Genomic DNA, 72,089 nt, shown 5'->3' on the forward strand with positions numbered 1-72,089 from the left:
AGAGATATGAGGAAGACGACAAAGACAAGCGACTGTATAATAATCCTCTAGACATGGCAGTTATGGCGGTCACTCCCTCATCAACGTGGTTGTTTAGAAAAGTTATCAAAACCAGAAGCAACAATAATAACAACAATCAAGTAAAGAAAGAGACCTAGAACGAGGGGAGAGAGAGAGACAATGAAGATAGAGAGGGACACAAGAAGAAGAAGTTCGAGGTAATGGAACGCAATTTAATTGAACAGAGAGAAAAGTCATTTTGGAAAGAAAAAAAAAATGGTACGAGCGATGATGTGTCCATGCCAAGTAAGAATCGGACCAAAACTGGCTCCAAAATATTGGACCAAGTATCATTATTATTATATAATTATAAGGATATTTTAGTATTTTTGAATAAAAGTTTTAAGGGTATTTTGGACCTCAATAATAATTGTTGATGTATTTGTAATTATTTTGTTTAATTTAATCAAATTGAAAAGTGAAGTTTAAAATTAGACTATTTTGTTATTTAAGGCCACTAATAGTTTTCCCCAAATTATATGTTGAATGTTTGATTATGATCACTTATAGTGAATTTTTATTATCGTAATTGATAAATGTTATTATTGGGTGCAATGTTTCAAATTTTGATTGAACTTGACTTAATAATTAAATTTGTTAACGACTTACAATAACCAATATTATGTTTGAAGTCATAATGCAATGCTAGAGTGAAGAAACAATGAAAATGATAACCAGTATTATTTTTGAAGTCATAATGCAATGCTAGATTGCCCTATTGTGTAATCTATGTTTTGATGGTTTTTTTTTTTTTTTTTTTTTCAATCATGTTTTGATGGTGAAGAAACAAAGAAAATGGTAGGTTATATATATATATATATATATATATATATATATATATATATATATCTACCTTTATGAGAGAAGGGAGCAGTAGAACAAAAAACAAGAAAAGAAGGATAATTTAGCCGTTAGAGTGCCAGAAGAAGTTGCAGTGCAAAAATTGGCTTCCTTTATTTATTATTGTGAATCAATTAATTAATGATACACGGGACTACCTTCCAACACTTTGTATTAATTTCTCGGAAAGTGGGGAGAGGATATGAAAGGAGCATTAATAATTTAAGGGAGTGGGGTCCACCAAGGGAGACTCCCTTGTGAAAAAACAAAAAAGTCCTCCGGAACAAAGTTTGCTACAAAAAAACAAGAAAAAAAAAATAAAAAGAACGTTTGGTGCATCAGGCCAAATTGATGGTCTCTATATTATTGGAATTCTTTAATATCCAAATTTGTGTACGAACTTCACAATAATTATGTTGATGAATATATTCACTTTTAAAGTAACAAAATACAAAGAATTAAAATTAATAAAGTACAATGATATAGCTAAAATATTACTACAAAATAAAGAGTTATCCTGCAACCAATTATGTTGCTGCACAAAATATGTTCACTTGAAGGCTTGAATCATGTCCGGCATATTATTTAGGGTTATGCAATCTTTTATAAACTTTCATTAGTTTCGAAGCTCACGACTTCATCAAAGGAACTTCATTACCTAGGAAAAATATTCCCGATAAAAGGTTAGCTTGTGCATAAATGAAGAAGAAATTGTACAAGCAGTTAACCCAAAAGGGAGCATACAATGTGAAGCAATGGAATGGGAGAACTAAGGCCAATCCAAGCAAACAAAACATATACTGTACTACAACAGAAACACAGTAAAAACAGGGACACAATTTGCTTATCAAAAAAAAAAAAAAACCATCAACTAAGCAGAAGAGCATGAGAGTCCAGGAACCATCTCCATCCTAATGACCACATTGCAATGAGAGGTTGTGAATGTCCCACGTCCTATCGATCTTCCCCATAAAAGTCTGGTCTTTGATAATGGCCTGGGGAGGTGATGCTCTAGCTTCAAATGGCTCTAGCAATGCATTTCAGCCATATGGTGTAAACACAGGAGGTTAGAATCAGCTTGTGAATCAGGTAGGAAGCAGAGGAATGGGATTATTTTCGGCGGATGGAGCACCATTCAACATGATCTGTCTACTGAGTTCTGGTGAGTCCAGAAACATTTTGAAAATGGGACCATACAAAAGAAGTATATGGACATTGGAAAAAAAGATGGCTGATGGACTCTAGCTGAGACAGGCAAAAAAAAAAAAAATGCCTTTGGAATGTGAAGACAAGAATGTAGCATGACTGTCCATTGTACTTTAGCCTATTTCTGATGCAAGCCTAGTAATAAGGAGAATCAAAGAAACTTCTTGACATGCCGAAAGCTTCCAACAATGGACCCTCTCTGGACATGAGGCAAAATATGATCGGAACACCCTACGAACTACTACACATGGTACCATATTTTCAAGCTTACCGAAAATTATTGCTGCAAATCTGATAATGTATATAACGTAACAAAAAATCATGATGGCAGAGTTGGTATTGGCCTGTATGTGGCTGATATGTTGAGAAATCTGCATCATCGACATATTGACAATAATAAGGATTGGTGTTGTATTCCGCGCCCTTGGAGTCTTCTTGCTCCAACACAACATGGATTCCCAACTGCTTTACCTCACAAACAGGATGCTTCGGTTTCATAGTGACATTCACTTCATCGCCTACTTCCAACTGATTCCTGAACTTCAATGGCTTAACCATATTATTGTTGGATCATATGAAATGATTCCCGATTTTGTTTAGCCTTTCTAAAATTACCTAGTGTAGACCACTCCGTTGGGGTAACACTATTGATTTTAGATTGAGTGTATAATGTTATTAAAGCTCTAATGAAAAATAAAACATTAAATATCTTGTCATTATAATCTAGACTCTTTAAATCATGTGTAAGGCCTTATTTTTAAAGATCTAATTATAATGAACATTTAATATTTTTATTTTCATGAGGCAATCATTCTTATAATTTTTAGACTCTTCAAATCATGCGTGGGGCCTTATTTTTGAAGATCTAATTACAATGGTTATAATAACGAAGTCCATAAGGTAATGTATAAAAATCCCTGCTCCCACTCAATTTTTTTTTTAATCATTAATGATAGGGAAAAATAACCTACTTTGACCAGCCGCAAGACCTCTTCAACATATTTCGTTATCAGAGATAAAGATTTCCATCGGATAAGAATGATGACATTTCTTATCCAGGATAATGAATGACGACGTGGTTCAACAGGGTGAGGATAACCTTGACATAATTTGAGAAAGTTAAAGGAGCAAATCATATCCCCGACAAATCTGGCAACAGACGATCTCCTCTGATCTCGCACAAGCAGATCTCCCACGGGACCAATTTGATTACGATCGATAGCCATAAATAGGGCACCAAGCCGTTAAAGAAGGTATGAGAAAAAACTCCTAAACAAAATATACATAGTTATTATGTGATACGATTACAAGTACTAACTTGATCGTTGGAGAGTCCTTAGCTAGCACCCCACCGGTGCCATTCGAAGTGACATCCCTTTGTTTTGCAAGTAAATGCCGTTGTTCCGAGTCGTGAGGATTTACGCATTAACAGCTGGCGCCGTCTGTGGGAATGATTAGTTCTCTAAAGAAATAATTATCCCAACGCGACTTGGCTCGAACGGCAAGACGAAAGTTTCCGATCATGGAAATCATCCCAAAGTCATCAGTTGACAACGGGTTTCCATGTTCTTATATAAGGACGGGACTCTACATTTTGGTTACCCATCCATCATACTGGGGGCAAAACAGTGGGTTGTGTGATGCCACCCAGTGTACGATGACAATAATCAAAATTTGGCACATCGACCCAGGCCGTCCAATATGGTGTTTTCCATCTAGCGATACTTGGTCCCCTCACTACTAAGGTTTGGTCATGTAAGACCAGACTCCATCTCATATCGGGCAGCAGCCAATTACCAAGGCCTGATCGTTGAAGACTAAGACTTGGTCTTTCTGCACCTACATAAATGGGTAAGTCTCCACCCATCAAGAAGGTCACCACCAACAAGGGGGTCTCTACCTACTAGTAAAGCCTCTACTACTAAGGATGTCTCTAGCAACGGAGTCTCATTACTCCGTCTGTTCGTGTAATCAGGGTGGCGTTCTACACCTAAAAATGTATTGAGGCCTTCAGGTCTAAGGAGTTCAATGTCCCTCAAGATCCCATGAGGTCTGTATTCCCAAGGAGGTTCCTAAGTTAAGGGCGATCATTGGACCCAACGAGGTACTGGCCACCAGACCGTTATCTGGTACTGGCCACTAGACCGTCATCTGTCAGCCATTAGGTACCACGCCCCTATCCACCAAGCATCAAGCTAGTCGCTGGACACTAAGCCTCCACCTACCAGACGACAGTCGTCACCTCTTTTCCCTTGCAGGAATTGCCTATCTACTTCAAATTATGCAGAATTTTGGATTGACAATCCATTGCAAGTTAATTTTTAATAATTCTTTCTAACACAATTTAATATTTTTAGACAACTTAAATTGTTGCAGCACCAGACACCCCGTCTATTGTATAAATGTCCATAGAATGGGCCATCACCCAAGATCCCAGCATCGGGGATAGAATAGTGGATCACACGATATCAATCATCCATCTACATATGATGACAATGTTTAGAAGATTGACGTACCTTGGTGCATTGAGCTAGTCAGGTTTTTAGTCTCTTTCCTTTAGCGACCCCTCGGGGGCACTAGTCGTCTAAGACCGGTCTCGATCCTCCAAAACCATAACCAAGTAAGTCTCTACACACTGGGAAGGGTACAACCCTTGGTTATCATAAATCAAGGCTTGGTTATCCAAAACCAAGGCCTAGTCAACCAAAATTAAGAATTGATTGCCCAAAGTCTACAAAGGCTCGGTCATCCAAGATCAGTGCCCGGTCACCCCAAGTCTAGTCATCAGAGACCAAGACCAGGGCCTAATTGACGAAAGTATGGTCATCAGAGATCACGACTTAACCTACAAAGGTCAGGTCAAAAAATGATCATCCCCTTCACGTGTTATACCTATGTGGTAATTAATTCCCTTACTAAAGGGACGAGCTGAGTTAAGCTCGTAAAATCTAATTCCCTTACTAAAAGGATGAGCTGAGTGAAGCTCGTAAAATTTATTCCCTTGCTAAAGGGACGGGCTGAATGAATCCCGTAATCAATATGCCCGTACTATAAGGGGTAGTAAAGAAATGTCCTGTACTAAAAGAACTCGGGTTAAATGAATCCCGCAATCAATATCCCCGTACTATTAGGGATAGTAAATAAATGTCATGTACTACAAGGACCGGGGTTGAATGAATCATGTAATTAATATCCCCGTACTATAAGGGATAGTAAATAAAAATTCCTTACTAAAGGGGACGAGCTGAGATAAGCTCGTAAAATTTAATTCCCTTATTAAAGGAGTGACGACCTAAGTGAAGCTCGTCCAATTTATTCCCTTACCAAGGGAAGAATACCCAAGGGTACCAAAAAGAATACCCAGGGGCAGAGTACCTAAGGGTATCAAAAATAGTACCCAGGGGCAGAGTATCCAAAGGTACTAAAAATAGTACCCGCGAGGAGATTACCCAAAAGTACTAAAAATAGTACCCGAGGGAAGAGTTCCCAGGGCAAAGAAAAAAAAAAAAAAAAAAAAAAATATTCTATTGTTCACATGAACAGTACCCCTTGCGGGTACTGTTCCAGGGCAAGGAGGAAAAAAAAAAAAAAATTACATTCCCAAAGCTAGACAAGCAAGCTTGGGAATGGGGGGCAACTGATAAGGAAAAATAACCTACCTTGACTAGCCGCAAGACCTCTTTGACATATTTCGTTATCAAAGATAAAGATTTCCATTGGATAAGAATGATGACATTTCTTATCCAGGATAATGAATGACGACGTGGTTCAACAGGGTGAGGATAACCTTGGCATAATTTGAGAAAGTCAAAGGAGCAAATCATATCCCCGACAAATCTGGCAACAGACGATCTCCTCTGATCTCGCACAAGCAGATCTCCCGCGGGACTAATTTGATTACGATCGACAGCTATAAATAGGGCACCAAGCCGTTAAAGAAGGTATGAGAAAAAACTCCTAAACAAAATATACATAGTTATTATGTGATATGATTACAAGTACTAACTTGATCGTCAGAGGGTCCTTAGCTGGCACCCCATCGATGCCATTCGAAGTGACGTCCCTTTGTTTTGCAGGTAAACGCCGTCGCTCCGAGTCCTGAGGATATACACATCAACAATTAATAATTAGGGTTTTTAATTTATTCATATCCATGATATAATGCATGTAAAATGCCTTGATTTTAATCCAATTAAATTTAGAAAATAACTGGACTTTTAAATGATTCACTAATATTTAATTTGAGTCACACTTTCAATATAATTTTCAAAAATAATTTTTCGTTTCCCAATAAGTGTCCTCTAATTAATTACTAATCAAAACCAGTTAATTTTCATAATTTAATTAATATAAATCAAGTCATTAAAATAAAAATCATGGATCCAATGCATGAACAATTATAATAAGCAATTAATTATTACATGCATCACATACATCAATAAATGACAGATAAAGCAAATAAAAATGGCGAATGGATTTAGCTTTTAACATTTAATTGCTCTAAGTATTGCGCGAGGGTCAATCAAAGGCTTGTGTACCCGCAGGAGGATGTGAGCTGACCCCACGCGTCACCGGACATCATCGGACGCCTCAAAGCACATTTAACGCGCCTGTACGCGCTAAGGAAAGTTCCCAGAGCGTGCCACGCGCTCGCACACGCTGGTGGTGCATGCAGTGCGTGTTCACGTGCTCCCACGTGCATGTGGGAGTTGCCAGCGCGTTCCATGCGCATGTGGGAGTTGCCAACGCATTCCAAGCGCCATGTGGTGCTGACTTCCTTCCGACGCGTGGCCTGCACGCACCTCACCATTGGTGGTGCATAGACCACCTTCCAGCTGCGCTACACCAGATCTTCTCCCACGGTTGATGATGATCCAAGGGTTTCCGATGCGGGTGCATGTGCACCGCGCCGCACCGGATCCTCCTCCCCTATTCCGGTGCTGATCTTGCCGCCGATGACGATCCGGTCGCTGGAAAACTGCTGAAATTGCAGAAAATAATTTTAAAAAATTCTAGAAAATTAAATTAAGCCCAAAAAATTTCAGAAAAATTCTGAAAAATTTTAAAAAAATTCTAGAAAATTCCCGAAGCCTAATTTAACCCTTTTGGACATTTTTAAAACTTCATAGCATCCTTTGATGAAGATTACATGGCTTTAAATAAATTTACAATTTAAAATACAATGAAAAAAATTAAATTACATCATTGAACTTTCAAACAGCTAAATCAAAGCCTTAATTACATTCATTTAAAAATAAAATTACATTTATTTAACCTATAAGCTTCATCCATGGCCCAACCATACATCATCATTCATTCACAATTATTCATACATCATCATGTATCAATATATATCAACATATTAAATTATACATCAACATACATCAATAAAAAAATATATGAATTTTATTTTGGATCCATGAATGATGATTTTGATAAAAATATGATCTCTAGTAATGAACCAAACCATGCTCTGATACCACTATTGGGAAACGTGCTAGTTTTAAAAACTTTTTGAGGGGTTTTCATTCACAGATCTTGATTCATCACATAAAGACAAGTTTTATGCCAAAATAAAATAAGATGTATCATTCAATTAACAGATTGAATACTTACATCAAAGGTCTGAGTAAACATTTAAATCTTTCCCCTAAAGTGAATGTTCTCACTTATTGTAGATCCCTTAGCAAGATGCATTCTCCTTGGATCTCCATTTTCTTGGTAATTGTTTTGCCTTTAGGAATCACTCATAAGTCTCCATTAATGACCTTGGAAAACTAGGCTTGTAGGAGCCTCCATTGGATGAGAACATTAATCCTAATTTTCTAGAGAGAGAAAATATATTCCTTTTTCCTTCTTCTAAAAATCACCCCCAAAATATACATAGACTATCTATATATATAGGCAACATAAAGATAAGGAAAAGGAAACAATAAATCCTTCTCAATCTCTAATTCACATGTCTCAAATCTAATAGGATTCCAATATCAAGTTGGGCTATGAGTGAGAATTCTTCGGGCTTATTATTTTATTGGCTACAATGAATTAATAATTGGCCCGGTCCATGGACCCAATTCAATTAATTCATAAATTAATTTCTACTCTAGTAAAAGAAATTAACTGAACTCCAATTAAATAATAAATAACCTCTAAGTCAATTTTGCACTTTGACCCCTCTATGCATAATTAGTTATCGGATAAATAAAACCATCAATCCGACTACTTAATTAATATATTTATTTTGGTACTTTTGATTATTTCTGGCTTGAGTACAATAAAACATTTGTTTGACAAAAATAATAATTTAAATAAATAAATATATAATAAATCATTTTGTCTAAAAACACACGAAGGCCTTCGAATTTACTTTGTGATCAACCATAATCAATACAAAATAAATACAAGTAGCAATAATGCAAATATTGAAAATATAACCCTCTAACTATTAATTACATAATTACCCAAAGTGCCGATCTAAGGATTCTGAAGATTCCGTCGAACAAATCAAAGTAATTACTAATTAATAAAAGAGTCTATACTTCTCTTATGCTTAAGAGTCAAATGTCATGACGGTGATAGGGAGCAATTGCATACAACGGCTCTCGCAATATATCTCAACCTAACACGGATCCAGTTCAAGTCTTAATTAATTATGAGTCCATCCATAATTACCGACTATGAACAATTTATGATTACTATTTATATTCATGTATTGATCGCCATCACATACATATATAAATATCTCTTGTAATCAAGTGGACGCTATCAATTTCATAATGAATCGAAACATAATACATTGAATTCACCAATTGTATAAAGCATAAATATTTCAAATACGTCAGGAACATATGTCACTTTAATCCAAATAGAAATTTACTATGTCAGGGCATATAAATCCCAACAATCGTAGCTTCGTTTTCATCTGGAATGCCCATGAACGTTGGGCTGTACATCCAGGTCACACCCTTGGTCCTATTGCTAGTTTCAATATAACATTTTGGCCAGTAACCTTGGAGAGCGAACAATTTCTCAGTATTTTCCTGATAGACAATACATACATTGAAGCCTTGGATCTTGATATTTGGAAGTGAAGGTACCTTAAAACTTATTGAAGATTCGGTGCTCTTGAAGCTGAACCAGCCTGGAACCACACTCCCAGGGAAAAAAGTGCTAAATATACCACACTCATACAGTCCCTACAAGTGTGGAGATTAGAATTTTTAACTCTCATGGATATGCTTATGTGTGTGTGTGGGTGAGAGAGAGCCAGAGAGAGAGAAAGAGAGAGCACCTGGAGAGGAACTTTTCTGGTAGTCATTGATATGCAATTGAACAATTTCACCTTAACATTTCCCATGAATTCCAAGTTTGACAAGCCCAATTTTATGAGCATTCCTGCCTTAAGGTCTCGAATGGGTTTTAACTTAAACACTCCTTGAATCTCAATTAGATTTCTACAGCCATATGCAGCCAAGTTAATTCTTGAAACACCCGAACGACAATTTTTCAAGTACAAAGTACTTAAAATTCATTGGAAGCTCCGGAAGTGATCGGAGTCTTTCGCATCTCTCCAATTTAAGTGATTGGAGCATACTGAAACACTTGATGCTCTCTGGTATCCTAGATATTGGATTTCCAATAAGATCCAGTTTCTTCAACAATGATAGGCTGCCAAGAACATTGGAATAGCATCATCCGATAGATTACAGTATGCAAGATTTAAGATTGTTAACGAACAAGGTAAGGAAGTCCATGAAAAACAGGACTCTAGAATTTCTCTTGGTCCTGATGGCCAATAACACGACTCTGGAAACTGACTTATGGCAATCTGGTTTGCGTGAAGCATTTTCAAAGAATCCATCTTGCCCAGTTTTCTAGGAAAATGGAAAAGCTTTGAGCAACCAGAGAGAGAAAAAGAGAGTAAGATTTTGAAGAGACATTAGCCAGCCAATTTATAATGGAATCTTCCAAAGATTTTTGCAATCTTCTAGATTCAACAAAACTAGTCTCCCCAATTCCCCAATGGATTTGTGAACCTCTGTCAAATTTATGCAATTTTTAATAATCAATCTCTCAAGATTGGGGACATTTGAGAAGTCAAGCGTATTTGTAAGACCATTGGAATAGCTAAGATCGAGGATTTTCAAAGATCTGAGCAACTGTAAGAAAAAAGTAAGAAATTAGCTAGTTTATATGAATATTCATGTTAATCCTAAAAGAAAAGAAAAAAGAAAGAAGATTAACAGAGAACTCAATACCATACCTTTTTTCCCTTCCAAACTTGTTTCAAGTTGCTATTTTTCATCTCAAGAACAACGTACTAGTTTCTCCAGAGAAAACTCAAAAGGTATAACTTTCAAAGGGAACCCACACCAACATAACCATCTCAACTTCCTAGAAAATTCTTCATAGTATCCAGTGAGCTTACATTATTGAGCCAGAGTAGTTTTAAATTGTGCATCCTAGAAAATGCATCAATCTCTAAGCCTATTTCATTTGAAGAGAAGCCTGGATCATGCCACTCTGATGAATTGTTTCCATGCAAGTTGAGGACGAGGCCTTCAATAGTTATTGTTCCCTAGTGAATAGGACACATTAAGTAAGCACACCATGCAACAAAAATATGCAAATTAAGACACATAGAATAATTCTTACAATTTTCTCTCTCAATACATTTAAGGCATCCCCAGGCCACAGTCTGCTACGTTCCCCTGGTTCCTTGATTGATACTTGACGAATAATATCTCTTCCCATTTCTCGAAGCAATTGATGCATCGTTACCTTGTTATCTTCATTGATTTTTAAGAGATGCCTACGAGTGAGGTTGTCAATGCCATACTTTGTAAAGTAATTACAACCATGCAGTAATGGAATTACAGAATCTTTGTCCTTTCCCACAAAGAAAGCAGCAATGTTAAGGAATAAATTTTTGTCGTGGTCCCCTTCTAAAGAATCAAAGCTAATTTTGAGTTTTTGCTATAATCTGACTGTCAGGAATTGTTTCCAATTTCTTTATTGCACTTTCCCACACATCTATGCTTCTTCCAGCTAGAGATGAACCCAAAATTTCAAGAGCTAGAGGAATACCTCTGCAATACTTTACAACCCTTTCGGTACACTCCATATAACCTTCAATGGGGTGGTCTTGTCCAAAGGCATGCCAACTGAAAATATGAAATGATTCATTATAAGTTAATACCTCACCTTCATGTTTCTTGTACGGTTCATGTTCCTTCAGCAATTATTCATTTGTAGTTATTATGATCATTTTACTTCCTTGTTGAAAGCTACCCCTCATTGCGAGTACTGCATTTAATTGATCTCTTTCATCCACATCATCAAGAACAAGTAAAATTCTTTTGCAGCAAATAACATCTCTTATCTTTATGATTCCTTCATCAACATTGTTAATTTTTATTTTTTTCCCCTTTAAAATATCTAAAAGAAGTTGTCTTTGTAAACGAACCAAACCACTGGGTTCTTTTGATGTTTCTCTTACCTCTGTAAGAAAACTGCTACTCTCAAATCTATTAAAGTTCAAATTATACACAGTTTTCGCAAGGGTTGTCTTCCCTATTCCACGCATCCCACAGATTGCCACTACTCCTTCTTTCTTAGATCCATCTTGTAACCACAAATTAATGTCATTTATACTAGAATCTAATTTATTTCCAACATTTTTAAGGTTCTCCTGGATAAAACTTGACTCATACCTACATATTGCAAGGGAATAGGAAAGTAGGTAAAAGAATAAAAGGAAGGCGAACATGTTGTGAGTTGAAACGAATTAATAAGTTACATGAAAATGCAAACAAAACATAGTAAATTTCATGCTGTTTGGTTTAGCCATTACCACATAAATATATTGATACAGAATTTTGATTATTGTGTGTAATACCCCTATATTTTAAAGAATTATTTAATTAAATTAATTGCCTTTAAATGAATTTAATGAATTTATTTGTTTTAAATTAATTATTTGTTTACTTGTTTATTTGATTTATTGGTATGATGATGTGCTTGATTGTTGATTGATTTGTTGGTGTTTTGATTTTTATTTGTATGGTATGACTTGGTTGTTAATTCTTATTAGATTATGTGTTACATGTATTTAGTTGTTTTAATATTAAGTATTTATTTATTTGTTTAAATTTAATGGATTAGGCTTCGATTATTTGGACCAAATGATTTGGGTCTTGGGTTGGAGAAAGAAGCCTCAAAGGATTTTGGATGGTTTAAAGACCCATGGATTTATGCATGAGTATATATGTATTAATATATATATATATATATATATATATATATATATATATATATATATATATATTATGCATATTAAATGAATTTTATAAATATAATTATATAAAGAATTATATATTTATAGTAAGTATATATGTATAGGACTATATGCATATATATAGTAAGTATAGTTAAAAAGGATTTATAAATATATATTACATAATATATATATTTATATTTATATATTTTATGTATATTAATATAGTTAGAGTCCTACGTGGAGGAGGATTGGCAATATATATTATTTATTTTTATTGGGTGAGGAATATATATATAATAAATAATTATATATATAATATAATATATGTGTATATATTTTATTTAAGATTATTATTATTTTTATTTGGATAGTCATATTAGGAATAGGATTAGGGTATTAATATGTTTAAATATACACATAAGGTTATATTATTAAAAGGTTTTTCACGTTAGAAAAAAATAAGAGAAGCAGAGAAAAAAGAAGAAGGGAAGGCTGACAAAGAAAAGACCGGATCAAAGAAAGAGGACGTCGGATTTGGAAGAGACAATCAAGGTTGAAGCGTCGATTTCATTTCGAAACATTCAGGCAAGTTCTTTTCTAACTCTCCTCTTAGAACCCATAAGTTTATCACCTTGGGTATCAAAATCTATAGATTAAATTAGCATGTTAATCACCTAGACATAGGATAAATGCATGTGAAGAAATTGATTAGAAGAAAAGGAAGAATCCTTCTTTAATTAGGAAACTTTCTCCAATTCCTGTTTTAATATTCTGACTGTATCTCTTTCCTCGAGTGTCAAAACGGCTCAAATCTCCCCTAGTTGAATGGAAATTCGATTATCTACAATTTTGTATTTCACGAAAATTTCGTGAAACAAATGTTTACCTTGTCAAAATTGAGTTGGAAGACAGTACGAATTTTGTATATGTATATATTTTATCCCATAATTGTTTTAACCAATTTAGATAATTTGTATTGGTTGGCTGTTAACCAAATAATTCGTAATATTTATATTTAATGTGTAATGTGTTATTTGGACATTGCTAGATTGTGTAACCTACGTGTTATATACGCCTACATGTTATACAGCCATACATAAATAAATAAGTATAACCTAATCAACTAGTAAGTTGTTCATTGATATTTAACATGTTTATATATGTGATGGTAGTGTTGATGAAATCATAATAGGTTGTTTATTTAATTTAATTATATGCTTATAATTTGCATGGAGTGCCTATGTATGATTCATTTCATAGTTAATTGTAAAGTTTGGTATATGGTTAAATTGAAGGCATGGATGAGTTGCTAAAAGTATAAATAAATTGTCTTATTAATTGTATGAATAAAATACATACATAGGAAGTATGGATGAATTGCTAATTAATAGTATGGATAAAAACATACTTTTGGAGGCATGGATGAGTTGCCAAGACATAAACAGATTGTCATTTAACAGGCATGATTGATTTGTTAAAGTATAAATAAATTACTTATAGAGGCATGGTTGAGTTGTTATAGTATAAATAAACATACTTCTAGAGGCATGGTTGATTTGCCAAAACATAAATAAATATTTGTGAAGGCATGGATGAGTTGCCAAATTATAAATAAATTGTTAGGTAAGTTAGATGATTAAATATACATCTATGGATATTGTGTTTATAAATTGGAGGTGATAATTATTCTTATATTAGAATAAACTAATGTTTAAAAGATAATATATTATTTTATAGTATTAATAAAATAATATTACCGAAGGCATGGAGGAGTTGCCAAAGTATAGATCTTTGCTACATAATCTTTATAAATAAAATTATACATTGGTGGATATTGGGATTTGGATTAAAGGAAAATATTCCTTGGATTATTATTTATTATTTAAATGTTAAATAACTGTTTAAATATGGAATTTAGGTTTAAAAGAGTTTTTTTCTTAAAAGTGGAATGTACTTGATGGTTAGTTTAAATATGGAGGTAGTCTTATCATTGTTTACGATCTTGGATTTCAAGAAATATATGAATGAACATGTTCTTTATATATTATATATGTATCATCTTATATTAAAGGTTAAAACTTTAATTAGGATGATTTTGGTTAGAGATGTTTTATTTATTGGTTTTCAAAGGCTTGGTAGAGGGAACTTGCTCGTGGGTCTAACCCACGATTTATTTTTCAGGTTATTAGAAATTCCAGTCTCGAGATTGAGGATCCGCAGTTGAGAGAATGTCATTCATCTACTCATCTTGTTTACTTTTTAGTATTGTTATTTATTGTTAGGTATCTGGTGAATTAATAGTTTATAGTTTAGGGGTCCTTGACTTATAAGATTCCCGAGTTGTATTTTAGAATTTTAAATTTATGAAATTTATTTTTGTCAAGGAGGTTTTATTTTATTAATAGAATTTTGTTCAGTGATTTATTCATTCTTTTTATTCTTCTTGTATTCTGTGTTCGTTTAAATACTAAATTGTTTCGATATTCCCGTATTTTCGGGTGTGGGCCTAGCCAACCTACACGTGAAAATTCGAGGGCTTCACATTGTGTAATCTTTTTTTTTTTTTCTTGATGAAGAGAAGAATGAATCTCATTAATCCAAAACAAAGTTATTTAAAAAAAAAAAAAAAAGGAAGAAGAAGAAGAAGAAATAAAAGAAAGAAAGAAAATGGTTGCAATATGAATATACACAAAATTTTGAATCTAGCTTAAGAAAACAACTTCATGATAAGAGTTTCTTTAGTGTTCAGAATCTTAACAGTATTTCCATTCTTAAAGCTTTGCTTTTTATTTCTAATTTTTAATTAGTTATTGACTATATTCTTTCAACAAGCTTTTGTGTTGTTTAAAACACCGAGAATTAAAAATATTGAATCCCTTCAAAATCATATTCTAATGTGATTATAAAAAAAATAATAATAATAATAAAAAAAACTTGAGTCCCACAATTGTGTACATTTTGCATTAGTTTATTTACACAAAAACAAAATCAACCAAGCCTTTCCCCAATTATTTGGGGTCTGTTACATGAATCCTATGTTTTCATTCTACTCTATTTCAGGCCATAGCCTTAATCAATCCACAGGTTATCATATCTTTCTTTACTAACTCTACCCACGTTAGCTTTGGTCATCCTCTTCCCCTAGTGTTACCCTCGATGTGGACAATGTTATTTTTCTTAACTGGCGTACTTGAAGGTCTTCTTGGCACTTATCCAAACTCTAAACCATCTTAACCGATTTGCATTAGAATATTTATAAAAATTAATTCGAGATTTGTTTTATTCTTTTACCCAAACTATTACTCTACGGACTGTTGACTAAAGAGAGTTAACAGGGTTGCTTAATCGACTAACAATAAAGCTCGTTTAGTTCGATGGAAATTAGTAGTGGAAATTTAAAGTAAAGTGAATGAAAGAAATATAAATTTTCCATTATGTATTTGGTTAGCATAAAAAAAATTTCAAAAAAACTATTAAAAATTCCTGTATTATTGTTTGAATAACATAAAACTGTACAAAAAAATTCCATTTCATTTCTTCTCTCGCTATTTCCTTTTAACCAAACTAAACATAAGAATCTAAAGCTGATAAAATATTGTTGGTCCGGAACAAACCTATTGGGCAATGACTACTGATAGACTCGTCCAACAAAATTTGCCAGATTGAGGCCCAGATCACAGGTTGAAAGAAAATCAGGCCATTGGCTTTATCTTTGAGCCGGAATTTGGAGTTGTGATTGACCTCAATTATAGGCCAAACTGGGCTAAATCAAACAAATAACGGTCTTTAATTGAGAGTGATTTCGGATAGATAAATATATAAACAGATAATTATGGTATTTAATTATTTATATGATTACCCATAGAACTCAATATATATATATATATATATATATATATATATATATATATATATTATCACCATAAAACTATGGTAATAGGACTGAGGAAAGCCATTTGGATCCCTAGTATAGATTGTTGGGTAAGTTATACTAATACCTCCTGCGTTTGCTTTAATTACAGGATGATTAACATTTTAACGCATGGTACTGAATGTACAAAGAATTTTCCCCAATTCTAGAGAGAGAAACTTTACACTTCCAAAATATTTTTCAACCACTTTTCCCTCTCATTTTCATCTATTTATAGACGGTTACAATCACTCATGGGTTGGACCTATCTTCTTTCCTTTTATTTGGACCCAACTCCTTTCATCACAATGTGTGCTTCCCTAATGACTTCCTAGGCCTATTTAGCGAGGACTTGCCCCATCTCGATTGCCCATACCCGACCCATTCTTAGCAATATGAATCATACCAAGCCCGGGTCACTTTTGGTGTCTTCATCTGCCCCCATAATCTCTCCCTTAATTAATTAGGGTGAGATTATTGAAAAGACACAATCTTGGTCTGACGGCTCGGAGTGATGACACAGGGAATCGAACGGCTGGCACGAAGACCCAGACTCCGAGATTTGCTGCACCACTTTTGCTTCAACCTTTCGAATGATGTGTTGCCTCCATTTCTTCTCTTTAAAAACCCTAATCCTCTCAATCCTTATCTTCCTTTAACATATCCTAATTTTATCCTCTGTTGTTGTCTTTTCGGGTCTCTTCTGTCATCTTCCTGTATTTTCCGGCAAGCTTTTTTCAGTTCCTCCGGCAAGTTTTTCCTTCGAGATTTGGCTCTTGTGCTGTTGCAGAGTACTTCACAAACTTCTTCCTTAAGGTCAGTTTTTTTTTTTTTTTATTATCCTTTTTGAAAGAAAAACCTTCATTATCAGAGATTCCTCCCCTTCTCCATGGCACCCCCTAATTTGAATGCCATTCGTTTCAAAAATAGTATTCCCAATGACGTTTCTCTCAAGATCTACCCCATAAACCTGGATGGGAGCTCTAGTGAGGTCTCCTTCCTGGGGAGATTTTATTCTTTGCTGTCCACTTAAACGTCATTAGGTTCCCCTTACATCCATTCTTTTGTTATATCTTCAGCAAATTAGTCCTTCTGCTCTTGAACCATAATAGGGGTCTCAACCTTGACGTCATTGACCTCCTCCTCTGCTACCGAATTAATAGAATCAAACATAGTGAGCTGTACTATCTATTCTTTCCTATTGAAAAATGATCAATCTGTACGGACAAGAACTCTTTTGAAAAAGGTTGGAAAGAAAACTTGATTGGGGTCAGTGGGAATTGGCGGACTCCGTTCGGCCAATCTTTCTATATCCCCTCCACCTTTGGAGTATGCTCTGTCTTTGGTTATAAAAAACTGAAAACACCTCCCACTGAATGCCACTGTGAAAGTTGCCTTCCCTATTTTTGTACTTTTTTTTATAGATGCCTTCAAATACCTCATGATGAACTGGTTTATAGCGTTTGCAGGGCCAAGCTAGACATCTTACAAGAGAGTGTGCTGAACAACGTCCTTTCAGCTATAGACTTACTTACTCCTGACAACCTCTCTAACATCTCTCTCCTAGGATTTACAATGGAGAACATTCAGATTCTATCTTTCAGTAGGAGGAGGCATTCTATTCCCATCCCTTCTGCTGCTCCTGTTACCATATCTTCCTCTACACCTGCTACCACATTGTCCACCTCAGCTGTCTCAGCTCCAGAATAGGTTATGACTATTCCAGTTATAACTCAAGTCACAGACCATTCTGCTAACGGGCCTTCTGCATCCATCCCTGCTGAGACCTGTATTGTGGATCATTCTACTGAGGCCTATCCTACTGCTCCCACCAATGTGCCTTCAAACATTCTGTCTGACACTTCTTTAGAAAACACTCAAGATGCTGGGGGATCTCAGAACAATAGAGGGTCTCCTCCAGTTAGAGCTGGTATGTCAGAGAAAAGTCTGGGAAAAAGGCCAATAACTAAGGGTGGTTATGATCAGAGTGACGTCCCACCAGCTCGGAGGACTAGGATGGCTTCTTTCAGGATCACTGAACCTGCCTCAACCTCAGTTTTTCACTCCAGAGGGTGAATCTGCCAGAACCTCTTGTCCAGCACCATCCGTTCTTCCATGGCGCCCTCTGCTCAACTATGAAGATGGCTCGACCATTAGCCCTACAGATTCTTTATACCAGAACCCTCTTACTTTTTTTGCTTTCTACAAAGGTTTCTGGACTCCCAAGGATCTTGAAATCTAAAACAGGATGACCTTTGGTGAGATGTACTGGCAGTTCCCAGCAGCTGCCATGGAGGTAACTTTTTTTCTTATGAGATATGCCTCTTTTCTATTTTAACTTTTTAGTGGCCGAACTGACCAGAACCTCCCTTCCTATGTGCAGACTCTATTTGGGATGTTCACCTTTCAGAAGAGCATTAAGGTTCTGAACAAGAAGCTCAAGTCTATCTCTGCTGGCCTTAAAAGATCCGTTGAATCGGAGAACCATCTTGAGGCCAAAATCGCTGAGCTTGTGTCTAAGCTGAATGAGTCAGAGAAAGAAACTGCCGCCTTGAAAACTGAGAAAGACGTTTTGGTAAATGAGAGAGACACCTTGAAAGCTGAACGCGAGTTCCTTAAGGCTGAATAGAACTCTCTTCAAGATGAAGTTGATGTCCTGAAGACTGAGAAGAACGTCGCCTTGACTGAAAGGGACTCACTAAGGGCTGAGAAGGGAGACCTTCAGCGTACGCTAATTGCTGGACGGCTGACCCATGCCAACTCAAAGGAAAAGCTTTTAATGAACGGTCATCTTTACTGAATATAATGGGTAAAGTTGAGGGTGGTATGAGAGCTCTCCTTGCCCGCCTCACTAGAACCAGTGCTCTTAGGTATGCTGAAAGGTATAGAGACGGTTTTATTGACCGTTCTCCCTATGAAGGTGAATCTAGCTCTTATGCGGGTCCAGATGAGCTAGACGCATCTTTGGATATCCATCCACTAAGCAACTACCAAAATCCACCCTGCGACCCTACTGAGAATATCTTTATTGAATGCAGAGAGGTTGCAGCCTCAGGGGTCGTTCCACCCTGCCATCCTTTGAGCGTTCCTCCTATCACTACTATCATCCCCTCCTCATCGGTTGCCGCTGACAGACTCGTGCTAACTGAGGGGGTGATTCAACTTGACTCTCCCTCCAAGGATGATAGTACAGCTAAAAACAGAGAGGGCTACAATGGGCCAGAGGGCAATGATGGGGGAAATAATGAGTCATAGCTTGAAGGAGATCATGCCAACTAGCACTCTGCCATCTCTTGCAACAAGGATATTTTGTTTTTTTTTTTTTTTTTGAATGTATCTTCAAGTATCCTCAGAACATCAAGCCATGTACCTCAAAATCATTTTGTAATGAAGGAACAGGGAATGATTATACCTCTTTTTGGTAAAACTTCTATTCTTCAATTCTAGATGATATGATAACTTGATACCTAACTTTTTTCTTTAATTTCAAGTTTCAGTTTTCAAATTTCACTTTTCATAAGTGTTTGGCGTTTGGCTTATAGTGATAACTGCCACTGACTTTGCTAAGTGTCTGGCGCTTAGCTAAAATGCCACTAGCCACTCAGCATATGTTTATTTTTGAGCAAGTGTTTGGCGTTCGGCTCGTAGTGCCAGTTGCCACTTACTGTGCTAAGTGCCTGGCGTTCTGCTAGAATGTCTCTTGCCACTCGGCATATATTTATTTTTATGCAAGAGTTTAGCGTTCGGCTCATAGTGCCAGCTACCACCAGCTCTATTATATGCCTGGCGCTCGGCTAGAATGCCTTTTACCACTCGGCATATATTTATTTTTATGCAAGAGTTTGGCGTTCGGCTCGTAGTGCCAGCTGCCACTTGCTCTGCTATGTGCCTGGCGCTCGGCTAGAATCCCTCTTGCCACTCGGCATATATTTATTTTTATGCAAGAGTTTGGCGTTCGGCTTGTAATGCCAGCTGCCACTTGCTCTATTATGTGTCTGACGTTCGGCTAGAGTGTCTCTTGCCACTCGGCATATATTTATTTTTATACAAGAGTTTGGCATTCGTCTTGTAGTACCAGCTACAACTTGCTCTGCTATGTGCCTGGCGCTTGGCTAGAATGCCTCTTGCCACTCGACATATATTTATTTTTATGCAAAAGTTTGGCGTTCGGCTCGTAGTGCCAGCTGCCACTTGTTCTGCTATGTGTCTGGCGCTCGGCTAGAATGCCTCTTGCCACTCGGCATATATTTATTTTTATGCAAGAGTTTGGCGTTCGGCTCGTAGTGCCAGCTGCCACTTGCTCTGCTATGTGCCTAGCGCTCGGCTAGAATACCTTTTGCTACTCGGCATATATTTATTTTAATGCAAGAGTTTGGCGTTCGGCTCGTAGTGCCAGCTGCCATTTGCTCTGCTATGTGGGAAGAATGCCAATTAATCTTAAGTGAAATAAACTTTTTTCATAAAACTTGAGAATTTCGTACATTTGCAAGTATGCAAGTCAAAACGAGCATACTGTTCGGAATTAAATTCTACTTCTACTGGCAGTACCTTTTCAGAGACGTGGCATTCCATGGTTTACTGACCAACCTTCCTGCCATGGTCTCCAGGACGTATGCCCCCTTCCCTATGACTTCTACAATCCTGTATGGACCTTTCCGTGGCGAAAACATCTTTTTGACTATCCCCACTTTCTTTTCAGAGCCAGATCACCAAGGGCAAAGTCTCTGTGCTTCACCCTCTTGTTATGGCTATTTACTAACGTTTGCTGATAAGAAACAAGCCTTATTGCAGCTGCATCCCTTTTCTCTTCCAACAGATCAAGATTAAATCTTAACATTCTATCATTCTGCTCTTAATTCCATGCCAAGCTTCTAACGATTGGAACTAAATGCTCGATTGGTATCACTACCTCAGTGCCGTACGCCATAGCGAATGGGCTCTCCCCGGTCGGCCGTCTTGGGGTTGTTCTGTAAGCCCACAAGGCACTCGGAAGCTCGTCTAACCATTTTCCTTTTTCATTTTCGAGCTTCTTATTGATGCAGGCAAATATTGTCCTATTCGTGATCTCAACTTGACCATTAGCCTGGGGATGGCTGACTGCTGCCAACTTTTGATTAATTCCATATTCTTCCAGCAGCTCCTTCACTTGCTTGCTATCGAGATTGGTCTCATTGTCCATAACGATCGACCTTGGTACGCCAAAGCGACAGATAATATTATTCCAGATGAAGCGTCTTACTTGAGTTTGGGTAACACTAGGGTACGGCTCTGCATCTACCCACTTGGTCAAGTAATCTGTTGCTAGCAGAACGTACTTGTTCTACGATCTTGCGGTCGGCATAGGGCCAACCACATCTATCCCCCATTGTGTGAAAGGCCATGACGTGGCCATTACGTGCAAGTCTTTAGGTGGTTAGTGTATCAATGGTCCGAACCTTTGGCATTTATCGCATCTTCTAGAGAATTCTTCTACATCCCGTGCCATGTTTGGCCAAAAGTACCCCCTGTGTCATTGCTTTGTGTGCCAAAGATCTTCCTCCCGAATGATTTCCGCATACACCTTCATGAATGGTTCGCATGATCTGTCTAGCCTCTGTTAGGGTAACACAATTCAAGTATGGACCCGAAAAGGACAGTCTGTACAACTGATCACGCACAATAGCATATTTTGTGGCATTGGACCTAATTTTTCTTACTTCATCTTTCTGTTCGGGCAGCACACCATCACGTACGAAAGCCATGATCGGATCAATCCAGCTTGGCTCATATGGTATAACATTAACTTGCTTAGTGCTCGGATCGGGCAGTTCATAAAAAATGGATGGCTGGATTAACACGTCAACCAGGATGACCCTAGCTAGTGTTTCTCCAGAACTGGATGCACTACAGGCCAAGCGATCGACATCTTCATTATACTCCCTTAGTAACTGAATGAACTTAATCTGATCGAAGTCTTTTGCCTCACGTAGAACTGCAGTTCGGTATGCCTCCATAGTCTTATCTTTGGTTCCTTATTCTCCAGTTACCTGCCGAACAATTAGCTGTGAATCGCTATAAGCAATTAGATTCTTAATCTTCAGCTCTTTAGCCAACTTCAGCCCAGCTAACAATGCCTCGTATTCTGCCTCGTTGTTGGTTGCTTTGAACTCAAGTCTGATCACTTGGCTCAGCGTGGTGCCCTCTGGTGTTTGTAATTTGATTCCAATTCCTGCCCCCATTTGATTTGAGCTCAACTTAATGGTCCATTTTGTCATTCTTCCTGATAAATCTGGCTTGTGCAAGATCATCCTTATAGGAAAAATAGTTAAGACGACAATTGGATGGGATTCGAAATAATGCCTAAGCTTCTTTTTTGCGTTGACCAATGACAAGATCATCCATTCGGCCTTTGAGTACCTTCTTTCCGGCTCGGCCATTGTTTTACTGAAATAAAATACTAGGAACTGCTTTCCGTTTTTACAACGGATCAGAATGGCACTTGTCGCGATGCTGGATACCCCAAGGTACCACAAACAACTTTTCATTTAGCTCGGGAGCAGATAAAATTGGAGGGGTTTGCATTTAATCGTTTAGGCTAGTCAATGTCTGTCGTTGTTCATCCCCCTAGGCTTGTCTTCCATGGCCTCGTATCGTTTCAAAAAATGGTTTACAATGGTCTAAGAGCTTATAAATGAATCGGTTCAGTGCAGCTATTCAACCTGTGAGTGTTTGCACTTCTTGAATTATCTTTGGTTCTGCATTTCTAATCAGAGCTTCTGCTTGGGCTGGGCTAGCCTCAATTCCTTTATGATTGACCACGTACCCCAAGAATTGGCCAGAACTTACGCCGAATGAGCATTTGGTTGGATTAAGCTTCATTCCGTATTTCCTCAACACACCGAACACATCATGTAAATACTCCAAGTGATCTTCCTTCTTCTTACTCTTGACCACCATATCATCAATGTAAGCCTCTACAGTTATGCCCATTTGATTTTTGAAAATCTTGTTGATTAGCCTCTAATAAGTAGCTTCAACATTCTTTAATCTGAACAGCATGACTTTGTAGTAGTAGGTCCCACGTTCAGTTACAAAAGAAGTTTTCTCTTCATCAACTAGGTCCATAGGGATTTGATTATAACCTGAATAAGCATCTAGGAAGGTTAATCGCTCGTACCCAGTAGTGGCATCCACCATTTGATCAATCCTTGACAATGAGAAGCTGTCCTTTGGGCAAGCTTTGTTCAGATTAGTGAAGTCAATACATACTCTCGATTTCCCATTCTTTTTTCTACACAACAACGACATTGGAGAGCCAAACCGGGTATTGAACCTCTCTAATGAATCCTGCCTCAAACAACTGATCAATCTCCTCAGCTATGATTCGATTGCATTCTGAAGCAAATCTTCTCTGCTTCTGTTTCACAGGCTTTGCATTCGGATCTATATTGAGGGAATGACAGGACACAAAAGGATTAATTCCTGGCATGTCTGAATGGCTTCACGCGAACACATCTGCATTCTGAGTCAAGAAGTCAGTCAGCCCTAGTTTTTCCTCTTCAACAAGTATGGATGCCACCCTCGTTGTTCAGTCCGGCTTCTTATGGTCGATCTGCACATCAAGAAGAGGTTCTGCAGTCAGAATTGGCGGCTTCTCCTCCCTACTTTTGTTGGGTGGAGGTTCCTGTAATTGCTATCTTGGACTTACAGAACGGATAAGAATTTTCCCTTTTCCAGTAGATTTCAAAGTCACTGAATAACATTCTTTAGCTACAACCTAGTCCCCATGAATGTCAATCACTTGGTCCTATCTGGACCCAAGCATCGCATCACTTGATGTAGGGTTAATGGGACACCTTGAACTCTATGAATCCACCATCTTCCCATCAAGAGGTTGTAAAATGGATGAATTTCTACAACCACAAAACTCTCGCTCAGAACTCTCTCAGTAGCTTGTACTGTCAATTCCACTATACCAATGGGCTCCACCCGTTTCCCATCAAATCCTAGCAATGGATTTCCTATAGGTTTAAGCTTCTCGGGTTTGATCTCAAGCCGGTAGAACGTTATTCTGGGCATGACATTTGCATTACTTCCTGGATTAATCAGAACTCTTCGTACCAGGTATTCTGCAACTGTTAGACTGACAACCAGTGGATCTTCATGAGGAACCTGAACGCGTAACAGGTCTGTTATGTCAAACTTTATCTGTGCTGATGCGTTCTCCTGATGTAAAGCATGTACACTGCCAATCCTTCTCTTTAGCTGGGCCTGGCGTAATCGCATTTTGAGTAACTCCTCTGACTCCACTGTCTGTTTAGGTTGGCCGTGAATTGCATTTATAATCCGAACAGGTTAAGTGCTGTGGTGATTCGGCTTCTGATTTCTCTTAATCTGCTCAGCCAGTCGGTTTTGCTCTTGTGCTGGACCTTGAACATATCCTGCAAATTCCCCCTTTGCGATCAGCATCTCCACTTGCCTCTTTAGGTTCTTGCATTCATTAGTCTGATGTCCAAAGTCACTATAGAAAGCATAATGTTTAGTTTAATCCCTCTGTTAAAAAGGTTGTCTGATTGGTAAGGGAGGGCGAAACTTATCTTTATTTTCTTGATACAGCCTTGCCAGGGTAACTATGAGTGAAGTAACCAACTCCTCCTCTCTGGGCCTTTTCTCTGCCTTCCAGGAGGTCTGACGTTGTGGCTGAGCTTGTTTTTGCTGGATCTTGGCTTTGGACTTCTCTTCTGTTGAAATAATTAACATCTTCCTTACATTAGCTGCCTTTTCTTCTTCTAGATGCACAAAACTGTCAGCTCTCTCGTTCAGCTCGTCCATAGTCTTCGGCATATTCACCACCAAACTTGTGTGGAACGGTGTCCCTCGGTTCATTGCAAGTTTAAACACTTGGACCGCTGTAGACGGATGACATTCCATTACCATGTTTTTGATAAGGTTGAACCGGGTGAGGAAAGCTTGGAGTCGTTCATCTTCGTGCTGCTTCATTGTGAAAAGGCTTGAAACATCCTTAGCCGGGCGTTTATTCCCACAGTACTGGCTTATGAACTTATCACACAAGTCCTGGAAACTAGTAATTGAGCCTTGAGCCAGATTCTTAAACCAATTGAGGACTAGCCCAACCAAACTTATAGGGAAGCATTTGCACATCAAAGGATCATTATTAGTATTCAAAGCCATTTTCAACTGAATGTGGTAGATGTGGTCGACCGGGTCAATTATTCCATCAAACAAAATGAAGATTGGTAAGTGAGAACTTCTTCGGATTTGGAGCGTTTAGGATTTCATCAGTGAACGGAGATGCAACCGTTCTTGCTGATGAGCGCAGTGCTTCGTTCTCCCTTAAAAATCGTGATGGAACTCCCTGATCGGCAGATCTCCTCTCTGAACTGTGGAAATCAAATGTTGCCATTGAAGGTCGATAAGGTGGATCAAACGATCTGTCCTCCGCAAACTCACTATGCCACGGTGATGCAGCCCTACGATCGTTCACCGGCACTTCCTCTCGCATGATCCGTTCACGGTGTGGCTCCAAATGAATAGATCCTTCTCGATCCTCTACTTGATGGACATTTGGAGGTAGATCACCTACTAAGACTTCATCACGATGAGGATCCACGTGATTGACACCTTCTGGGTCACCTTAATGAACAGCATTGAACAGCAAGACTCCCTCTCTTACCGGAGGTGGCCTCGTAATAGTAGGAGCTTCACCATGCTCCATTCCAGCTCGTAATTCTGCATTTTCTTTTCTCAGGACTTCGATCATGTTCATCAACTCATAGAGCTTTGACTGTTGGCCATTCTCCAAGGGATTTGAGCTCTTTTCTCCGATCATCATTCCTGATCGGAGCAAAGTCATTAACTGTAAATTTCTAGATCAGATTTGAGCTTTGCTAATGCAAACGCCCCAGATCTGGACTCAAACTTGTTGAATTCTGTTCGTTGCTGGCTGGATTTGGATTACTTCAGCTACGAGCTTGCTGAATTTGGTAATCTCAACAAGTTGCAACTGCGCAGCTCGCCAGAACAAGCACAGATCAGATCTACGTATATCAGACGCCAACCTCTCGAAATCAACTGGAACTGAGATTCATCAAGAAAGATCACAATTCCATCAATCTTGATTCAGCTTTCAGAGATCAAGCACCTTCTTCGCAGAGTGCTCTGAATAAAATTGATTTAGATCAACACCAAACAATCTTCGTCGTTCTTCCCACAGACGGAGCCAATTGAATATACAAAAAATTTTCCCCAATTCTAGAGAGAGAAACTTTACACTTCCAAAATATTTTTCAACCACATTTCCCTCTCATTTCCGTCTATTTATAGACGGTTACAATCGCTCCTGGGCTGGACCTATCTTCTTTCCTTTTATTTGGACCCAACTCCTTTCATCACAATGTGGGCTTCCCTAATAACTTCTTGGACCTGGGCCCATTCAGCGAGGAATTGCCCCATCTCGGTTGCCCATACTTGACTCGTTCTTAGCAATATGAATCATACCAAGCCCGGGTCACTTTTGGTGTCTTCAGGTACAATGTGTGAACAAATTTTAGTTTCAAAACGTGTTAATTGAGTTGTAATTTACGTTTACTTTAGTCTCCGGAAGTTGAACAAAACGTGATCGACATAAGCTCAATATATATATATATATCGAATTTAAACATCACTTAGTAAATGAGTGTGTGAGTGCACTTGTTTTTTACAAAAGGATTTTGAATGTTTTCAAGAATCAAAGTATGTTTTCAAAACCTTGGAACATGAGTTGAGCGGGCTTTGAAACAATACCAACATGGGGAATGTTCAGTCAATTTCTAACATGTCTGTAGTATTTTAACAATATCTCCCTCCATACTTGAAGTTTCAAGATGCTCTTATATGGTCAAAATCTAGACTCAATAAGCTTTCCAACTATATATTATTTCTTTAATTTTTAGTTCGTGTGACCCCTCAACGAAGTCTAGAGTTGCGAAAATTTTGAACTTGCAGGAAAGTCCAACTGGTTGAAAATTTTCCAACCGGTCCAACTACTCTTCGTAGTTTCCTGATAGCTTCGAGATTGTATGACGTCAAATAGGATTTTAAACCACATTTTTCTATTTTGATTTGAAATCTCAATAAAAGACTGTTTGGCAAAGTTCAATAGAGCCTAACGACTTTTTGACAATGGACAAATTATGGAAAAGTTCAAAATATCCGACACCCGTCTCAACCGATATTCAAATTATGATAACACCTGTGCAAATTGTAAAATCCGACACATGTGACACCCGACTCAACCTGTGGGAGGGTCCACCACATGTGATAACTCAACCTATGCAAATTGTAGGGTCCACCGATATGTGAGTATCGGCCCACCTGTGCAAATTGTAAGGTCCATAGGTTAAGTCGGGCCGAGTTGGAAATCCAATATCTAGGATGTCACACGTGTCAGATTTTATAATTAGCATAGGTTGAGTTATGACATGTGGTAAGGTCCACTGATATTCAATATCCGATACCCGACTCAACCTGTGGTAGGGTCCACCACCTGTGAGTATCGGTTGAGTCGGGCATCGAGTATCGGCCCGATGCCCGACTCAACCGATACTCACAGGTGGTGAACCCTACCACAGGTTGAGTTGGGTCAAAAAGTAGTTAGGCTCTATTGAACTTTGCCAAATAGTCTTTTATTGAGATGTTTCTGTCTTTTATTGAGATGTTTGGAAGCCCCTATCTTTTCTTTTTATTTTTTGTCCTTTTTTGTGCCTTGGTATTTATTACTCTCATGAAATAGTGTGTGTTCTCAAACATAGAAAAATACTTGAGAAAAGAACACAAAATCAAGCAAAAGCTCTAATAATGAAAAATAAGTACGTCTATTGTTGTTAAGAGTTGAGGAATAAAGAAGTTTAAATATACTTGAGATTTCAAATAAAAATAGAAAAATGTGGTTTAAAATCCTATTTGATGTCAATCTCAAAGCTATCAGGAGACTACGAAGAGTAGTTGGACCGGTTGGAAAATTTTCAACTAGTTGGACTTTCCGGCAAGTTCAAAATTTCCGCAACTTTGGACTTTGTTAAGGGGTCACACGAACTCAAAATTAAAGAAATAATATATAGTTGGAAAGCTTATTGAGTCTAGATTTTGACCATATAAGACCATCTTGAAACTTCAAGTATGGAGGGAGATATTGTTAAAATACTACAGACATGTTAGAAATTGACTGAACATTCCCCATGTTGGTATTGTTTCAAAGTCCGCTCAACTCATGTTCCAAGGTTTTGAAAACATACTTTGATTCTTGAAAACATTCAAAATCCTTTGTAAAAAGGCATCAGAACTTTTCCTTTTTTGGAATGTGATATTCATACTCAACTTTTGACTTTTGCGCCATGGGGTAGGATCCCTGAGGGGCCTTGTTTCAGGAAGTTCTGGGTCATCAAAAAAAAAAAAAAAACTTTTGACTTTTGCAATTCACCCAATTTTTTAAGTAAGGAAAATAGTAAAATCATCCTCAAAAAATTGAGTATAAAAATACTTTTTGGGATAACTATGGAGTGTGAAAGTGTTTTTAAAGGACAACATAATTTATTTTCTCTACTTTTTCCTGGAGTACTTTTGACGTAACTTCAAAAGAAGAATGCCATCAAAAAGCATAAAATTTTATTCTAATATCTAACCATTCTTCTTATGTTCATGTTTTTGTATCCATTTTCTGAATTGTGTCAAACTTTCTATTTTTAATTGATACATTGGATGAAAACTTTTTTATAATCAATTTTACAAATAAATATATAACCACTGAAATGACTTAATATAATTTCTTAGAGTTAAGTAATAAATTCTCCTAAATTGTTTAGACAAAATTCAAAAAGATATTTATCAAAAATAAAGTTCAAAATGATTTTAAACAATGTTAATAATGTTTAGGAATGTTGTATGATGTTTTAAATACTACAAGTTAATAAAGTGGAGGGATAGTAATAGGATCCAAAAACGTACAACTAATTATTTATAGGAAAAAGAAGAAGAAGAAAAAGACATTCAATTAATGAAACTTGAACCAAATGATGTCAAAGGAAGGAATTAAAGGAGCTTACTCATCTTTTAAAACTGATACTGACAAATCTGTAACTTCTCTCAAAGCTTCCTTCCACCTCCTTATCTTGTTCATTCCCTCCTCTTTTCTTTTTCCCTTTTTCCTGAATATTCCCTTCTCTTTTCTTTCATTTGGCTTCGAATTGAATCTCTTTACATGTTTTGCAAATGCATCTCCAAAACTTCGGTTTAGCCACCTTAGATTAGATGGGCCCACATGGTAGAAAATGGGTAGAATCATATGACCAATCACTCTTCTTGCGTTCCATAATCTTTAGAAGTTCATCCAGGCACCATGTTGAAGATGCAATTATTGACATCCTCGACTCTTCAATTGCCTTTGTAAGTTCTGAGGAGATATCATCTCCTCTCCCAAGTTCATCATTGTTCCTAAATGTGTGTATTCCTACATATAGTAGAGCTGTATAAAGATGATTGGTAAAGGTCTTTCGAGTGTCTTTACCTCTTAATCTTAAGAAAACATGATAAGAATACCGAATTGAGAAGACTTCTTGAGATCCAGTAGCAACCATCGAACAAAGATCAAGTAAATCAATGAACAAACACTATACACAATCTGTATAATTAAAAAAATAAAAAGAAAAAGAAAAAGAAAAAGAAAAAAGAAGAAGCAATTTAATAAATTACAATTATTTTGGACTCAATAACTCAAGTCTCAAGAGACGTCAACATCGAATCATATAGGTTCATTTCTGATTTTATCCACCCTGTTCTTTGACATACATCCATCTCAATATACATATTTATTAAATTATCCCACTCTCATAAAGCATAACTACCTAATAATAAATGTTCAAATTTTCCTTTCATCTTTTTAGACTGCATTTATCACCAGACGCTGTATTCCTTGACATAATCAACATAATCTATCATCTCCAATCTTCCCTCCAATTAAATAGTTAATCTAAATAATAATAATAATAATAATAATAATAAAATTCCTATTGGTTTTTCTTGACCATAGATTTTTATTTATTTTTTTATTTTTTTCAGTTGGGGAGTTTAAATTTGTATCAATAAAAGGGGGTTAAGTGCAAAAAAAAAAACCCTGATATATAGAGTTTGTGCAGAACTAGTCCCTATTTTTTGAAAATGTGCACGTTAGTCCATAAAATTTTAAAAAGGTGCAAATAAGCCCCTTTGACCAACAAAAACTAAATATGAAAACCCAATTTTATTTTTTTGATTCCCATTTTACCTCTCACCCATAAGTGCATATTAATGCCCCTATCTCCTCCCCCTCCCCCTCCCCCTCCCCCTCTCTCTCTTTCTGGTTATGATATGTATATATATATATATCATCCTCGATCGATGGGAAACTTCGCGATAAATGAATAAATTCCGAAACTCAGGAACGGGATATTGATTGGTTTAAGCTTTGGACTGAAACCCAAAAGGAATTCTTTTTTAACATAGAATTGAATTTAGATAGTTGTTTGCAATGTGGAAAAAGGCCCTTAATCAGTTCAATTCCATGCCATGCCATAGTCACTATTACTATTATAGAACAGAGAGAGAGAAAAAGAAAGCACTTTTGTAAAGATGCAAAACATCTATTCCCAACAACCAAGTTCTCATATATATATTGATGTCGCCGCTACCATACTCGTACTTGAAGATGCAATGAAAATATTCTCTAAATTTGGAAAACTGTTTTCTTACACTTCAAAATATCTCCACCTCTTTTCCCTTTCTTTTCATTCTATTTATAGCCTTTTGCAAGTATTCTAGAAGCTTCCTTTTTCATCCTCCATGTTGGGCTGATCCTTTGGGCTTTTTTTCAGTGCAGGTTCATTTCTTTTCTTTGAGATTGGGCTTGCAGATCATCTTAATGGAGATTGGGCCTTTTGAGCTGTCATTCGATCGGGTCAATTGTTCTCTCCCAATCCAATCTTTAGTTGGATGGGTCATACCCAGCCCAAGCTACTTTTGGTATCTTCACCTGCCCCCTAATCTCTCCCTAATTGATTCGGGTGAGATTACCAAAGAGGTGCAATTATGATATGATTGCTCGAGACAGTGATGTGGGCACGACTGCTCGAGACGGTGACGTGTGGGAGTGAACGATCGGTTCAGAAGTCAGTGTTTTGAATTTTAAAATCTCTTTATTTGCCTGACGCTTCGGTCATTGGGACCATCTCTCCTTTTAAAACTCCTTGGCATGTACTTCCAGTCCTTTCTCTTGTCTCCATCTGTCTCTTGTCAATCAACTCACTACCCATTTTCTCCGAAAATATCAAGTCTTCTTCGGCGAGTCTTTATTAAAGGTTTCTCTTTCCCAGCTCTTCCATAATATCTTTAACAAACCCTAACTCTTAAGGTTAGTCCTACTTTCCTTCTATTTCTTAGAAAGTTAAATATATTCTTTAGAGGGTTCTGATCATCGCCATTATGGCTATTAACTTAGAACTTCTTCGTTCAAAAAATGAAATCCCTAGTGATGTACTTATTAGGGCATGTCCCAAAAATGTGAATATGAGGACCCGTGAAGGTCTTCTCCTCGGTGAGATCTTGTTTTCTCTCCTTCACCTTAATGTGATCAGATTTTCTTTACATTATTTCTTTTGTTATGTCTTCAACAGATTAAACATTTCCCATCTTCAAGTGAACCCTAACTTTCTTAGGGTTTTGTCAATTCTTTTGATTCTGAACCAAGACAGGGGCTTAGATCTCGACATTCTAGATCTTCTTCTTTGTTACAGAGTCAGTAAGATTAGACAGATCGATATGTATTATCATTTATTCCCCATTGAAAAATGGTCCATATGTACTGATAAGCTTGATTCCGAGAAAGGATGGAAGAAAAACATAATCAGGGTCAGAGGGGCTTGGTATACTCCAGCTGCTAGGGATTATCCCATCCCGACCGCCTTTGGGAAGTGTTCTGTCCCTTTGTATAAGAGATTTAAAACTCATAAGAGTGAATGCCCTCGTAAAACTTGTCTTCCACGCTTCTGTTCTTTTCTTTTCGATTCTTTGGGTATTCCTCATAACGAATTGGGTTATAGCATTTGCAGGGATAGAATCGATCATCTGAAGGAAAAAGTTTTAATCGACATTCTTTCTTGCTCAGAACTCCTCACACCCGAGAATCTTAGCGACATATCATTTTTGGGTGCTATCATGATCAGATTCAGATTCCTTCATTCAGTAGGAGAAGGAACCCTCTCAGGTGTGATAATGTCTCTGCCTCGGCTTCTACCTCTGCCTCAATTTCTGATTCTGCTGCCACCTCAAATGTTGTTCCCAATACTGTTCCCATCATCAATCCGAGCTTAAATCCTTCTCGTGTTGCCCTAGTCAACATTCTTGGGGCTCATAACCCCCTCTTGTTCGAGCGTCTACTTCGGATAAGAGTCAAGGAAAAAGACCTCAACCAGAAGGTGGGTCTAGCCTTGATGAAGTTCCTCTGTCACAAAGGGTTCGGACCTCAGGGGTGATTGCACTTGTTCCATCGTAGGGAGTGCCCGCTACTACCGTTGGAACAAGGGGGAACTTCCACCTCACCTTTCAAGGCAGTTCCATTGAATCCTCAATTTGTTTGGGTGGATGGATCGATTGTTACTTCTAATGACACCATGTTCAAGGATGGTCTAACCGCCCTTGCCTACTATAAGCATTTGTGGTCTCCCATGGATATTCAAATGCATAAGGAATAGACTCAAAAGGAAATGTTCAGCCATTTTTCCTCTTGTTGCTATGGAGGTAATTTTTCATCCTTCTTTTGCTAATATCAATTTTTTAATATTCTAACTTCCTCGGATGTACGCTAGGTATAATCAGTATTTATGCATTTGTCTGCAGACTCTATTCGGGATAATGACCATGCAGAAGCATGTCGAATCATCCAACATAAAGACGTGCTAACTTTCTGTTGGTCTTGATATGGCCAATAAAGAGAACAAGCTAATCAATACCAAAAATGCAGAATTGATGGTTTGGCTGAATGCTGTTGAGAATTAAAGGGATGCCCTGAAAAAAAAAAAAAAAAAAAAAAGATTCCCTTCTTGATGAGAAAGATGCTCTGCAAACAGAAAGAAACGTTATGCAGACCGAAAGAGATATTCTAAGGACTGATAGAGAAAATCTTCAACGTTCCTTGGATGATGAACGGGCGAACCGACTGGCTCTTGAAAAGAGATCTTCAGATGAGCGTGTAACCTTGCTAGGCATTATGAGCAAGGTTGACGGTAGTATGAAGGCTCTTCACGCTCGCTTCTCCTAAATTGGAGCCCTCAGATATACCGAAGGATATAAAGACGGTTATATAGACCGTTCTCCTCCTAAAGGTCAGACTAGCTCCTACGCTAATCCGGATGATGTTGACACATTCTTGAAGATCGATTCACTGAACGTTTATACTGATCTGATCTCTGACCATGCGGAACGTATCTTCAAGGAATGCAAATGAGTTGTGTCTTCTGGGGTTATTCCTGCTATTTCAACCGATCATCCTCTGGACATCTCCCCTCTTTCGACCATGGTTCCACCTGCTATTGCTGTTGATGGTGGAATTTAGTCTACTGAGAAAGTTATTCATCTGGTTTCCCCTCTCAGAGGTGATAAAGTAGTTACTGATGGTGAGGAGAACGATGGGCTTGCCAGGGGAGATGAGAGAGTTGACTAGAATTTTGTGGACCTCTTATCTTTACTTCATTTCATCGTGACTTCTTTTTTTTTTTTTTTTTGTTGCAAATCAAAACTTGCTTTGTACTAATGAATGAAATGTATATATATATATATATATATTTGCCAACTATACTGCAGTCAAACATTCTGAATCTTATTTCAACTTGGTACAATGGTTTGTTGTTTTCTTTCATGCAAGTGTTTGGCGCTTGGCTCATAGTGCCATTTGCCACTTACTTGGTTAAGTGTTTGGCGCTCGGCTAGAATGCCACTTGCCACTTAGCTTTTATTTGCGCAAGTTTTTGGCGTTCAGCTCATAGTGCCATTTACCACTTTCTTAGTTAAGTGATTGGCGCTCAGCTAGAATGCCACTTGCCACTTAGCTTTTATTTACCCAAGTTTTTGGCGTTCGACTCATAGTGCCATTTGCCACTTACTTGGTTAAGTGTTTGGCGCTCAGCTAGAATGCCACTTAGCTTTTATTTGTGCAAGTTTTTGGCATTCGGCTCATAGTGCCATCTGCCACTTACTTGGTTAAGTGTTTGGCGCTCAGCTTGAATGTCACTTGCCACTTAGCTTTTATTTGCGCAAATTTTTGGCGTTCAACTCATAGTGCCATTTGCCACTTAGCTTTAATTTGCACAAGTTTTTGGCGCTCGGCTCATAGTGCCATTTGCCACTTACTTGGCTTTTTACTAAGTGCTTTCTGCTTAACAATTTTTTGAAGCAAGATGAACTCTTTTTATAAATCTTATTTGATCAGTACATTTACATAAGCATAATTCTAAATGAACATTGTTCAGACTAGAATTTAATCTTGCAATCTTATTCTATTGGTGGTACCTTTTTAAAGACATTGCATTCCATGGTTTGTTAACCAGTCTTCCAGCCATGGTCTCTAGAGTGTATGCCCCCTTTCCTATGGCCTCCGCAACTCTATATGGCCCTTCCCAGGGTGGCATCATCTTTTGATGATGCCCATCTTCTTTTTTAGAACTAAGTTACTGGGTGCAAAATCTCTATGCCTCACCTTTTTATTTTGACTATTCATGAGCGTTTGTTGGTAAGAAGCGAGCCTTATTACTGCCGCGTATCTTTTTTCTTTTGGTAGATCAAGGTTTAATTTCAACATTCTGTTATTCTGCTCTTGATCCCATGCCAAACTCTGAACAGTTGGAACTAAATGTTCAACTGGTATTACTACTTTAGTACCATATGCCATGGCGAATGGGCTCTTACCGGTCGGCCATCTAGGGGTTGTTCGATAAGCCCACAAGACGTTCGGCAGCTCGTCTAACCACTTTCCCTTTTTGTCCCAAGCTTCTTCTTAATACAGGCAAAGATTGTCCTGTTTGTGATTTCAGCTTGACCGTTAGCTTGTGGATGGCTAACTGCTACCAACTTTTGATTGATCTCATACTACTCAGCAGATTCTTTACTTGCTTACTGTCCATATTGGTCCCATTGTCCATAACGATCGATCTTGGCACACCAAAATGTGACAAATGATTTTGCTCCAGATGAAGCGTCTTACTTGAGTTTGAGTCACACTAGGATATGGTTTGGCTTCTACCCATTTGGTGAAATGGTCCGTCGCAAGCAGAACATACTTGTTCTATGATCTCGCCTTTAGCAGAGGGCCAACCACATCCATCCCCCATTGCGCGAAAGGCTATGGTTTGGCCATCACGTGCAAGTCTTTAGGTAGTTGGTGGATCAGTGGTCCATACCTTTGGCACTTATCACATCTCCTGGAGAATTTTTTTGCATCCCGCGACATGTTCAGCCAGAAATATCCTTGTGTCATCACCTTGTGTGCTAAAGATCTTCCTCCCGAGTGGTTGCCACATACCCTTTCATGAATAGCTTTTAGAATCTGTCCTACCTCTGGCGGGGTAACACATTTCAAATATGGACCCGAGAAAGATCTCTTATACAACTGGTTATGGATAATGGCATATTTTATAGCATTCAATCTGATTTTCCTTGCCTCATCTTTTTGCTCAGGCAACACACCATTTCTTATGAAAATCATGATTGGATGAATCCAGCTTGGCTCATAAGGTATGACATTTACTTACAGATGACCTGAGCCGAGTGGTTCCTAAAAAATAGAGGGTTAAAATAACATATCAACGGGGATCACTCTTGCCAATGACTCTCCAGAGCTTGATGCAATGTAAGCTAGCCGATCGACATCATCATTGTCTTCTCTTGGCAACTGGATGAACTTGATTTGCTCAAAGCTTTTTGTTTCCTGCATAACAACAGAACGATAGACTTCCATTGTCTTATCTTTGGTACCATATTCTCCAGTCACCTACCTAACGACTAACTGCGAATCACTAAAATTAGTTAAACTCTTGACCTTCAGTTCTTTAGCTAGTCTCAGACCTGCTAATAATGCTTCATACTTTGCCTCATTCTTAGTTACTCTGAACTCAAGTCTGATCGCTTGACATAGTGTTGTGCTTTCTAGGGTCTACAGTTTGATTCCCACTCTTGCCCCCATTTGGTTAAAAGACCTATCAACAAAAAGCTTCCATGATTGATCCTCGAGGTCCTCTTCTACATCTTCTATATCACATTCAAGTAGGAAATCAGCCAATGCTTGGCCTTTTATGGTCGTTCGAGGTTCATATGTTATATCAAATGAGCTCAATTCAATAACCCACTTTGTCATTCTTCCTGACAGATCTGGCTTATGCAGGATAATCCTTATAGGAAAGGTGGTAAGAACAACGATAGGATGGGACTCAAAGTAATGCCTGAGTTTCTTCTTTGCATTCACCGATGACAGGATCACTCGCTTGGCCTTTAAATACCTTCTCTCCGGATTAACCATTGTTTTGCTAACGTAGAACACTGGGAATTGCTTTCCCTCATCATTTTGTACCAGAACAACACTTGTCACAATGCTTAATACCCCAAAATACATGAAAAGCTTTTCACCTGACTTTGGGGCAGACAAGATTGGAGGGTTTTGCATATACTCTTTTAACCTGGTCAGCGCCTGTCGTTGTTCATCCCCCTAGGCTTGCCTCCCGTGGCCTCTAAGTGTGTCAAAGAACGGTTTGCAACGATCTGATAATTTAGAAATGAATTGACTTAGCACCGCTATCCATTCGGTGAATGCCTGAACCTCCTTGAGTTGGGCTAACTTCAATCCCTTTACTGTTGACTACGTGTCCCAGGAATTATTCGGAGCCCACCCCGAACGAGCATTTGGTTGGGTTAGGTTTCATGTCATACTTTCTCAACACCTCAAACACATCTCGTAAGTGCAACAGATGTTGGTCTTTCCTTTTATTTTTTACTACCATATCATCAATATAAGCTTCTACAGTTTTACCCATTTGACTTTTAAAAATCTTGTTGATTAACCTTTGGTAAGTGGCTCCAGCATTCTTCAGTCCGAACGGCATAACCTTGTAGCAATAGATCCCTTGTTCGGTTACAAAGGAAGTTTTTTCTTTATCGTTCAGATCCATAGGAATCTGATCATAATCTGAGTAAACATCCAGAAAAGTTAGCCGTTCATACCCAGTAGTTACATCTACCATTTGATCAATCTTTGGTAAGGGGAAACTGTCCTTCAGACAAGCTTTGTTCACACTACAAGAATTGTGGGCTTTTACGACATAGTATTTACGGGGCTTCTTTATTTTGCCTTGTGATTACCACCATTTACGGAGTTTTTAAAAGAATCCTCGTAATTGTTACGTTATAGGACATGCTTTCACGAGGATTTAGTAGAATTGTAGTAGAAAAATATTTTTATGGTGTATTAAAGAGGTCGTGAATATTTAGATATATTTACGACATATTTGTACACTTTTAACGATATAAATGTTCCGTGTTGAAAATTTCACATTTAAGGCCTTTTTTTTTTCCCCGTAAATAAGCAATAACAATTGCCCACCAAATTGAATAGGCACAATTAATAAAATTACTTAAAAAAATATATTTGAAAAAATGAATTTAAGTTCTTTTACGGTGTATTAAAGAGCCCGTGAATAAATTTCACATTTAAGGTGCCTTTTTTGCCCCGTAAATAAGCAATAAAACTTTCCTAGTGCCAAAGTGGCAAAGTAAATAGCCGGACAAAAAAAGAAAAAACCCACCAAAAAACTTTGCCACCAAAAAAATTTCACTCCCCCGCCAAAGTGGCAAAGTAAATAGGCAGACAAAAAAAGAAAAAAGAAAAAACCCATTTCAAAGTTTTTCTTCCCAAAAGAAGCTTCGACGAGAGTGTAGAAAAAGAGAGACCCGAATCTCTCATCTATCGATTTCTTTGGATGAACCATGTTGATTGCAGTAATTTAAGGAAAGAAAGCTTGATTTCCTAAACTCATCTTTCTCAGATTGGACTCTCGACGGTGTCGATCATTCCGTCAGCGGCCAGTGAAGAGGTTAGGGTTTTCAACCAGCGACCAAAAATTGAAGTTGAATCGAGCCACCATGGAAAACGGTACATACCTTGTTACAGTTGCCTCTCATCCTTTCCATTATCAGTTATCAGTCTAATCTTTTTCACAAAATTTTCTCTATATCTAAACATTTTTATGCACATATGTTTGTATATATATGTGTGTATGTGTGTGTGTGTTTGTGCATCTGTGAACTGATTACTGATTTGATCTATTTGAGCGAGCTATTTGTTTATACCACCTGGAGAAGAAAGTGCTTGAGATTGATAGCTTAATAAAAACATCTGAACAGTTGCTTGCAGTTAGAGTATTTCTTAGTTTCTTTTCAAATCCCATAGATACTAAATCTTTCACTTCTAAAATTCAATCGGATTAATTACATCTCCTAATTTTGCAAAGGTTTCATGAAAGCAAAAAGGGGAAATAAACAAATTTAATTTGCAAGACGAATTTTTTTTTATATAAATGATGGGTTATCTTTGAGAAAATAAGCTTTGCAACATCAATTAGTACTATAAATCATGAAATTTAGAACACAATTTAATTTTATATGAAATCCCTAAAGTGTCAAATTTATTCTGAAAGTAGTGCCTTCATAGAGGGCAGATCTGTAAACCATAGCTAGGTTAAAATGTGTGTGTATCAATAGGATCCAGTTAACGTTGCATATGAAAATGTATTAAAAAATATTAGAGATTATAGAAATGTTCACACAAGAGGATTAAGCATCCTACCTTATCTTAACCTCCTACATCCCAAACTGTGAAGCTTACATTTTTGTATTCAACAATTTCCACGTTAAAGCCTGGAGCATAAAAAATCACTTATTAAGAATTTTTATTAACAAGCTTGATTTATAAGCAGGATTGATATAAAAGTTTGAAACTTTGGCACCTCATAAAAACAGATAAAATATAAAATTTAAAGTAATTCTGAAAGAACCCTTTCTTAGGTGATGAGCATTGAAAAGTGCGCATTTAAACTCCTTAAGCTTGAGTATTCTAGAACCTTTATCTATCTTATTTTCTCGTCTTAGACTAATTTCATATTATTGCCCATTTCAAGCGCTTATCCCCAAAATAAGTCAATTCAACCAAATTACAGCTTAAAAGAAGCTATCTCAAATTGAATGGAAGAAAGGAGCAAAAAGATGCAAAGTGGTGGAATAGATCGATCTGACTAATCTTCGATCGATCTCACAGTGATCGATCTAGCCTCATCAAGATGGATCAAACCCCTTGTCCTTATCCTCAAGAATTTCCATCTTTGATCGATCTCACTATTCTTTCGATCGATCGAACTTTTTTAATCTTATCCCCACCTACCACTTTTGTCTTTTTCCCAAAATATCTTAGAGATTTGTCGTATTCCAAATAGGCACCACCAAGGATTGATCGATCTGGCCATACTTCGATAGATCTGGCCACAGTTCGATCGATCTTATCAAAATTCAATCGGTCGAACCTCCTCAAGTCCGAAATAAAACAGAGTCCAGCTCATTAAAAGATGGCTCGTGGTGCAATCATTGAAAGGGCCCTAGTGCATGAGTCCAGACCATTGGGTGTGACACTTGAGCTACCTATATAAGGATTTTGAGCCATTTTACACATATATAATCATAGAGAACAAGATACAATCTTAGAAATCTTGGAGAGGAGGCTAGAGATTAGAGAGCTTTACACCATTTGGGAGTTCTTCCATTTATCTAGGGTTTCCATCAAGAAGGAGATCATTCCTACCATGGAGATAGCCCTTGAGGGTTGGATGACTACTTCAATGAATGGCTAAACATCTACTTGGGGCTAGAGTTAGCCCCTAAGTTTGCTTCCTAGACCTAGTCTTTTGTATATTTTTGGGAATTTAATTGTAACAAATGTTTTGATCTTAGATTTATATATATATATCTTGTGGTTTCTACTTGATGTGTATGGATTAATGCTTTCAATTGATTATTTATTTCTAATCATATGTCTATGTATGCTAGAATGGATGATTCATGTGCTTTTCTCTAGATTTAATGAAATTTATGCATGTCTAAGTGTATTGATAAAGTTAATCTAGTGATGGTCAAAATATAATGCTTAATTAACACTCTTGTAATTTATATAATGGTTCACACTTGTTTCTTGATGGATTGTGCGACACCTTTAGCTTAATTCGTTTAAGTTTAATTTTCATGTCTTTAGTCTAGATGTAATGTAGTTTCTTTAAATTACTAGATAGGTGGACAATCTATTCTTGTTCCTTGGTGCTCCATACTTATGAATGCAAAGGGTGTATGTCTTTAGATAATTGTGTGTGCATAAATTGTGATTTCATTGAATGGATTTTGGTTTCATTTGATAAGTTGTGCTTTCCATTTGAATTGGCCAGACAATCTATACTTATTTGTCATCCATGCTTAGTTTCAATTAATGTCACACACACACACAAGTTGTAATTTAATTTCCCCATTGATGTACAATTACTAGTGTCTAGTGAAGTCAAGCTTAGTGGTGAGCTCTAAAACCCTAAGTCCTCTCCTCTATATCTTTTCCCTACTTTCTAAATTATTTCCTTTTACTTGCTTTAATTTTAATTGCATTGTAGTTTAATTAACCAAACAAACCACCTTTGATCACTTGACCTACTAATCTAACCTTGTTTCCATTTCAAATATGCAACTAATTCCTTGGGACAATGTAATACCCCTAATTTTAAAAGGATAGTCTTTGCATTTTTAATATTTATTGTATTGCATTTTTATTTATTTTATTGTCTTTATCGTATTTTTATTTATTTTATTGTTTTTCATTTGTTTAATTGGTTATTTGGAATTTGAATTAAATTAGTTTTATGGGCATTATTTGGTTTATTTAATTTCTTAATTGTTGTGTCTATTTTCGTAAATTATTAATTATATTATTTGTAATTCACTATTTTAAACTTAGGTAATTAACTTACTATAATTGTTAAAGTTAAGTTACGTGATTTTTTGTTTAAATACATTAATTGGCTCACAGTTTTCTTTTGGGCATCAACATAGAATTTAATCATGGGTTTTATTTATGGGCCGACTAGGATTAAGATTAGGGCTCTGCCTCTAAAATTATAAGGATTAGGGTTTTAGAGCTAAACCTATAAATACAACCGTTATGCTTTAGCCTAGGGTTTACAACCATAAATCAGATTACATAAACGTGAAGTAAGTTCTTAGCACAGAGGGTTGTGAATGGAGGCCCTTTAAAAATTGTCAAGGAAAAGAACAGTGAGTACCAAGGGAGGATTCTGGTGGATTAGACCAGAACCAGAGGAGGCTAGAAGGTAATCTGTGGTAGCCGGAAGTTAGGACGACGGTGATAAGTTTTGAGTCTAAAACTACAGGCAAGTTCTTCTCTTTCTCCTTCTCTTTGGCTCGTGTTCTGTGCACCTAGCTAATCTCTAGGGTTTAACCAATCAATAACTGGAAGATATATGTTTAATGTATGTCATGTGTATGGTCTGTTATGCTAAAAAAGCAATCTGTTACAGTTCATGCATGTCTCGTTTCAGTTTTCTGTTCTTTAAGCATGTTGCTCTATTGTAACTTTAGTCTTTGGAATTGGTTTTAATCTCTGTAAAATGAACCATGGGGATGTTATTGAGATTGATATAAGATCTTTAGGTTCAGTGATAAAGGGGAACAGAGGGTTTGGAAGAGAAATGAAATTTTCTTAAATTAATTTTCAGTGTTGTCCTTCAAGCATACCAATTTAATGGCTTTGGTTAATCTCTGTAATTGGTTTCAAATTATTGTAATAAAGTCTTGGGGATGCTATTAGGCTTAAATATGACTCTTAAATTAGTTTTACAAACCCAACAGAAAGATTGCAACTGGCCGGAGTTGGAACAGAGGTCAGAACGAAGCTGAAACGGAGGGGAAGCTCGCAGGGGGAGAGAGAGCCGGCTCTGGAATACCAAGAGCCGGCTCCCACCTGTTTAGAGCCAGCTCTAAGGTGGTGGTAGAGCCGGCTCTATGCTGATTTAGAGCCTGCTCTATTTTTTCTAGAGCAGGCTCTTTCATTTTTTGATGCGTACAGTATTTTTGGCTACTGTTTGGGCACTTGTGGTTCTTGAACAGTTTTAAAAATTTAATGGGCTCTTTAGTAAATAATTTATGATGTAATTAAGGTCTTGAATTGCATCAAATACCCTCTTGGGATTAATGGAATTAACAGTACGCTATTTGACAACTTTGCGTACAGTTAACGGCTGAAAGGAGATTTGTTGACTAATTTTAATCTGATGGTTTAGGGTGCTATAAAATGAGTTTAAATTTATTTTAGATGCATGATGAAGTCTTTTAAAGTAATATATTAGACTTGTGGCATAGTGAGGGCTCTGTGCTAAAGGATACAACAAAACATAGGTATATGACTTAGTACTCTGTTACCGGAGGGAAGGAACTAGATCGCTTAGATTAATTTAGCGATTTATTGGACTATAATATTATTATAGAACTAATTTTAAATACATGATAGGGTCATTGTTTTATTAAATTTGAACTATGCATGTGTTGGATGTTAATTGTTAGAATAGTTTCATTCTTCGATGCAATTACATGGATTACTACTGGATTTTAATTGCTAGATTGTTAAGATTCCTTCTGCAATTATTTGGATGGTGGTTTTTGGTCTGTAAATTATTGAACTGTTATATATGTTGTAATTTACATGGATATGGAGGATTGTATGTACCGGTATGGGACGGTGACATACTAGGGACGGTTTAGCTCAAAACGCATAAACCTAACCTAATAGATTAATGGAATGGATTGAAAGATATCGAATCCTAATTATAACTAAGTCAGATCAGCTGTAACCAAGTTGGATGACTTCCTGGATTAATGGATGGTAGTTAAGTCATATCCACTGAATAAGTTAAGTGACTAACTAGTTGGTTTATTGTATGTCAGTTTAATAAATAGTTGAATTACATACCCTGGATTTGGACAGATTTTATATATATGTTTATGGTACCACGAGTTGAGCTTGAGTCTCAGACTCGTTGGTTAGGGTACGTATATGCGGTGGATGCGTAGCTGGTTATAATAGGTTGAGGTGTACCCTGTTAGGTCTAGGTACTCATGCCCACCTTTGGGTGCGTATTCGCATGTTGCCTTCTATTCAGGTTGAGACCCCTATTATAGACTAGTGAATGTCCCTTAGTGTGGATATATTTATACGTATGGACTAGATAGATATTATGAGGTTTCTACGGTGTATCTGCGTATCGGGTCACTGTATGGATTGCAGTTAGATTAGAACTTACTCGTGGGTCTGACCCACTCCTTTATTATTCTTTTCAGGTACATGATAGTTCCAGCCTTAGAGCTTGATCGTGCTTGTCAAGGACAATCCCATATTCATCTGATTACGTAGGACTTATCTCGATGTTTCTAGCACTATCTATTTTTAGTTTTCAGTTTCAGTTGAACTTTTGGTTAGGGGTCCACCAGTGGATTCCCAAGTTGTAACCATGAAGTTTTGGAGGATTGGAGTTTTATTTTTCAGTTATGCATGGAGGGTTTTTTTTTAATTAAATGTTCTTTTAGTTTTATTCCATCTTTATTATTTCATTTTGTCATCTGTGTACGCTTTAAAATACTTTAATTGTTTGATATTCCCTCGGGTTTGGGCCTGGGCCTAATCAACCCGTGTCTCGGATCCGAGGGGTATCACAGTTGGTATCAGAGCACTCCAGGTTCAAGTGTCTCTAGGACGTTTCATATAAAGACTTCCGCATAGCGTTTTTTTTATATAGAGCTCATGTTTTGGATTCATTGAATTGTTTTACGGTTCGTTTAAACTCGTACTGATGTCTGTCTTTCTATGTTAACAGCATGGTTAACACTGGAAGAGGACAGAACATGAACAGTCAACAGAGGAGAGCGGCACGTAGACAGCAGGAACATCTACAACGTCGGCAAGTGGAAGAAGAGCAGCAAATGCCAGGGTTTCAGGAGGAGCAGGAGGAAATTCAACAGACTCAGGGTCGGGTCAGAGATCCAGAGATTCCTCCACACCTCAATGACCTTGTTGCTCGGGCTATAGAGGCTGGGGTAACAGCTGCACTCCGCAACCAACCACAGGTTCAGCAGGCACCTGTACCAGCACCAGTGGTTCAGACGGATTCTTGGGGAAAGGCTAGAAGCTCTTTCACAAAGGGGAGTCCACCTGTGTTCTCAGGCTCAACCGATGTGAGAGCAGCTCACCAGTGGAAACAGGACATTGAGCGTCATCTTCATTTGGTTCAGTGCACGGAGGTTCAGAAGTAGATGCTTGCTACTTTCAAGCTAGTTGGGGATGCACTACAGTGGTGGGAGTCAGTTACCACCCTAGAGGAGAGGATGATATTGTCTTATGATGAGTTCAGTGCTCGCTTTGACGAGAAATATTTTCCCTATGCAGTCAGGGCAGCTATGAAGACCGAGTTTCTAAATCTACAGCAGGGAAACATGACAGTGGCGGAGTATGAGCAGCAGTTCACCCGCTTGTCTCTCTTTGCACCAGAGGAGGTGGATACAGAGGAGAAGAAGCGTAATAGTTTTGTCAAGGGACTAATGTGGTCTATCAAGAGAGCTATTACAGGTAGTCCAGCCTATACTACCTATACTCAGGTGGTAGATGCCGCTCTACAACAGTATCAGTTGACTGTGGACATCAGACAAGCTCGTGGTGAGAAGCGAAGTGATAAAGACTCTACTAATCAGTCAGCTGAAAAGGGGAACGGCAATGGTCACCGGCAGAGTGACAAAGGCAAGTTCCAGGGACAACGGCCTTGGAAGAAGCACAAGGGTGGTTCAGATACTCACCGGAATGGGGCACCTATTCAGAGGCAACAGAATGGGGGACCACAGGCAGGACAGGGTCAGCCACAGGCTAACCGACAAAGGAGGTCATTTGGTACTTTCCAGGGTAGTTGTTATACTTGTGAAGAGTATGGTCATACCACCAGGCAGTGTCCTAAAGCAGGATGGGGACAGTATGTGCAGCAGGGACAGAGGGTGCCAGTGCCTCTACCAGCTCCACAGGTTCCACGGATTCAGGGACAGACACATCTGGGTTTACCGGCACCGCCACAGACTCAAGGACAAGCACCACAGCAGTTGCACTATGGCAGGGCGTATAACCCCATGCCACAGGATGTTCAGGCACCTCAGATTATTGAGGGTAAGTTTCCTATTCATGGTTTGCAGGGATGTGTTTTATTTGATACAAGTGCTACACACTCATTTGTAGCTAGGACTTTTGTTGCTTTATCTGGGATGAGGACGAGGGTATGCACTAGACCTCAGGGTATTTCTACACCATTGGGTGATACAGCTATTATACATGAGAGTGATGGGTCTGTGACATTAGATATTGGCAGACTCAGATTTCTAGCCAATCTACTGGTCCTGGACATGCACACTTATGATGTGATACTTGGGATGGATTGGTTGTCTCACTACCATTCCCAAGTTGATTATTTTAATAGATTTATTATTTTTACCATACCTGGTCAGGATATGTATGTAGTAGTTATGCCACGTTCTAAAGGGGGGCGGTAGCACCTATTTGTTCCATGTGGAGGAGGAAAATGAGGAGGGGATTACTGTGTCATTGGATAACATACCGATTGTACAGGATTTCCCGGATGTATTTTAGGATATTCCAGGGTTGCCACCTAATCGCGAGATCGATTTTGTGATAGACTTAGCTCCAGGCACTATGCCTATTGCTAGGGCACCCTATAGGATGGCACCGGTAGAGATGAGAAAGCTGAGGGATCAGATTCAGCAGTTACTCAGCCAGGGTTTTATTCGTAGGAGTACGTCACCTTGGGGAGCACTGGTTCTGTTTGTGAAGAAAAAGGATGGTTCGCTTCGTCTGTGTATAGATTACAGGGAATTGAACAAGGTTACGATTCGTAACAAGTATCCTTTGCCCAGGATTAATGACTTGTTTGATCAGTTAAGGGGAGCCACATACTTCTCCAAGATTGATCTGCGTTCTAGGTATCATCAACTGAGGGTTAGGGAGCAGGATGTTCCTAAGACAACATTTCTCACGAGATATGGTTCTTATGAGTTTCGTGTTATACCGTTTGGGATAACTAATGCACCTGCAGTATTCATGGACTTAATGAATAGAGTCTTCTGGGCTTATTTGGATCAGTTTGTTATTGTCTTTATTGATGACTTCTTGATCTATTCTCGGTCGGAGGACAATCATGCTAGACATCTTCGCATAGTCTTGCAGACGTTTCGTGAGCACCAGTTATATGCCAAGTTCGAGAAGTGTGAATTTTGGCAGCGGGAGGTGAAATTTCTGGGTTACGTGGTGTCAGAAAAGGGGATAGCAATGGATCCGGCCAAGGTTTCAGCGGTGGTTGAGTGGGGACAGCCTACATCACCTACTGAGATTCGGAGTTTTCTCGGTCTGGCAGGATATTATAGGAGATTCATCCAGGGGTTCTCCAAGATAGCAGGACCACTCACTCATCTGACGAAGACGGGTGTACAGTTCATATGGGATGAACATTGTCAGTGAGCTTTTGATGAGCTGAAAAGGAAGCTGACTTCTGCACCTGTTCTGGCTACTCCGCAGAGTGGGACATAGTATCTTGTTTACACGGATGCTTCATTGCAGGGTCTTGGATGTGTATTGATGCAGGAGGAGCGACCGATTTCTTATGGATCTCAGAAACTTAAGCCTCATGAGCTTAATTATCCAACACATGATTTGGAGTTAGCAGCAGTGGTTTTTGCCTTGCGTATTTGGAGGCATTATCTGCTGGGTGAGTCCTTCAGATTATTTAGTGATCACAAGAGTCTGCAGTACTTGTTCACTCAGCAGGAGCTGAATATGAGATAGCGCAGGTGGTTGGAGTTTGTAAAAGACTATTATTTTTCTATACAGTACCATCCAGGGAAAGCGAATGTAGTAGCGGATGCACTCAGTCGCCAACCTGTTGGTAGTCTTTCTGCTCTATTCACTACTGAGTGGAATGCTTTGAAGAATGTAGATGAGTTGTCAGACGTTTTTATGGCTTGCATGGTGGTTACACCTTCCATCATTCGCAAGGTTTTACAAGAACAACTCACCGATCAGTAGTGTGTCGACAAGGTCGCAGAGATAGCTTCCGGAGAGGTTTCATCCTACTATGTTGGGGCTGATGGAGGTTTAAGGTACAAGGGACGGTTAGTGGTACCTTCTGCTGATAATTTGAGGAAGGATGTGATGACTGAGACTCACCACTCTGAGTTCTCTATTCATCCAGGAGGCGATAAGATGTATCAAGATATGAAGCGGCAGTTTTGGTGGGCAGGTATAAAGAGGGACATTGCTCTTTTTGTTTCTCAGTGTAGTACTTGTCAGATGGTTAAGATTGATCATCAGAGGCCGCCAGGAGCTCTACAGCCACTACCAATTCCGGAGTGGAAATGGGAGAGCATATCTATGGATTTTGTGGAAGGGTTGCCAAATTCTTTCAAGGGGTATAATTCCATATGGGTCATTATGGATCGGTTGACCAAGTCAGCTCATTTCTTGCCTATTTGCACTGACTACACTTCAGAGCAGTTGGCGAGGCTTTACATTTCAGAGATTGTGAAGCTACATGGTATTCCATTGTGTATTATATCGGACAGGGATTCGAGCTTTGTATCTGGATTTGGGAAGAGTTTTCAGCAGGCTTTAGGTACAGAGTTACACCTTAGTACTGCTTATCATCCTCAGACTGACGGACAGACTGAGAGAGTGAATCAGATTATGGAAGATATGCTTCGGTCGTGTGTTCTGGATTTCAAAGGCCACTGGGAGGAATATTTGCCACTTGTGGAGTTTGCTTATAACAATAGTTTCCAGAAGACTATTGGGATGGCACCTTTTGAGGCGTTATACGGTCGACCATGTCGATCACCTATTTGTTGGATGGAGGTTAGAGAGAATCGATTCTTAGGTCCTGAGTTCATTAAGGATACCTCTGAAAAGATTGCTCTTATTCGAGGTCGCATGCGTACTGCCCAAAGTAGGCAGAAGAGCTATGTTGATCGTCGCACTCGTGCTTTGGAGTTTCGGGTTGGGGATCAGGTTCTTCTCAAAGTATCTTCTATGAAGGGTGTTATGCGCTTTGGGAAGAAAGGGAAGTTGTCTCCGCGGTTTGTCGGTCCATTTATGATTACAGATCGAGTGGGAGCTGTGGCTTATCAGTTGGCACTTCCGAATAACTTGGATCGCGTTCACAACGTGTTTCATGTGTCCATGTTGCGGAAATTTCTGCGAGATAAGGATCGGTATCAGCATATCGATGTTGGGGAGATTGAGTTGCAGCCGGATGCGACTTATTTGGAGCCACTATGTCGTATTGTTAACCGTCGGGATCAAATCCTTCGCAATAAGGTTATCCCTTTGGTTCGTGTGCAGTGGAGTCATCACAATGAGGCTGAGTCCACTTGGGAATGGGAGGATGTCATTCGCTCCCAGTTTCCTAAAATATTGGAAGAAGGTAAGAGCAAATTCCGAGGACGGAATTCCTTTTGTTAGGGGGGAAGAATGTAATACCCCTAATTTTAAAAGGATAGTCTCGGCATTTTTAATATTTATTGTATTGCATTTTTATTTATTTTATTGTCTTTATTGTATTTTTATTTATTTTATTGTTTTTCATTTGTTTAATTGGTTATTTGGAATTTGAATTAAATTGGTTTTATGGGCATTATTTGGTTTATTTAAATTCTTAATTGTTGTGTCTATTTTCGTAAATTATTAATTGTATTATTTGTAATTCACTGTTTTAAACTTAGGTAATTAACTTACTATAATTGTTAAAATTAAGTTACGTGATTTTTTGTTTAAATACATTAATTGGCTCACAGTTTTCTTTTGGGCATCAACATAGAATTTAATAATGGGTTTTGTTTTTGGGCCGACTAGGATTAAGATTAGGGCTCTGCCTCTAAATTTACAAGGATTAGGGTTTTAGAGCTAAACCTATAAATACAACCACTATGCTTTAGCCTAGGGTTTACAACCATAAATCAGATTACATAAACGTGAAGTAAGTTCTTAGCACAGAGGGTTGTGAACGGAGGCCCTGTAAAAATTGTCAAGGAAAAGAACAGTGAGTACCAAGGGAGGATTCTGGTGGATTAGACCAGAACCAGAGGAGGCTAGAAGGTAGTCTGTGGCTGCCGGAAGTTAGGACGACGGCGACAAGTTTTGAGTCTAAAACTACAGGCAAGTTCTTCTATTTCTCCTTCTCTTTGGCTCGTATTCTGTACACCTAGATAATCTCTAGGGTTTAACCAATCAATAACTGGAAGATATATGTTTAATGTATGTCATGTGTATGGTTTGTTATGCTGAAAAATCAATCTGTTACAGTTCATGCATGTCTCGTTTCAGTTTTCTGTTCTTTAAGCATGTTGCTCTGTTGTAACTTTAGTCATTGGAATTGGTTTTAATCTCTGTAAAATGAACCATGGGGATGTTATTGAGATTGATATAAGATCTTTAGGTTCAGTGATAAAGGGGAACAGAGGGTTTGGAAGAGAACTGAAATTTTCTTAAATTAATTTTCAGTGTTGTCCTTCAAGCATACTAATTTAATGGCTTCGGTTAATCTCTGTAATTGGTTTCAAATTATTGTAATAAAGTCTTGGGGATGCTATTAGGCTTAAATATGACTCTTAAATTAGTTTTAAAACCCAACAGAAATATTGCAACTTGCCAGAGTTGGAACAGAGGTCAGAACGAAGCTGAAACGGAGGGGAAGCTCGCAGGGGGAGAGAGAGCCGGCTCTGGAATACCAAGAGCCGGCTCCCACCTATTTAGAGCCGGCTCTAAGGTGGTGGTAGAGCCGGCTCTATGCTGATTTAAAGCCTGCTCTATTTTTCTAGAGCAGGCTCTTTCATTTTTTGATGCGTATAATGTTTTTGGCTACTGTTTGGGCACTTGTGGTTCTTGAACAGTTTTAAAAATTTAATGGGCTCTTTAGTAAATAATTTATGATGTAATTAAGGTCTTGAATGGCATCAAATACCCTCTTGGGATTAATGGAATTTACAGTACGCTATTTGACAACTTTGCGTGCAGTTAACGGCTGAAAGGAGATTTGTTGACTAATTTTAATCTGATGGTTTAGGGTGCTATAAAATGAGTTTAAATTTATTTTAGTTGTACGATGACGTCTTTTAAAGTAATATATTAGACTTGTGGCATAGTGAGGGCTCTGTGCTAAAGGATACAACAAAACATAAGTATATGACTTAGTACTCTGTTACCGAATGGAAGGAACTAGATCGCTTAGATTAATTTAGCGATTTATTGGACTATAATATTATTATAGAACTAATTTTAAATACATGATAGGGTCATTGTTTTATTAAATTTGAACTATGCATGTGTTGGATGTTAATTGTTAGAATAGTTTCATTCTTCGATGCAATTACATGGATTACTACTGGATTTTAATCGCTAGATTGTTAAGATTCCTTCTGCAATTATTTGGATGGTGGTTTTTGGTCTATAAATTATTGAACTGTTATATATGTTGTAATTTACATAGATATGGAGGATTGTATGTACCGGTATGGGACGGTGACATATTAGGGATGGTTTAGCTCAAAACGCATAAACTTAACCTAATGGATTAATGGAATGGATTGAAAGATATCGAATCCTAATTGTGAATAAGTCAGATCAGCTGTAACCAAGTTGGATGACTTCCTGGATTAACGGATGGTAGTTAAGTCATATTCACTGAATAAGTTGAGTGACTAACTAGTTGGTTTATTGTATATCAGTTTAATAAATAGTTGAATTACATACCCTGGATTTGGACGGATTTTATATATATGTTTATGGTACCACGAGTTGAGCTTGAGTCTCAGACTCATTGGTTAGGGTGCCTATATGCGGTGGATGCGTAGCTGGTTATAATAGGTTGAGGTGTACCATGATAGGTCTAGGTACTCATGCCCAACTTTGGGTGCGTATTCGCATGTTGCCTTCTATTCAGGTTGAGACCCCTATTATAGACTAGTGAATGTCCCTTAGTGTGGATATATTTATACGTATGGACTAGATAGATATTGTGAGGTGTCTACGGTGTATCTGCGTATCGGGTCACTGTATAGATTGCAGTTAGATTAGAACTTGCTCATGGGTCTGACCCACTCCTTTATTATTCTTTTCAGGTACAGGACGGTTCCAGCCTTAGAGCTTGATCGTGCTTGTCAAAGACAGTCCCACATTCATCTGATTACGTAGGACTTCTCTCGATGTTTCTAGCACTATCTATTTTCAGTTTTTAGTTTCAGTTGAACTTTTGGTTAGGGGTCCAACAATGGATTCCCAAGTTGTAACCTTGAAGTTTTGGAGGATTGGAGTTTTATTTTTCAGTTATGCATGGAGGGTTTTTTTTTTAATTAAATGTTCTTTTAGTTTTATTCCATCTTTATTATTTCATTTTGTCATCTGTGTTTGCTTTAAAATACTTTAATTATTTGATATTCCCTCGGGTTTGGGCCTGGGCCTGATCAACCCATGTCTCAGATCCGAGGGGTATCACAGACAATCCCTACTCACCCTAGCTATATTTTAGTTAAAAGTGGTAGTGGCATTTATAAATTCAAACTTGGCTACAGTACATTGCAATTTGGTTGCTTCAGCAAGCGGCACACCAAGTTTTGGCACCGTTGTCGGGGATTTGGTAACACCATAGTTTTGGAAACAATTAGGAATTAGTACTCTTTTGATCGTGTTTTTACTTTATTTTATTTTTAGTTACTTATTGTGTTTGTTCTTGATTCGCTAGGTGAATTGAGCAAAGGAGTCAAGCAAAGGAGAATTGAAAAGTAAGGAACAACTAAGCATAAAAAGGCTAAAATCTAAGAAATTGTAAGGCATAGTAAAGCTTAAAAATTGAAAACTAAATTGAAGTTACTTAAAGACCCTTTATGAGCTCTTTCAAATTCAATCTTTAGTTAAATTGTCGGCCCGCGTAGAGGCACGTTTTTACTTTCTTAGATAGATCGTGAGCCGGCGTAGAGGCAATTTACTTTTCTTTGCATATTGTTGAAAGCATGGGAGTATGGGATTAATGTATGTGGAGGATGTTTGTTGATTATTGATTTGTTGTGGAGGTAAAGTGATTGCTATTTACTTGTTTCTTGTTTTTGTTTTGTTTGTGCATACATGGTCGTAGGTCATTAAATCCTACTCTTATCCCAAGGTGTTCAATTGCTTTGCGTGATCATTATGTGCCTAATGAATATAATCCACACACTTGCATTCAATTGCCCCCATTTAGAGCACATCACTATGAGATTAAACCACAGACTATTCAAATGCTTCCCAACTATCATATGCTTCCCAACTATCATGGACTTCCGAGTGAAGAACCTTAAGCATTTGGATGAGTTTCTTGAAGTGTGTTCCACCGTGAAAAACACGGACATGCCAGAAGAAGTGTTAAGACTCAAACTATTTCCTTTTATCCTTAAGGACAAGGCAAAATATTGGTTCAACAATCTTAGGCCTTTTTCGATAACTTCTTGGGCAGAAATACAACAAGAGTTCTTGAAGAAGTACTATCCGGTATCAAAGTCCAATGCTATGAGAACTTTCATTCGTGAATTTTCTCAAGGGGAAGGGGAATTGTTTCATGAGGCATGGGAAAGATTTAATGACTTGCTTAGGAAGTGCCCGCATTATGACATTCCTAAGTGGCAATTAGCCCAATACTACTTTGAAAGTTTGCCGGATAATCAAAAAGGAATGGTAGACGCATCCATGGGTGGTTCTTATCTTAATAAACATGAAAATGATGTTTGGTAATTGTATGAGAGCTTGAGTGAGAATTTAATGCATAGATATTTGCCCTCTAAAACTGGTAGAAATCTGGGCGAAAGGAAAAATGTCGGCTTATATTAAGTTGACAATTCCAATGACATAGCCGCCAAGGTGAAATCTTTATCTCAAAGGTTTGATTAATTTTTGATCAACCAAAATTTGGCAAATCAAGTACCTTCCTCCCCTAATCATGTTCATCATGCATCTAATGAATCTTGCATGACTTGTTCTAATGTCTTATATTTTACTTCCAATTGTCCCCATGGATATGTGCAGAGTGAGAACCATGAACAAGCAAATGCCGTTTTTGCCAACCAAGGGAATAATCCCTATGGCTCACACTATAATCCTAGGTGGAGGAACCATCCAAACTTCTCTTGGAAAAGCCATGGGGAAGGCTTAAACCCTCCCCAATGTGGTTTTTAAAACAAGTATGTTCCACCTCCAATGCAAAACCAAGGTTCCCAAGGTTATAGATTTTCTTTTCAATCATCACATGGAAATCAATTTATTAACTCTCATTTTCCTAATCAATCATCATATTCTCAAGGAAACTCAAGGAGTCTCGCTTTTGAGGAAAAAGTGTTGACTGCTTTGGGTACTTTGGAGGCAAACACTCAATTGCTTCATTCTCATTCCCAATCCATTGCTAAGCTAGAAACCCAAGTCGGGCAAATAGCTAGTACTCAATTGTGAATAGCTCTCCTATAGGTTTTATTCATCCTACAAAAGGTCTGAGACAGGGTTGTCCATGGTTGCCTCTTCTTTTTATTCTGGTTACTGACTAACTTACTCAGCTTATTCATTATGAAGTAGTTCAAGGACGGATCATTCTATCAAACACAGCTTTGAAAGCTCATTTTACTTTATGCCATACCTTCTTTGCCAATGATCTAATGATAACCTGTAAGGCTTCTCTTTCCAATGCCAGATCACTCAAAGTATTTTCAAAATTTTTGGTGATGCCTCTGGATTGCAGATCAATTTTTAATGTCATTTTTTCCAAATCAGTTTGAAAAAGAAGATTTATTATTGATTTGCTTCAATGTAAGGAAGAGACTTTACCCTTGAAATATTTGGGTATTCCTCTGTGTTCTTCAGGCTTAAAGAGGTCTCATTGTGCTGTTCTTATGGACAAAATTGCAAAGAAGATCAATGCTTGGAGTAATAGTTTGTTATCTGTAGCAGGAAAGGCAAAACTAGTAAAGATAGTTATTACTCCTATTTGTTTATACTGGTGTAGTGTGTTTTCATTGCCTGTAGCTGTTCTAAATGACATTCAACAGTTGTGTAGAAACTTTATTTGGGGAAGTAGAGATAACCAGAAGAAATTACATCTTATGAGCTGGGATTTGATGTGCATGCCTAAATAGGAAGGTGGTCTGGGTATTCGAAAGCTTCTTGATTTGCAAACACCCTCTCAATGTATCTTAGCTTGGGATTATCTTTTAAGCAAAAACACGATTTGGGTTCCTTGGTTCAAGAACAGGTACTCGTCTCAATTAACCTATTGGAATGCAGTCCCTAAGCAATCACATTCTATACTCTTGAAGAATTTAATTGAACTTAGGGATGTAATGCTTCTTAATGTCAGTTTCTCATTTGGTACTGAGCATGTTTTTAAGCTTCTAACAAATCCTTGGTGCGAAGGTCTGACATTATTGCAGAAATTTGGTCATAGAATTGTTAGAAGGCTAGGGTTCTCTTGGGAGGCTCCTTTGTCTAATCTAATGGCTAATGAAGGATGGAATTTGGATATACTTCAAGCTGATCATTTTAGGATTATATACAAACTTTGTCTATTCATAACAGAGCTGATTGTTATCTTTGGACTGGAGGTTCTTTTTCCTTCAAACATATTTGGCAAAAGTGTAGAATTTCTCATCTTGAGGAGGATTGGTCTAAGTTATGTTGGGGAAAAGCAAGGCCAAGATGGTCGATTCATGGAGTCTTTGTGTTTCAGGATAAACTTCCTTCTATGGTTAATTTACAGAGAAGGAAAGTGAATTTAGCTCCAAGGTGCCCTTTTTGTCTTCACAATATTGATTCCAAAAATCATTTATTTGTGGGGTGCTCCTTTACTTTAAATTTCTGGAATTACATGGCTGATACAATAGGATGGAGGGTTATTTTTTCTTCATTCACTTTGGAAGATTTAATGCACTGGTTTTCTTAGCAATCCAATAAGATGTTACATACTTTTTTTGTGGCTGCTCTTTGGAGTATTTGGTAAGAAAGAAATAGACGGCTTCATGGTCACTTATCTAGGACTCCTCAAGAAACTGCAAGGCAAATTTTACTAGAAGTTCTAGATATTTATAACATTGCTATTCAAGATCTTTTAAATTAGCATATTTTTGTTCTCTTTTTATTTGGTGCTAGTCTTTCTCTCTTATGTTTAGATCAGTTCCATCATTTTCTGAGAGTATGCCCTCTGTGCGCTTGTAAATATATTTTTTTCTTTTTTATACAACACCCAATTATGAAAAAAAGAAAGAAAAAAAGATGCCTCTAAATGCCCCACCAAAGCAACAATTTGTTGTGGAGTCAAATTCCTCATCGGAAGGTCATACAATTGAGCATGTCAATGCGGGGACAACCTTGGGAAGTGGGAAAATTGTTGATAATCAAGTTGGAATCCACAATAAAGAGAGTGAACCGGTGCAACCAAAAGTTGACACCCGTCCCGTTTCCCATTTTATTCCCCCTTCATTGCATGTGCATGATCATTTTGCTGAGAAAGTTGTGAAAAATGATTTGAAAAATGCATTGAACAATGATTTGGAAAAGGATTTGAAATTTTTTTTTGTTGAAAGTGATTCGAAGAAAATTTTTTAAAAAGCTTTTGAGCCTAAAGCTCCATTTTCAGATGCCTTGAAAGGATCCATTTCTCTTGAAAAACAAAAGACCAAGACTAATGAAATCATTGAAGTGTTTAGGCAAGTGAAGATCAATCTTCCTCTCTTGGATGCAATCAAATAAATTCCGGCTTATGCCAAGTTCTTGAAAGATCTTTGCACCCAAATGAGGAAGAACAAAAGCCAAGCACCAAGGAAAGTGGTCTTAACCGAGCAAGTAAGCTCTATCTTGCAACATAACACTCTCCCAAAATTTAAGGACCCCGGTTCACCTACAACTTCTTGCATCATTGGTGACCATGTCATTAATCAGGCTCTTTTAGATTTAGAAGCGAGTGTTAACCTTCTTCCATATTCAGTGTATGTCAAATTGGGCTTAGGAGACTTGAAACTGACGTCGGTAGTTTTGCAACTTGCCGACCAATCCATCAAAAAGCCCTGGGGTATTATTGAGGATGTGTTGATAAAGATTGATAAATTCTTCTTCCCGGTTGATTTCACGGAACCGATCTTAAATCCCAAGAGCCAAATTCTCGTTATCCTTGGTCGTCCCTTCTTTACAACCGCAAATGCCAACATCAATTGTAGGATGGGGATAATGAAAATATCATTTGCGTATATGAAAGTGAAGTTGAACATCTTTAATCCAACCCCGAGTTCAATAGACAAGCATAAAGAAGTGCGTGTTGTTGAAAAATGTATTGAGAATGAACTTGATAAAGTTGAGTCTTTATTTAATGTTTAACATTCCCATGGTTTGCTTACCAAAAAGAGTTTAAAGAAAAATGTGTGTAAACCAAGTGTTCCAAGGTCATGGAAGCCCAAAAATTGCATAGACCAAGGACAATCAATCTCTTTTGATTCAAATCCAACAAGTTCTTTAGGGAACAATTTGTTAGGTGGGATTCAAAGTGCCTTTCACCCCGTTAAGAAGGGGATGCACAATAAGATTTTTGATCCAAGCTAAAAGAGCCTAATGTCTTGCTAGAGACGTTAATGACTAGTGCTTCGTAGGGTTTACAACCCTATTCCTCCCCCATTTCTATTTTACCTTTCATTACTTGTGTCGTCTAGATATGTTTTGGGTTCATACACATTGTTAGGGACTTTGATTGAGAATGCGTGCCTTGTCATTTTCAAATTAAGCATTTTGTGCCTGTTCGATTGATCTCGGAAAAGGTTCGATCAATCGAACATTTATCTTTGCATCCAATCATCTCTCAGTCCCATCGTGCTAGAATTTCTTGCATATTTCAGCTCTCTGTGTATCGTGCAAACTTCATTGCAGATCGATTTGAATGTTCCAAGATCAATCGAGATTTTCCTCAAATCGATCTTCATTCCATACTTTGAAAATTTTTTAAACCCATAAAAAATCACCTCTCTATATCGTTCGAACTTATCTGCAGGTTTTCACCTATTAGATCGATCGAGCTTTGATCGATCCATGTTCGATCGATCTGAATGCATCCTGATTGACTTTGACTTTGACATTTTTTAAAAAAATTCAAAAAAAAAATATTTTATTTTAATTTATTTTTATTTTTGTTTTTACCTTTATTTTATTTTATTTTATGTTATTTTCTAAAAATCCAAAAATATTTTGTTTTTTCAAAAAAAAAATCAAATCAAAGTTAAAAAAATCAAAAATCCAAAAAATATTTTATTTTTAAAAAAATTCAAAAAATTTCAAAAATACTTTGTTGTTTTGTGAGTTCGATCGATCTGAGTTTCTTTATGATCGATCTGATTTCCTAGTAATCGATCGAACATGTCGGAGATCGTTTTTAAAAATATGACTTAAGGGTCATTTGGATCGATTTCATCATCGATCTTAGACCCTCTTCTCTCTCCCACCACTGTTCATCATCTCTCCCACCTCTGGCAAGTCTCCGGCGACTTCTTCGACGCTTCTAATCTCTCCCTCGCCCCTAGATCTACTCTCTCTCTCTCGGATCACTCATCTCGTTTGATTTTGGTAAGTTTTGACTTTTAATCTTGAGCTTAGATCTTTAGTTTCCATCTTGAGTTTCTATGTTGCCATGCTTAGATCTTCAACCTCCATGTTTACTTCTTTCCATTTTTGAGTTGTTGAGCATGTATATATATATGTATATATTTGTGTATATATTTTCGTTCCAATTCCGATTTAGGGGGTCACGTGCCTAGTTAAGTGACCACTATTGATTTGTTGAGGTGTTAAGGGACCCACGAGTTTGCTCGGGTGCCCCCCGTGTTGTCCACATTACAGATCTATGACTTTTTGTATTTTTGCAGAGTTTGATCGCTCTCAATAGTTCTCAGATCGATTAGAGAAAGATCGATCTCACCATGTCCAGATCAATCTAACTTAGATCGATCTCATCTTTTTCTTGATCGATCGTATTTTATCACTTTGCATTTTCATATCTCTGCACCCTCTATAGTGTTCATGCTAGTTTATTTATGCTCAATACCTATGTTTTCCACATTTGATGCATTTCATACTTATATTGTTTAGCATGCTTCACTTATCTGAACATTCACTGTCTATACCTGGCTATATTATTACTTGCATAGATTCATGTGATTCATTCTGAGTTGTTTATCTTAACTTAACAAACATGTTTCTATTTGTGTGTTTCAATTCTTTATTTCATATACTATACCTGTTACTGACTCCAATTGCAAGTGTTCTTTCTTTTGTAGGCCATGGCCCGAGTCAAGACTGTTGCTTGCCGGTAGTATCATCGCTGAGTGAGACAGCGTGCAGAGGAGCCAGAGCAGCCTAAGCAGCTTAAGGAGCATGAGGAGCCAGCTCTAGCTCAGTCTGAGCGCTCCGCCTCTCTTGCTTCTGCATCTTCATCTTCTTCATCAGCAGATGCAGTTGAGCACATACCATCTCCTTCACTGCCTCCAGCACAGCTAGGCCGGGTCTAAAACAGACCTATCAGGAGATATTCACGCCTTTCAGTGGTGCATGAATTTGTTTTTGACCTGCCTGTTTCTTTCGGTCGATTCTGACCAAGGCAGTTTTTGATGAGATTGACCGGCGAGGCATTTCAGCTATTCTAGCCCTAGTAGCCTACCCAGTTTACCCGTGGCTTATCCGATTGTTCTACCAGAACCTCCGACCATCCCCGAGTAATCTATCAGAGCTGCGAACTACTATTGATGGCCATCTCATCCGTATCACAGTTGAGTCATTGGCCACATCTTCTAGGTGCCTATACATCTGCCCTCCCGGTCTTGCTTATCCTATTCTGAGGAGGCCTTCTGATGCAGACATGGCCGTTGCTCTGACTGGCCCCTACAGTGATGGCGAGACATTCGCCACCCAGACTTATTTGCTTGATGATTTATAGTTCTTTGATTGTACTATACCGAAATGTATTTATAGCGGGCCATAAGATCCAGCACGTTCAGATTTTCTAGCTGCTCTCTACGCCTTCTATACAGGCTATTGGTTTTCTGTTTCTGCACACTATTGGAGTGTTATGATTAGATTATATGCGAGCTTCATCAGTAAGACCAAGCCTAGGTGAGCCACTTTTTTTCCCTTCGAACATCTTATTACCTAGATTCTCCGAGACTAGCAGTATCCTTTCCATGCAGTAGAGCATCATGAGCCTGGAGCTTGCCACTATGGTAAGAATGATTGGAACAAAAGCTATAACACTCTCATAAAGAGTCTCGAGAATGAGGCCATCTTGGCAGCAGAGGAGGTAGAGTTAACAAAGATAGAGCAGCAGGTAGCAGCAATAGCAGCAGCAGCAGATGATCCAGATTCCAGCAGACCCACAGATGGCTACAGATACATAAATGGATATAGATCTAAAGTGAGAGCCTCCAGCAGAGTCACCACATCATTCTCTGGCAGGGTTGCCATTACATTTTCAGGAGCCGAGTTAGGATATACCTCAGTTTTATGATCCAGTTATCCCTGACGCTCCAGTTCTGCCACCCAGCCTAGGAGAGCGTATCCAGACATTGGAGTAAGTGGTTGTCTCTCTCCAAGCAGATGTGACTATTCTCCGCTCAGACATACTGATTATGCGGTAGGGCATTTCCAGAGATATCCAGGGATCACACCCCGCCAGACCGACCTTATCTGCTTAATCTTCATCCCTCTCTTTCATCATTTATATATATCTGTGATACTTGCCTAATCTTTTGACATTGCTACTATATTTTTGTGGCCAGTCTGTTGGCTCAATACTATGTTACTCAGCAGTCTGGTTATCAGGCAGGCAGTGTAACGACCCGGTCATTTGCTTTCCTTTCTTTTTTCTTAAAATTTTACGAATGAATTTTTTTCGCTTAATTTTCTTTTCTGAGCTCTGTTTCATGTCGCTTAGTGTCATCTCAAGTTCTCGGAATTGGTTCGTGAGACTCTTTTTCGTGGATTGACAACTTCCTTCCAGGACCGAGTCATTTTCACATTTTTCGTTTTTCAACACTATACGCTATTTCGTCTTTTTCCCTATTTTGTCTTATCTCCGTTTGTCAATTTATGGCACAACCTCACTTCTCATGCTCGGAGTTGGTTTTTAACTTCACGTGCCTTCATCTTGAGTGGTTTCCCCCGAAATACGTATCTTTACTTTTGCAAGAAAGTACTCTGGTTGCTCTTAGTGCCCATAGGGGCATGGATGCACAATTATTTAGAATCTTTTTCATTTCTTGGGGTGATTTTCGTAAAAATATTTTGAAGATAGTTTATTTCAGGGGTATCTAAGAAAATATTTTTTGAAAGATATTTTCATTCTGGGGCAATTTCGTAGTTAACCCTTTTTGTAGGGGTCATTGTGCAATTAAAAAAAGTTATTACAAAATGTTTCGTCTGGAGCCTAGATCCTTGTATAGGATTCATTTTCACATTTCATCGAGTCGTGGACTCTTAGAATCCCGTACTGGTCGTTTTTCTCCAGTTTCAGAGTTTCTGGACCCAGTTGCCGCCGAACTTGTTCGGGGTATAACTTTCTGCTCGGGACTCAGTTTTTAATGTTGTTTCTTTCGTTGTTCATATTTTCTCATTTTGAATCTTTTTCGTTCATGGAGTTTTGATGTTTGAGCATGTCTGCTCAAAATCCACTTTTTCAGACCCGGCGAGGCCCTTTCGGGGCACTTTTTATGATTTTCTATAAATAGGGGGTTTGAAAAATTAAAACAGAATTTTCCCCTTCTTCCCCACACGTTCTGGACCAGATCCCACAGCCTTCCATGGTTTTCGTCATCTCTTTCCTCTTTTGGTTCACTTTTCTTTGATGAAAAGTTTTCGGCCTTAACGTTTAATGTTTGTCTTGACGCTGCACATCTTATGCCCTTATTAGAATCCATTTCCGACGATTTTTCAAGTTTGGGTTTGGAGTCAAGTTGGGATTTTCATGGGGCTTCTTGCGGATTCTTGTTCACAGTGTTGTCCCCGACAAAACCTCTCGGTATCATCGGATTTGGAGTACTTTCGTTTCAGTGGGGATTTGAGATTTTCATCTCAAATTGAGGTAGGGGATGTTCTACGTTTAAATTCTTGTTATATAGCATGCTTGTGATGCTTATACAACTTGTTGGCATGATTAAATATAAAACCTAGAGATTTTATTATTTATTTTTCTGTTACGGGATCTGATTTTCCCGGTTGTTCATGACTTAGTTTAAACATGTAGCATGATTTTATATTGCCCCTTGATATACTCATTGTCGTGTATTAAAATTGAAATATTTGAATAAGTATTAAAGATTTTATTTAATATTTATCTATAGTAAAAGATTAATTCACATGGCCTTAACTAGCTTGAAATCAATATGTGTTAGCATATTATATTAGACCCTAATATGCTCTTCAACATAGATTAAATTGAGAAAAATTGATAAGCGCCGAATATTGTATATTCAAGCGCCCTAAATTGCATTAGTAAAGTCCGTTGTATGTTAATTTATGTAGATTATCTTCATTTCTATGTTTTTATGCATTTTCAGGTTCATTGGCTAAAATGGAACAAGAATAAGGCCTTGTGGAATCTTGAGCAACAAAAGGTGCCAATGCTGAATTCTGGCAGCAGTAGAACCTGGACTTTGCTCGCCATTTTGACCTTCCAAACTCGAGAACTGGACTTCCCTCATAACATGAAAGATTTAGATCTCTGAATTAGCTTTCTAAATCTTCAAACAGTTTGTCATTCGGAGCTTGGAGCAGAGAGTTATGGCCTTGTTACTAGAGGTGCGCAGAACTGCCTGGCAGCAATGAAATTCTGCCTTGATCTTCATTTTCGACCAAACATCCTTGATAATTGGATCTCCACCAAAACATAAAATATTTATAGCTCTGAATTAGCTTTCTAAATCTTCAAACGGTTCATTATTTGGAGTTCGGAGCGCAAAGTTATGGCTTTTTAACCAAAGTAGGTCTGGGCGGAACAAGTGAAGCATGGAGCTTTTTACACTAAATTCGAGTGCTCGAGGCCTTGCTTAGAGTGCTCGAATTTTGGGTAGAATGCCCTTCGGAAATGGCTCATTTCAGCCCACTTGCACCTTGGTTTCTTCATTTTGTTTTCCTCTTTAATGAAGTGGTTGGAGATGTTGGTTGGTGGCCTTTTGGTGGTAGATAAGAGGGATAAGAGCCACACAATCAGGAGGCTTCATTTTTACAAGATAGAGAAGAGAGAAGAGAGCAAAGAGGAGGAGTTCTTGAAGCTTCAAGGAGGGTGCACGAAAATGGAGATGAGGATCAAGCTTCTTCTTCAATCTAGGGCCACCATGGGTAACTAAACCCTCTTCTAGGGAGGTGATGAAGCCCTCTCTAGTAAGCATGTTCTAGCCTTAGTTTATTTTGGGGAAAATGATGTATATATGTGATTATTTCACAATCTAGAGTTAAACTTGATGTAATGAACCTAATTTCTTATAAATGATTATGATGAATGTAGTCTTAGATCATATTTTCTCATGATTGTATGCCTTGCATTTCTATAGTGACATTGGAAATGAGATTGTGAAATGGGTTTCTTGGCATGTTGTATGAGAATCTTGATATTCCATAGCTTAGGACCCTCATTTGATGGACTATTCTTGACTCTTGACTTCATGTGCTCCTATCATGTGATTAAAGGCTTGATAATCTCTAACTTAGTAAGCATGTCCAAGGCTACACACTAGTTTAGGTAGTTCAAACATGTGCATCTTTGATAGGTTATACTTGCCATTGATTTCATGAATTTCTTGAAGGAATGTAGCAATTTTGGTTGTAGCATTCCATGGTCACATATTTATGTTGTTTCCCCAATTTAGCTCTAATCTAGCATGTGTTTAGGGATGGAGCGGATTCATTTCCTTAGGCTTCTCTACTTGTATTATATCTCTTTACTTCCTAGCACATTACTATTTTATGCATTCTAAGTTCTAAGTTTAAGTGACAAACAAACAAAACCCTCTATAAACCCCTTATCATTCTAAGAACAATTCTAGACACTTAGGTTGCCATAGACTAGCGCAGTCCCAGTGGTTCGACTTACCCGACCAATAGCCCTATTTTACAATGATTCGTGTTATTGCGAAGGTTGATGTTTAGTTGATCAACCGATCAATTTTTGGCGCCGTTGCCGGGGACTGCAAACGGTTTAGCAACCAAAGTTCTAGGGTTAATTTTAGTTTGATTGTTAATATTGTGTCTTGTGAATATTCCTTGTGTGTTTTGATCATCTTCGTGTTGTAAGATTCTAGGGACTCGAAGCTCGCCGTGGGATTGCTAGCAAATTGTAAGTCTAGAAGACCCCAGGTAAGTCTCGTGACTTCTAGTTTCGAATTGTGGATATCGTGCATGTGTTAAGCTTAGAAGTAGATAAATTGCAAGCCCTTGTAGAGGCTATTTCAATTGTGTATTTTCAATTCCAAGCATCGGTCCTTGTCGTGGCCATTTTAATTTTTGTCTTGATAATTGAGGAGAAAGGGAATATCATATGTGGAGGTTATGGTGATGAAGTGTTGTGTTGATTGCTTTGTGTGTTGTTGAATTACTCCTAGATGGAGAATAATTATCTCCCAACTCAATTCTACACACCACATGCGTTTTGTGCTTTTTGCTCTAGTAATACACATCATACAAGAGATTGTCTTCCAACGAGACAATTCTCGGATTTTTATCTAGAGCAACCAAATGCAAATTTCTCTGAACCGGGTAGTGATCCATACTTCAATGGTTATAACTCGGGTTCAGGAGATCATCAAAACTTCTTGTGGCATGACATAGGAAATTCAGCCCCACAATCTCTTGGGCAACATTTTCACTCCAATTTTCAACCCAATGATCATTATTTCCAGCCTTCTTCTTCTCTTTTTCTACTGTCTCCATTGGATGAGTTAATAGCTGCCAACAAACAAATGATAGAGTCTATGCATACGCAAATGATGGAGTCCAACAAGCAAATGTTGGATGACATTGTTAGCATGCAATCCACCACCTATTCTCATTCCCAATCTAGAGTTGATTTAGATGACCAGATAGCCCAAATTCAACAAATGGTTGATGTTCTAAATCAGGAAAAGGAAGAAGAATTTCCAATTGAACTTGTGGTCAATCCAAAAGAGAATTCTATGAATGATGAGTTTACTTCTAGTAATTTTCATCACGAGAATGTTCAAGTGGTTACCGCATGTGAAAATGAAGAAATAGTGGGTGAAGATCAAATTGTCGCCACACAAAAAATTGAAGAATTTGTGGTTCAAAATGAGGAAATTAAAGATGATGAGATTGCATCCTTTAAAACTCCAGAACAACCCCTAAATAATCCTTTGCTTGATGCACCTCTTTCAATGGAGGATCCTCTAAAAGCTTGTTTGGCTCATTTCAATTGTGAGGATTTTAATGTTGACAATTCCATTTCGGAGGTGAATTCTTTGCTTAATATTCATCCACCTATTCATTCTCTTCCTTGGTCAACATCAAATGTATCTCTTTCTTGGGAGCTTGCATCTCATCCCGTTCCCTCACTTGAGTTGTCTCAAGTTGTTGAGCCTAAACCACCGGATAAGTGTGGGGAGGATGTTGAAATTCTGAAGGATAACTTGTTGAGCATTCCTGTGCTCAATATGACCCTTCATAAGTCGTTGCTTGGTGCACCCTCACCTAATCCATCTTCCTATAATCCAAATCAGCCCCATAGTCCAAAGTTCTTCATTGAGAAAGAAGAGTGGGTTGAGGTCTTTCCGTTACCTCTTTTCCACTTTTGTCTTCAAAGTCTTCTTCCTCCACTTTTAAAAGAATTATCCTATTTAGGGACCTATGACTCTCTAGAGAGACATGGTATAGGGTAAGGAGGACTAACCTGATCTCGGTGCGTCTAGCTATCGACGTTAAATTTAGCACCCATGGGGAGCAATTCTTTCGACTTCAATGCCTCCCTAATGTTCAATTGCCTGAGCCATGAAATTTTATGGGAAATGGTTAAGAAATGCCAAAATTTAACTTTCTCTGGAACTATCTTAAGTTGTGTTCCACATTTTTAGACTGACTTCTTAGACCTTCTCAACTCTTGTTTTCATTCCCGGAAGTTTCTGGCTCTATCAGGCAATTTTCTCGGACTTTTGACATGGCACTCACATGCATAGCCTCTCATCTTCAATGCATTGTTGGATCATGGTTTCTCAAAATCATCCATGCGTTGGAAAGGTGCTACATTTTGAAAAAATTTCCAAATTGTCCATGCATTAGAAAGAAGTTGAAAAGTTTTCAAAATTTTCCATCCATGCATTACATTGGAATGAAAGTGCAAAGTTTAAAATTTTCCATGCATTGAATTAAAATGGAGTTGCAAAGTTTAAAAAATATATATATATTTCCATGCATTTGAGATGATTGCAAAGTTTGAAAAAAAAAAAAAAAATTGCAAAGTTTAAAAACAAAATTTTCAAAATTTTCCATGGAATGGAATGAAGTTCATTGGAGGAAAATTGCACAATCTGAAAAATTTTCAAAATTTTCCTTGCATTGCAATGAAATGTAGAGTTTGACAATTATCTATCCATGCATTGGATTGTATTAATATGCAAAGTTTCATTATTTTACATGCATGCAAGGTGAAAATAATCCATCCATGCATTGATTTGGAAGCATGTTGCAAGGTTTTATCAATTCTTCAGCTCTCAGTTGATCATGTATACATTCACAATGCATAAGAATGAGGCACCTAATGGAATGACATGCAAAGTTCATCTCTCAACCTCACTGCATAATGTTACAATGCATGCAAAAATTCATCTCTCAACCTCAATGCTACTGCCTTCATTTCGAGCACTCTATTTCCTCTTTGGAGTGCTCGAAAGCTCTATGAAGCTTGCACAAAACCATTCCGAGGCTACTGCTTGTATTTCGAGCGCTCTAAGTCCATTTTCGAGTGCTCGAAATGTGAACCAATCTCATCCCAAGCTCACTGCCCTCCCTTCGAGCTCTCTAGCTTTCATTTCAAGTGCTCGCCAATCCCACACAACCATGCAACCATTCTCCTCTCTGCCTATATTTCGAGCACTCGAAGCAGGCATTTCGAGTGCTCGAACCCCCTCTCAACCTCACCCAAGCTCTCTCACTCAACAGCCGAGCCCTCTGCCAAAATTTCGAGCACCCCAAGCTCTTATTTGGAGTGCTCGAGATTGCTCAACCTCACCACCAAACTCCCTCTCTCTCGGCAACATACCACACCACCCCTCTCGGCAAATCATCAACCCAACCTCACTTCTATCCATGCACCAACCCACAAACAAACCCCTCGGCATCACTTTCCACCTCCAAACCACCATGCCGAGTGCTCGCACCAACTTCCCTCTCCACCATGCAATCCTTAGGCAACCCAAGCAACCCACACCTCATTTCCCTCAACTTCCACCACCTCAACCCACAAACTAACCTCTCGGCAACCCCTCATCATCCTCAACCATGCATGTCTTCCACGGCCACCCTCCCAACACAATCCCAACCATTCACATCAACACCATGCACACACCAACCAAACCGACCACCACCCCAACCTTCACCCTTCTCTCATTCACCAACCAACCTTCACAACAGCCTTCTCTCTCTCGGCACCTTCACCCCCTAACCACCCACCACCCTTCACACTCAATCAACCCCATCCTCAATTCCTCACACAACACCCTCATGCATGCCATTCAAAAACAAAAAAAAAAAAAAAAAAAAAAAAAAAAAAAAAAAAAATTGGCACACTTTTGGCATTCTTTTGCTATCCATTTTACACTTGTGGCTAATGTCTACATTTGTGTTTTGTTTGGATTTTTATCTTGCACTACAATTCAGGTTAGTGTTTTAATTTTGTTTTAATTTTTCTTAAGAGCCTATGCTTTTACATGTGTATATTAGTTGTGTTTTGCTAGGTCTTCATGTCCAAGTTTGGAGGAAGCACTTGCATATTCACATAGATGGAAACCTTTGCCTTCCCCACTCCGCTTGGTATTATTGTTCTTTAACCCTCTCTATTCTTATTTTCATTTGCTTGTCTTCTCACATTGAGGACAATGTGACATTCAAGTTTGGGGGTGCATTTATGTATTTTTGGTTTTACATTTTTGCTAAGCAATGATAATGGAATTTGAAACCTGTTAGAGATGAAAGCATATGTTTAAAACTTTGTGCATAGAAGCAGCTGATATTTTTGAAAATAAAGAAAATTTGAGTTGAAATGATCATGTAGATTCAAATTAGTCTGTATAAATGTCTCAATTAAATTCTCGCTGGATTTGACACTCTTTTAAGCTTCACAATGCACAGATGCACATTGGAAACTTAACTGTGAGGCATACAACTTGATTGACCTTGACCTTGCCCTAGTTAATCTGATTTGATGAACCTAATGGATGAATACTTTTGGCATGAATCTAAAAAAAAAAAAAAACTGAGAAAGAAAGAAAATAATGATCAGTTGACGTTCGTAGCCTTTCCAACTCGAGTTATTAAGCCCTAGGAGTGTCTCTACACTTAGCACCCTAAAACCGTCTGGTTTGGGAGTTGTTGGCCTAACGCTTGTTACAAGGGTTGGTTAGAAAGCTTAAGGGACTTAAACATTGCACGGTCATTCAAAAAATAAACTGGTAATAAACATGGTTCGTTGGAGTTCGTAGCCTTTCCAACTTGAGTTATTAAGCCCTATGGAGTGTCTCTACACTTAACACCCTAAAGCCATCTGGTTTGGGAGTTGTTGGCCTAACGCTTGCTACATAGGTTGGTTAGAAAGCTTAAGGGACTTCAGCATTGCACAACCATTCTATGTTTCGCTTATGAGTTACAATAAATTGTCAACAAGCAACAAAAGTTGTCTTGTAAATAAAATCATGCCTTAGGGACCTCATTTAAAGGGGAATTCAATGATTTGAAAACTTGTACTTTGGAATTGGAAAAGAAAGTAAAAGCCGCATGTTGAGAATCCAATTCACTTTCACTGAAGCTAGAGTTGATTTCCATTCAAGAGATGATAATTGAGTTATTTATATAGACTTTGATGTTGATGCATATATGTGGAAATGTATTTAGCCAATTTTTGTATCAATGCTTCATATATCCAAGGTAGTCTTCCCAATGACCCCATCTCCAGCTCTTTTTCTATTTCAAGTTATTTTTGAGCAATGTATATATCTTATTTTACCATGGATGATATTTTTGTAGTAGCAAGCCCATGGTTGTCTTTTCATTAAGTTTTTCATTGTAGTTTTGCTAAGGGACTAGCAAAATGTAAGTTTGGGGGTGTGATAAGCGCCGAATATTGTATATTCAAGCGCCCTAAATTGCATTAGTAAAGTCCGTTGTATGTTAATTTATGTAGATTATCTTCATTTCTATGTTTTTATGCATTTTCAGGTTCATTGGCCAAAATGGAACAAGAATAAGGCCTTGTGGAATCTTGAGCAACAAAAGGTGCCAATGCTGAATTCTGGCAGCAGTAGAACCTGGACTTTGCTCGCCATTTTGACCTTCCAAACTCGAGAACTGGACTTCCCTCATAACATGAAAGATTTATAGCTCTGAATTAGCTTTCTAAATCTTCAAACAGTTTGTCATTCGGAGCTCAGAGCAGAGAGTTATGGCCTTGTTACCAGAGGTGCGCAGAACTGCCTGGCAGCAATGAAATTCTGCCTTGATCTTCATTTTTGACCAACCATCCTTGATAATTGGATCTCCACCAAAACATAAAATATTTATAGCTCTGAATTAGCTTTCTAAATATTCAAAAGGTTCATCATTCGGAGTTCGGAGCGCAAAGTTATGGCTATTTAACCAAAGTAGGTCTGGGCGGAGCAAGTGAAGCATGGAGCTTTTTACACTAAATTCGAGTGCTCGAGGCCTTGCTTAGAGTGCTCGAATTTTGGGCAGAATGCCCTTCGGAAATGGCTCATTTCAGCCCACTTGCACCTTGGTTTCTTCATTTTGTTTTCCTCTTTAATGAAGTGGTTGGAGATGTTGGTTGGTGGCCTTTTGGTGGTAGATAAGAGGGATAAGAGCCACACAATCAGGAGGCTTCATTTTTACAAGATAGAGAAGAGAGAAGAGAGCAAAGAGGAGGAGTTCTTGAAGCTTCAAGGAGGGTGCACGAAAATGGAGATGAGGATCAAGCTTCTTCTTCAATCTAGGGCCACCATAGGTAACTAAACCCTCTTCTAGGGAGGTGATGAAGCCCTCTCTAGTAAGCATGTTCTAGCCTTAGTTTATTTTGGGGAAAATGATGTATATATGTGATTATTTCACAATCTAGAGTTACACTTGATGTAATGAACCTAATTTCTTATAAATGATTATGATGAATGTATTATCTTGTCTTAGATCATATTTTCTCATGATTGTATGCCTTGCATTTCTATAGTGACATTGGAAATGAGATTGTGAAATGGGTTTCTTGGCATGTTGTATGAGAATCTTGATATTCCATAGCTTAGGACCCTCCTTTGATGGACTATTCTTGACTCTTGACTTCATGTGCTCCTATCATGTGATTAAAGGCTTGATAATCTCTAACTTAGTAAGCATGTCCAAGGCTACACACTAGTTTAGGTAGTTCAAACATGTGCATCTTTGATAGGTTATACTTGCCATTGATTTCATGAATTTCTTAAAGGAATGTAGCAATTTTGGTTGTAGCATTCCATGGTCACATATTTATGTTGTTTCTCCAATTTAGCTCTAATCTAGCATTTGTTTAGGGATGGAGCGGATTCATTTCCTTAGGCTTCTCTACTTGTATTATATCTCTTTACTTCCTAGCACATTACTATTTTATGCATTCTAAGTTCTAAGTTTAAGTGACAAACAAACAAAACCCTCTATAAACCCCTTATCATTCTAAGAACAATTCTAGACACTTAGGTTGCCATAGACTAGCGCAGTCCCAGTGGTTCGACTTACCCGACCAATAGCCCTATTTTACAATGATTCGTGCTATTGCGAAGGTTGATGTTTAGTTGATCAACCGATCAAAAATCGGAATTGTTTTGAAAAATTAGTAATTATTAATTAACTTGATTAATTAATTTGCCCCGAGTGCACTATTCACTCTATTTGAATTCCGACTTCATATTTTTTATCTACATGCCATATAGTTTCACATATATTTGATTTAGAATATTTGGTGAGGTTTTGAAACCTTTCATTTAATTAATTTCCTTGTTTAAGATTTAATCCTCATGGTGATATACAACTTGGAATTGATTTGTGGCATACTAGAAAATTAGGCTTTGGTACGGTTATTCACGTATATTAAATTGCGATTAATTGCATGAGAATTGCAACTTTTATTTTATATTTAACTTTACTGAAAGTTTAATTCACATGGTCGTAAATTGAATGAAATTAAATTGTAATGTGATATTACATTAGTCCTTGGCATATTCTCTAAAATATGTTAAATTCAGAGCATTTGGTTAGGTTTAAAAATCTAAGGATTTTAATTAAAAGAATTAATTAAAATCTATTTAATGGTTCCCTTAGCTTAATTAAGTTTTTAACTTGATAATTGTATTGATCATAACTTGTTTACAAGCATATATTAATTTGGGGCTATTAGAAGTTGTTTTAGAACCTTGGGATTTAAATTAGTATGATTTAATTAAAGTTCTACTTTATTGTTCCAACAACCTAATTGAGTTTTAGAATGGATATAGTGATGACCATGCCATGTCCTTTAACATGTATTAAATTGAGGTTATTTGGAATTAAATTAGAATCTAGAGAATTTAATTGTGTTTATCTATTTAAATTCTATCAATTTGCTCCATGATCTAGTTGTGTTTTAGAAGTGGTTTCTATATTCAAATCATGGACTTGGACTTGTTATATATTTATTTGGTTATGTTTTGAGCAATGGATAACATAGTTGCTATGTTTATACTTATGAGAATATGTTTTCCTTATTGAATATATTGTTACCTTGTGTAATGATTTGCACACTTCGTATTTAAAATCTTTCATGCATAGCGTGTAACGAATCGCACACTGAAAATTCGATATCCATCATATCATTTTAGTTGTGGACTTAGAACATGTATTGTATAGGTTTCCAAATTTGGTTGTGCATGGTAGATAGTTGATTATCTTTTATATACATGTTGATATATACGTTGTTGCACAACTTGTTGATTTTGGAAACTTGGGGATGTCGTTGTTTGGCTACGGCTAGGACGTGGTTCTAGTACGGGGGATAGTCCTTTTATATAGTCTAGTGCGCACATAGGGAGGTTACCCATAGGCTAGTAACCCTAAAGTAACCAGATTGTCGGTTTGATCCGGCGTGACGTCCAAGTATCCACTTTATTTGATTTCGCATTTCATTTCAAGTTGATAACTAGATGATGTTGTGACTTGTTGTTTCTTTGTTGATTTCCCATTTTAAGTTGCAAGATGTTAACTTAGAAAATCATGCTTTACGCGTTGTATTAGAAGTTCTAATGTTAGTT

General features: G+C 37.8%; 3 protein-coding genes across 3 annotated transcripts; all 3 read right to left on the minus strand.

The window, feature by feature from the left end:
• Window positions 1-11,065: 11,065 nt before the first annotated feature.
• LOC132301099 (disease resistance protein RUN1-like) lies at window positions 11,066-16,680 on the minus strand. The gene is made up of 3 exons (XM_059798381.1): window positions 16,652-16,680; window positions 11,606-11,819; window positions 11,066-11,338 (listed from the first exon to the last, which is right to left on the minus strand). The coding sequence occupies exons 1-3, from the start codon at window positions 16,678-16,680 to the stop codon at window positions 11,066-11,068; spliced, it is 516 nt and encodes a 171-aa protein (XP_059654364.1).
• Window positions 16,681-24,071: 7,391 nt separating this feature from the next.
• On the minus strand, window positions 24,072-24,560 carry LOC132301100 (uncharacterized). Its single transcript, XM_059798382.1, has one exon. The coding sequence runs from the start codon at window positions 24,558-24,560 to the stop codon at window positions 24,072-24,074; it is 489 nt and encodes a 162-aa protein (XP_059654365.1).
• Window positions 24,561-25,929: 1,369 nt separating this feature from the next.
• Window positions 25,930-29,905, minus strand: LOC132301101 (disease resistance protein RML1B-like). The gene is made up of 3 exons (XM_059798383.1): window positions 29,590-29,905; window positions 26,254-26,372; window positions 25,930-26,151 (listed from the first exon to the last, which is right to left on the minus strand). The coding sequence occupies exons 1-3, from the start codon at window positions 29,903-29,905 to the stop codon at window positions 25,930-25,932; spliced, it is 657 nt and encodes a 218-aa protein (XP_059654366.1).
• Window positions 29,906-72,089: the final 42,184 nt, after the last annotated feature.

This window comes from Cornus florida, unplaced genomic scaffold (genome assembly GCF_030987335.1).
Source record: "Cornus florida cultivar Cherokee Brave unplaced genomic scaffold, ASM3098733v1 CherokeeBrave_3.0.0_Hap2_Chr03, whole genome shotgun sequence".
NCBI classification, from domain to species: Eukaryota; Viridiplantae; Streptophyta; class Magnoliopsida; order Cornales; family Cornaceae; genus Cornus; species Cornus florida.

Coding starts and splice junctions, on each gene's coding strand:
- LOC132301099 (XM_059798381.1), bottom strand. CDS start 16,680: ATGGGTCGGGTATGGGCAATCGAGATGGG. Junction 11,820..16,651: donor GTATGGGCAATCGAGATGGG/GCAAGTCCTCGC, acceptor TGCAATATGTAG/GTATGAGTCAAGTTTTATCC. Junction 11,339..11,605: donor GTAGCAGTTTTCTTACAGAG/GTAAGAGAAACA, acceptor TAATTGCTGAAG/GAACATGAACCGTACAAGAA.
- LOC132301101 (XM_059798383.1), bottom strand. CDS start 29,905: ATGGTTGCTACTGGATCTCAAGAAGTCTTCTCAATTCGGTATTCTTAT. Junction 26,373..29,589: donor TTCTACCCATTTTCTACCAT/GTGGGCCCATCT, acceptor GATGAATCTCAG/TTCCAGTTGATTTCGAGAGG. Junction 26,152..26,253: donor TCAGCAAGCTCGTAGCTGAA/GTAATCCAAATC, acceptor AGAAATTTACAG/TTAATGACTTTGCTCCGATC.
- LOC132301100 (XM_059798382.1), bottom strand. CDS start 24,560: ATGCGATTACGCCAGGCCCAGCTAAAGAGAAGGATTGGCAGTGTACAT.